General features: G+C 41.7%; 1 protein-coding gene across 2 annotated transcripts; it reads right to left on the reverse strand.

Annotated features, from left to right (window-relative positions):
• Positions 1 to 14832: 14832 nt before the first annotated feature.
• On the reverse strand, positions 14833 to 57939 carry LOC137778670 (cytochrome P450 3A24-like). Of its 2 annotated transcripts, none has more exons than XM_068565885.1 (13): positions 57790 to 57939; positions 55259 to 55352; positions 53349 to 53401; positions 50878 to 50977; positions 43870 to 43983; positions 43520 to 43608; positions 42043 to 42191; positions 36216 to 36343; positions 32422 to 32488; positions 29381 to 29541; positions 26713 to 26939; positions 18041 to 18203; positions 14833 to 15369 (listed from the first exon to the last, which is right to left on the reverse strand). In XM_068565885.1, the coding sequence occupies exons 1-13, from the start codon at positions 57858 to 57860 to the stop codon at positions 15274 to 15276; spliced, it is 1512 nt and encodes a 503-aa protein (XP_068421986.1). In that variant the 5' UTR covers positions 57861 to 57939; the 3' UTR covers positions 14833 to 15273. The 2 variants fall into 2 exon arrangements, with proteins under 2 accessions (XP_068421986.1, XP_068421987.1); XM_068565886.1 differs by having other exon boundaries at positions 55259 to 55444; positions 57790 to 57921.
• Positions 57940 to 72089: the final 14150 nt, after the last annotated feature.

Raw genomic sequence — 72089 nt, forward strand, 5'->3', positions numbered from 1 at the left:
TGCACGTTCAGAATGATCCGTCAGGATTCTGTTGACAAGAGGGCTCCTGAGGGAGAGACAGGACATGGAGGGGATGGTGATGGCACACTAAGGAGTATTGATTCAGGCTGATTCCTGCCCTGCCCTCAGAGGGTCCTGCAGTAGACAGCAAGTTAGACAGATTCTAGACCAAAGAATGGCCCCCTGTCTCTGGAGAGGCTGCAAGTCCAAGATCAATGGGTGTAAAGAGGAGAAAGCAGCCTGATAGCCAAGTGGACCCCACCTCTTTATCCACCAGTGATGTGGCACACACAGTACATAAGACTCCAGAAAGATGGTGTGAGGTTTTTCTATGGGGCAAAGTGGGCTCAGAACAAATGGCTTCCTGTTTTTTGACAAGTAGGGAATTTATAATAGGTATGAGGACCTGGCAAGGAGGAGGCTTATATTAGAGGTCAGTGTCATCCGCGAGCCCGCACCCCATTCCTTATGAGAGAAACCTGAGGACTGAGGGTCTGGAAATTACATGGCCTCGCTGCCATTACTCTGACCCAGGTCCTGGGATTGCTTGGCCTGGGAAACCATGAATTATGTAAAAAACAAAATCTCAAAGATTCTTAAACTCAACAGAAACACAAGACATTGAAGCTGTGCTTGTGCACTTCCTTCTCTCTTTATCCTTTCTCACTTCAAGTCCTTCTGCAGAAAGCGATACCCACCTTTCACCAACTCTTTCCCTCCCTCTGACTTGAAAGTCCCCAGGGCTCCTGGACAACAACCTGAGAGGGTGGAGGTCTCATTGGTCAAATGCAGTAAGTCCCAACTATGTCACCTGCCCTCTTTTGTTTCCTTGGGAACATGTCATGCAACATGAAATTTCTACCATCATAGCTTGTCAAGTTTGGGTTCAGACTTTCTCCAGGAGACACTTGTTAAAATTCATAGCTGCCACTGGTAAGTAAAATGCATGAATACATCTATTCATTCGTGCATTGATTCAAGGTCAAGTGGGTGAATGTCAGGTGCAGGTATTGTGCTGGGCTGGGGGCTAGAAGCCATACAGTCTCCTTCCTTGAGAGCAGCTTCCAAGTGGAGGGAGTGAGACACACAACCATGCTTAGTATGTGACATACCTCTGGAATCTCTGAAAAAAAAAATGGAACGCTACAGAGAGGTAGTGAAGGAGGGAAGTGGCTGCAAGCTTGAATACTGACAAAGGACATACCTGGGAAACTGGAAGATGATCCCCAGGAAAAGTAGGATAGAAAGTCCCAGAAATTCTGATACATTTCTGCCCTCTTTCAGTACCTTCTCTGGGCGCTGTTAAGTAGGGTCGTGATACAACCCCCAGTTTACAGATGAAGAAACTGAGGCTCAGTGACTGCAGGTGGCTTCCCAACAGCTATTGATCACAACCTGTCATATGTAAGCTAACATGAAGATAGATTGGCAAGTCTTCTGCACTGAAATGTCAGTATTCAATGTTTGCTGTTTCGTGATAAGGGTCACTACGGGAAATAGTGAGACCCGAGGCTGCAGCAGCAACTTGGTTACAATCTGGCTCCTATCTCCATGGCTACCCCTGCCCAGGAGCTCCCCCACGGGACTCCAGAACCAAGGAGTCTATCTCACCTCACCAGGAATAAAGACAGGTGCAGGTCATGAGGACACTAAGGGTCTTGTGTGTAGGATCAACCTCTCTATGTCCCAACTGAGAGGAACACAAAATACATCCCACATGGGATGACTGGGGTGTCGTCTGATAACTACTGACAACTTAATTCACTCAACTAAACTCACAGCCTTTCTTATTCTTCTTGGGAAAAAAACCTTTTATAGAAACTATATGATTTCATCTTCCTCCAAAACACATAGTTGGCTATGATGATTTTCTCACTAAGCCTTATATGACCGTCACCTGCCCTATTCACCTCAGGGCCAGTCCAACTGGCTGGAATCTATCCCAATGGCGATAGGCTAGTCATTTCCTGGGAATAAAATGTAGCCTGTACCACGTCCTAACCAATGCAAATGGCCTTGCTCTGCAAGGGGAAATAATAGAAGCCATGATCTTTGTGCCCCTTCATTCACAGCCAGGAAGACCTAACGGGAAGCGATGTATATACTAAGATTGTGAAGGAAGACATGTGTGCCTGAAGATCACCCCACACCCCATGTCTCTCATCTAGTCGTTTGTGTACTAATGGGCTCGTCATGTACTTTCAAATCTCTTTTCTCAATGCCTAGGGCACAAATATGACTAAAATCCAGACAGTATTCAGGTTGAAGACAGAGACAAATAGGTAGTTATAGTACAGCCAGGGTAACCTAATTATACAAGTTTTAGAAACACAGTGTCTTCACCAACTATAAATGGCTTATCTTCTCAGTCCTTAGCAATGAGTCAGAGTTGAAAATCAAATAACACTCAGGGAGGCGTTAGGCTCACTTATAGGTGAACAGGGTGTCAGGGACTCAGTGATGCAAGAGGCACGGTCAGTCTGCTATTCCTGTCCTTTTATATTGTTTGCCCAGGTGGCTCCTCTTCTGGGAAGCCTGTCCTGATATCCACTGGCTGAAAGAATTGCCCACCGTATGGGGAGGCAGTGTTGCTCTGGAGTGATTTGTGTGTTAGACTCAAATTTCACAGGTCACAATCTGGAGTGTACAAACAATGAAAGCAAGATTATGTGTTTGTATTATATCTCTGCTCTCCCACGCCCTCATTCTTCTCAGTAGAGCAAAACTTGAGCATGCCATTTCAGGGTAACAGGTGATAGCTAAGTTTTGGTGGCTTGGGGAGGTGAGTAGACAACTTTTCAGGGTCTCCTAGTATCAAGGGTGGGGAGATAGTGACAGGACATTCTGTCCTGGCCTTAGAGGAGGTGGGCACCTCACCCCAGTGTCACTGTATGTTGGTTGGGATCCATGCCTGCTGTGTTCAGGCCACATGCCAAGCCCTGATTATAAAAAAGTCAAAATCTTTGCTCTCGTGAAGCCTACACTTAAAGGGGAGAGAGACATAAACAAATAACTTCTCAAATAAATATTGAGTTACATATGAGGACATGTATTATGAAGTAGAAGAACCCCTTACTTAAGCTCCCTTACCATTGATATAGTTTTTTCTTTCTTTCCTTAAACTCTGTTCTCCTTGAAAGATATGAAGGCAACAGAATAAGCAGGACTTGATGCATTGGGAGTGTGTGACCTTGGGCATCCCTGGGTCTGTTTCCTCATCTGTCCGTGATGGAAATTGACCAGAATTCATCTAAAAGGACCTTATTTCAACCACGTGGTCCCTTCACTGCCTGCCTCTCTCAGCCTCTGTGACTGTGGAGGATTTTCGAAACATTCCCTCCATTATTCTTCTTCCCTTATATGTCATTGAGGGTCCCCAAGTCCCCCAGCCCAGGCAGGAACCAAGGGTTCTTGAGAGCAAGATGGAGAGCCAAGACGGAATAGGATGGACCTGGGAGAATACAACCAACCATTTAGGTCTTGAGCTCTAAATTCTAGAGTGGTTTCTCAACTGGGGCTGCAGAGAGGGGCACACCACACACACACACACACACACACACACACACACCACACCACACACACGCATAGAGCAAGACCTAACCTCAGGCAAGGAAAGCTAACAATTCTTGTTATAAGTACTCAGCCTTCATTAAGTGATTCAATTCCCCCGACAAGCCCATGAGGTAGGTGTTGTTATGATCTCTCTTTTACAAATGAGCAAGCTGGGACACAGAAAGGTGAAGTGACCACTCAAGGATGCATCATTAATTACTCACAGAGTTGGGATTCAAATTTATCTAGCTTTAGAGCCCAAGGTCTTAAATTAAACCAGGCTCAGCCTTGCCCAAGAATTTAATGGGAGGCTATCACTAAAACCCGGATCTTCCAAGAGGGTGGTGACCAGTGCTGTGCCCCAAACCAGAGACAAGGTGACGTCCCCTTGCAAGCCCATCGATGAGAGCTGGGGTGAGGTAGGAGAATATTTTTTCAGACCCACACACATTGCACCATAGAGAAAGCCCCTCCCCCATGCCCCGAAGCAGAAGCACTTCCGTAGACTTCACAGCAAAGGGAAGAGGAGGAGGAGGACATCCTCAGGGCTGCTCACTTTCTACTCCATCCTGGAGGGTCTCTTTCCTGATCAACTAGCCACTAACATCTCTACCACCCTGTATACCATATAAAGTTCTTTCATGTCTCTCTTAATTGATCGTCATGAAAACTCTGTGAGATAAGTAGTATTGGGATTATTTAATTCCCACTTGACAGATGTGAAAATAGAAGCTCAGGGTTCAGAAAAGTCCTGCCCAAGCAATTAAACCATGAATACAGATCACAGAGCCAGATCTTGCGATTCAAAATTGTGCCTATGGCTTGTTTGCTTAGATGCAAGGGGACTCCTGAAATAACTTTGCAGGTTATGTCATCTTCCCATGGGATAAATATTTCCTTCCACACATCCCATCATGCTTCCACTCTTGTTCCAAATGCTGCACAGCTGGTTGTGACTACAAAAACGATATGCACATCTTTCTACCCATTACTAAGTTGGGTATTCACTGCACTTTTGGTGTCAGCAGTTAGAGGATGTAGCAAATGGTTCAGACATGTCACAATCAGAATCATTTGGGTTTCCAGGAGAGCAGAAAGTAAAAAGTGATGAAGAGGAGTAAAAGAGGAATCAGAGAATAGAGGCAAATATCGTACAACCATATGGAAGGGAATGAATGAAACAGGAAGTGTAAGATGAAGGAAAAAAACGAGGGTCTTGGGGTATGTTGGAAAAGAAAGGAAAAGCATTGGTCTCTCCTCATTGCTGCAGTAACTTCCTAACAAGTTTTGCTTGACTATGTGCTGGCCTCATCCAGGGTATTCCCTTCTTAAGCCACCTGACAGAGCCTGGTAAAACACAGAGCTTGCAACTTTCCTCTGTGGTTCAAATCCCTACAACCACTCCCATCATCCCCAAGATAAAATCTAAGTGCCTCGGGGTAGTATCTGAAGACTCTTCTTCATCTGGCCAAGAGTGGCTTCTTCAGACTTGTCTTGATCCCATCTCCTCATGCATTTGGCCAGAAGGAGAGAAGGGGAGAGGGCATTTCAGGATGTGAGAGTGGCCCATCTTACCATCATTATCATTGTTGAGTATGCTTCTCATTTCTTGGTTGAAAAAGACAGGGTCTAAATCAAGCCAACTCTCTTACTGCTAATAAAGGAGTGATCAGATCCCAGGCCAAGATAGGGATCCTCTGCTTCTAGGGTCGATGTCCCACCCTGGTTTGGTCAACAGGGGGCTGGAGAGCATGCAAGGCCTCTGGAAAGAGCTACTGGGCTTTGCAGGCACCATAGTGACCTGTCTTGTACTTGTTAGGGTACATTCCTGGGATTTGAACATTTTAACTGAGGTAAAACTCATATGGCACAAAATTAACCATTTTAAAGTGAACAATTTAGTATCCTTTAGCACATTCACCATGTTGTGCTACGACACCGCTATCTAGTTCCAAAATATTTCCATTACACCAAAATAAAATTTGTGCCCATTAAGCACATACTCTCCATTCTCCTCTTCCCAGGCCCTGATAACCACCAATGTACATTCTCTCTTTATGGATTTTTTTATTCTAGATGTTTCATATAAATGGATTCATGTAATATGTGGCCTTTTGTGTCTGGATTCTTTCATTCACGTTTTCAAGGTTCACCCCTCTTGCACCATGCATCAGTACTTCACTCCTTTGATGGCTGAATACTATTCTATTTGTTTATGAAAAAATTAATTAACAGTCAATCTAGGGCTTCCCTGGTGGCGCAGTGGTTAAGAATCCGCCTGCCAATGTAGGGGACACGGGTTCGAGCCCTGGTCCGGAAGATCCCACATGCCATGGAGCAACTAAGCCCATGCGCCACAACTACTGAGCCTGCGCTGTAGAGCCCGCGAGCCACAACTACTGAAGCCTGCGCGCCTAGAGCCCATGCTCCGCAACAAGAGAAGCCACCGCAATGAGAAGCCTGCACACTGCAAGGAAGAGCAGCCCCCGCTCACCGCAGCTAAAGAACACCAGTGCAGCAAGGAAGACCCAATGCAGCCAAAAATAAACAAATAAATAAATAAATAAAAATGAAAAGTTCCCTTAAAAAAAAATAGTCAATCTAAGAAAGAAATAGAAAATTTTATTCGCACCAATCTGAGGATTATAACCTGGGAGACAATCTTTCAGAAAGCTTTGAGGACCGTTCCAACACATTAGAGGTCAAAGCACATTTATGTAAGTTTTTGAGTCAAAGGGTTATACATCAAATGACATACTGACAGTTTACACAAGCCAGATCTGCACATTGCAACCCCTCACAAGATTAAAAGGATTGTTATCTCTAAGGAGTTATCTTGCTGGCACCAGAGAAAATTGCTCTTGACTATGAAGCAGGCATTCCTGTGTCTTCTAAGGAGGTCTGGTTAATGCACATGCACAATGCACTCTAAAGGGGGAGCGTGGCCCAAATGGCAGAGAGGGAATTTTTTTTTTTTTTAAGATTTTTTTTTTCTTTTGATGTGGACCATTTTTAAAGTCTTTATTGAATTTGTAACAATATTGCTTCTGTTTTCTGTTTTGGTTTTTTAGCCACGAGGCATGTGGGATCTTAGCTCCCCAGCAGGGATCCAACCCACACCCACTGCATTGGAAGGCAAAGTCTTAATCACTGGACCACCAGGGAAGTCCCGGCAGAGAGGGAATTTAATGTATGAAAAATTTTTTCTTGTCTTGCCTTAAAAATAAGTTTGTTTCATCATATTGTATACAACATATACAACCATTTGTTTATCCATTCATCCATGGATTTTCCTTGTTTCCAACCTTTTGCTTTTGTGGATACTGCTGCAACGAACATGAAGATACAGGTACTGGTTTTGAGAAACTGTTTCCAATTCTCTGTTGTCTCCCCAGGAGTGCAGTTGCTGGGTCATATGGTAATTCTATGCTTACCTTGCTGAGGAGTGGCCAAACATTTTCCGTGATTGTTGCACCACTTTACAACCCCACCAGCAATGAATGAGCCGTCCAATTTCTACGCATTCTCACCAACACTTGCTTTTCACCTTAGTTTTTATAGCGTCCTAGTGGCTGTAATGCAGTAACATTTCTGAAACTTTGACTTTTTGTAACCACAAAATCAAGACGTCCAAATGGTTAAGCATCTGTAAGAACTTGCCAGGGATAGAGGGGGAAAGCGGGGAGGAAAGGGTATGGATGGGAACCTGCCCCAGGAGGTCCCTTAGCTTTCTGTGGGCTCCAGGGACACCTATGCTCTCTGTTGTGTAGACAGCTGGCTAGTAGGGATCCACAAAATGTGACTGACATGCAGGGGCTGGGTGAGTTATTTAAACCCTCTCAGCCTCAGTTGCCTAATCTATAAAATGAGCATTAATAATTATATCTTTCCCTCCTAAAGGAGCCCAGATCAGACCAGACCCTGGTCTGTGACCTGAAGGGCTTGGGTCCTGGATCTGCAAGTTGGCCTCCTGGTGGCTTTGAGTGAAGAGAACATGTGACCTTGTCCATCAGATACCTGACCCTCAGCAGACCCTCTAGAGATGTTCACTCTTATGAGTTCATAAACTGTTCAACTAGTGGCTAAAAAGGACAAGAATTATAGCGTAATCACAAATTATGGAATGTATCTTCTGTCAGCAAGAGGAGGAGACGTGAGCTCAAGTTGTAGTGAAAAATCATTAAAATGTTGGGAGTTTGCTGAACGTGAACTCTTCATTTATTTCCTCCTTATTGTGTATAAATGGCTCTTTTTACCACCTGGTATGTGTGGAGCCACTGAGTCATATATGTTCAGGACATTATTTCCTGGATTCTAACTGGGGCTGGAGGTGTCTGTCCAGCTGTGTGAGCTCAGGGCCCTGAGCAAGACCTCCAGCCCCGCCTCGCCCCACCTCTGTAGGACCTCAAAGCCCCCTGGGGTGATGTCCCTCCCACTCTCCTCCTCCTGCCCTGGGGCAAAAATTGTTTCTGAAAAGTTTCCAAACTTGAGTCCATTGTTGGCTGAGAAAAGACAGATCCCAAGGGAAAAAAAAAAAAAAAAAAAAACCAGAATCAAGAGAGCTCATTCCCTCCTTACAGACACGGTGTATTTATGAAATTCAGCCAGGACCTCCAGGCAGTTACCAGATCCCTTACCCTGAGCTGCACGTTCCTCCCCCAGTTACTGCGAGTATTGGCTGCTACTGATTAAAGGCTGCCCTGCTCTCTAGAGAATCTCCCGGGGCCAAATTGAAGCCACTTCACCTGGGAGCTTGTGCCTCCTGGGGGATAAGAAGACCAGTCTATGATGGGGTACAAAAGGCTGGCCTGTGCCTCCAAGTGGGATCTACTCTGTATTACAAATCTCTTTCAGGCTTCCTGTGGAATCAGTCTCCACAGAGACCACATCTTCACCCAGCTTTTCCCCTTGCCAACCCAGCTCCCCTCATTCCCTTCCCCTGAGATCACTCTCTCAGTAAACTATTTGTGCCAGAGCCCTCAGGCCCTGCTTTTAGGGAACCAGACCTAAGGCAGCGGCTGAGCCCGAGCTAATGTGTGCACAGTGGCATTCAGCTGCGGGGCACAGAAGCACTGAAATTCAGCCCAAACTTTGTGGGCCAAGCAATGCAAGGAATGGAGGGGCCTGTCTGATTTGCCCAAAGCCACTGATTAGTCTACACTCAGTCCTGGACGGACGGTCCTGGGATTTTAAACTCAGGAGCTCCAGCTTCAGAGCCACTCGTCGGGCACGGTGTAGTGCTATCTCCTTAGAAAAAAAACAAGACAAAGAAAACTAAGGTGAGAGAGGGGGAGAGCCGTATAAGCCAAAAGGTACCCTTGTGACCCCACCCTAAACAAACAATCACAAACTTACCGAAGTGTCTGTTGAAAGACCATTTTCCTGACCCATCTCAAAGTTGTCAACCTGATATTTCACACCCCTTGAGTCTCCCACAGACAACGACATCTCTACATGACCACAATATGACCTCCAAGTCAGGAAGTTAACGCTGACACATCACTGCCGTCTAACCTCAGAGCCCCCAGTTCCCCACCTGTCCCAACAAGGTCCTTGTAGCAGAAGGACCCGGCCCTCGAGTTGTGTTTAGATGTTGCCTCTCTGTAGTCTCCTTCGTCTGGAACATTTTCAGTCTATCTTTGGTTTTCATGACGTTGACTCTTTCGAAGATTCCAAACCAGTTACAGACGAGGAGGAGAATCTTCCTCCGTTTGGGTTTGTCTGACTCTTTTCAGGATTTCCTTCAGGTTTGCCTCCTTGGCAGGAATATCACACAGGTGAGGTGAGTTCTTCTTACTGCGTCCCATCAGGTGAAGCACGATCAAGTCACCCCATCCCTGACACTGCTCTCTGATGAGGAAAGGGCTGTCTGCCAGGTTCCTCCACTCTGAAGTTACCCCTTCTGCTCTATAATTAATGCGTATTTTGAGCAGCACTACTTTGAAGCTATGTAAGTTTCCTCGTCAAATTGCAATTCATCCGTTAATTTATTTACATATATCTGTATGTACTCATGTTTTCCTATTTTCTTGAATGGCTTAACAGCTCTTACTATCCTTATTTATTATGATGCTCAAATGGTCTCTGATTTGGTCAGTGGAAGCCCCTCAGGCTGGCTTCGGTCCTTTGGACACATCCCCCTCAATGTTTACATTTCCTTGCTTTCTAGCCCAAGACGGTCCATCATCATCATGTACTTTCCCAGCCCTGGAATCAGCCATTTCTCTAAGGAGCCCAATTCCTTTCAGTGGAAAATGATATTTATAATCCAAGATCTGGGCACAAGGTATGCTTAGTGCTATTAGGGTGTTACTGTTTCTACACTAGATCAGTGGAAAGCAATAGGTGTTATGTGTTTTTGTAGCTACACAAACACACACACATACCTATCTATCTATATCTGTATCTCTCTCTCTGTCATCTGTCTATCTATCATCTATCTATCTATCTATCATCTGTCTATATCATCCAGCCTGCTATCATCTATCTACATAGAAAAGCATGGATTTAATATGACCCTGCAATCCCACTTCTAGGCATATATCTGGAGAAAAACATGGCCCAAAAGGATACATACACCCCAGTGCTCATTGCAGCACTATTTATGATAGCCAGGACATGGAAGCAACCTATGTCCATCGACAGAGGAATGGATAAAAAAGATGTGGTACATATATACAACGGAATATTACTCAGTCATTAAAAAGAATGAAATAATGCCATTTGCAGCAACGTGGATGGGCCTAGAGATTGTCATACTGAGTGAAGTAAGTCAGGCAGAGAAAGAGAAATATCGTATGATAACCCATATATGCAGACTCTAAAAAGAAATGATACAAATGAACCTATTTACAAAACAGAAACAGACTCACAGACTTAGAGAAAAAGCTTATCATTACAGAGCGGGGGGATAGTCAGGGAGTTTGGGATTGACATGTACACACTGCTATGTTTAAAATGGATAACAAACAAGGACCTACTGTATAGCACAGGGAACTCTGCTCAATGTTATGTGGCAGCCTGGATGGGAGGGGAGTTTGGGGGAGAATGGATACTTTATATATATGGCTGAGTCCCTTTGCTGTGCACCTGAAACTATCACAACATTGTTTTGTTTTGTTTTGTTTTGTTTTTATAAATTTATTTACTTAATTATTATTATTTTTAATTTTTGGCTGCCTTGGGTCTTCGTTGCTGTGTGGGCTTTCTATAGTTGCGGTGAGCGGGGGCTACTCTTCGTTGCCGTGTGTGGGCTTCTCATTGTGGTGGCTTCTCTTGTTGCAGAGCCCGGGGTCTAGGTGTGCGGGCTTCAGTAGTTGTGGCTTGCGGGCGCTAGAGCTCAGGCTCAGTAGTTGTGGCGCACAGGCTTAGTTGCCCCGCGGCATGTGGGATCTTCCCGGACCAGGGCTCGAACCCATTCCCCTTGCATTGGCAGACGGATTCCTAACCACCGCATCACCAGGGAAGCCCTCACAACATTGTTGATCAGCTATACTCCAATATAAAATAAAAAGTTAAAAAAAAAGAAAAGAAAAGCATGGATTTACACTGATACATTCAGTTTCAATCGCTGACTCCACGGGGTTTATTCTGGTTTTATCCCTCTCTGAATCAGTGACTCTCTTCTCCAACAGTGAGAATTCTGCCTTCCACCATCCTTTATATATTTACTTACTTGATCACCTCTCCTTTATGTACCCAATCCATGATCCATCCCTTTCCACTCATGATGCCCCCTCCCCTTACCCTACTTGGGTTCTCCACACCCTAGTTAGGCTCTGGCTGCTGTTACAGGCCACCCCTATGAGTGGGTTATTTTGGGTTCCCACACCCATGCCGGGCTGCCATCCCTGTGGACACCCTCTATTCCCTACTTTGTCTCTGACTTGGAGTCACTGTGCCCCCTTCTCTGCTCCCGCCCTGCAGTGTGAGCTGCCCACCTTCTGTGTCCCACTTACTGGTTTAGGGCTGGATTATCCAGGAGGGCAAGGCAGGGGAAGGAAAGGGGAGGGAAGGGGCAGAAAAGGGAAAGGAAGAGCCCTGTGCCGCTTCTGATACCAAATGAAACTGACCAGTGCTTGTAGCCTTTCTGCCCAATGAACTGACCAATCAGCCACCTTTATTCCACGTTCATTGCATTAAGACAGTTGGGAGTCGAGGATGGAATACAAAGAGGTATGAAAACATACGTGCTCCGGGACTTCCCTGGTGGCGCAGTGGTTAAGAACCCGCCTGCCAATTCAGGGGACATGGGTTCGAGCCCTGGGTCCGGGAAGATCCCACATGCCACGGAGCAACTAAGCCTGTGCACCACAACTACTGAGCCTGCGCTCTAGAGCCCACGAGCCACACTACTGAGCCCGCGTTCTGCAACTACTGAAGCCCGTACACCTAGAGCCCGTGCTCTGCAACAAGAGAAGCCAATGCAATGAGAAGCCTGCACACTGCAATGAAGAGTAGCCCCCACTCGCCGCTACTAGAGAAAGCCCGCGCGCAGCAAAGAAGACCGAACGCAACCAAAAATAAATTAATTAATTAATTATTATTTTTTTTTTTTAAACATCTTTATTGAAGTATAATTGCCTTACAATGCTGTGTTAGCTTCTGCTTTATAACAAAGTGAATCAGTTATACATATACAATATATTCCCATTTCTCTTCCCTCTTGCATCTCCCTCCCTCCCACCCTCCCCATCCCACCCCTCTAGGTGGTCACAAAGCACCGAGCTGATCTCCCTGTGCTATGCGGCTGCTTCCCACTAGTTATCTATTTTACATTTGGTAGTGTATATATGTCCATGACACTCTCTTACCCTGTCACATCTCACCCCACCCCCTCCCCACATCCTCAAGTCCATTCTCTAGTAGGTCTGTGTCTTTATTCCCGTCTTGCCACTAGGTTCTTCATGGCCTTTTTTTTTTTTTCCTTAGATTCCGTATATATGTGTTAGCATACTGTATTTGTTTTTCTCTTTCTGACTTACTTCACTCTGTATGACAGACTCTAACTCCATCCACCTCATTACAAATACCTCCATTTCATTTCTTTTTATGGCTGAGTAATATTCCATTGTATATATGTGCCACATCTTCTTTATCCATTCATCTGTCGATGGACATTTAGGTTGCTTCCATGTCCTGGCTATTGTAAATAGCGCTGCAATGAACATTTTGGTACATGACTCTTTTTGACCTATGGTTTTCTCAGGGTATATGCCCAGTAGTGGGATTGCTGGGTCGTATGGTAGTTCTATTTGTAGTTTTTTCAGGAACCTCCATACTGTTCTCCATAGTGGCTGTATCAATTTACATTCCCACCAACAGTGCAAGAGTGTTCCCTTTCCTCCACACCCTCTCCAGCATTTATTGTTTCTAGATTTTTTGATGACGGCCATTCTGACAGGTGTGAGATGATATCTCATTGTAGTTTTGATTTGCATTTCTCTAATGATTAATGATGTTGAGCATTCTTTCATGTGTTTGTTGGCAATTTGTATATCTTCTGTGGAGAAATGTCTATTTAGGTCTTCTGCCCATTTTTGGATTGGGTTGTTGGTTTTTTTGTTATTGAGCTGCATGAGCTGCTTGTAAATCTTGGAGATTAATCCTTTGTCAGTTGCTTCATTTGCAAATATTTTCTCCCATTCTGATGGTTGTCTTTTGGTCTTGTTTATGGTTTCCTTTGCTGTGCAAAAGCTTTTAAGTTTCATTAGGTCCCATTTGTTTATTTGTGTTCTTATTTCCATTTCTCTGGGAGCTGGGTCAAAAAGAATCTTGCTGTGATGTATGTCATAGAGTGTTCTGCCTATGTTTTCCTCTAAGAGTTTGATAGTGTCTGCCCTTACACTTAGGTCTTTAATCCATTTTGAGTTTATTTTTGTGCATGGTGTCAGGGAGTGTTCTAATTTCATACTTTTACATGTACCTGTCCAATTTTCCCAGCACCACTTATTGAAGAGGCTGTCTTTTCTCCACTGTATATTCTTGCCACCTTTATCAAAGATAAGGTGACCATATGTGTGTGGGTTTATCTCCGGGCTTTCTATCCTGTTCCATTGATCTATATTTCTGTTTTTGTGCCAGTACCAAACTGTCTTGATTACTGAAGCTTTGTAATATAGTCTGAAGTCAGGGAGCCTGATTCCCCCAGCTCCATTTTTCGTTCTCAAGATTGCTTTGGCTATTCGGGGTCTTTTGTGTTTCCATACAAATTGTGAAATTTTTTGTTCTAGTTCTGTGAAAAATGCCAGTGGTAGTTTGATAGGGATTGCATTGAATCTGTAGATTGCTTTGGGTAGTAGAGTCATTTTCACAATGTTGATTCTTCCAATCCAGGAACATGGTATATCTCTCCATCTATTTGTATCATCTTTAATTTCTTTCATCAGTGTCTTATAATTTTCTGCATACAGGTCTTTTGTCTCCTTAGGTAGGTTTATTCCTAGATATTTTATTCTTTTTGTTGCAATGGTAAATGGGAGTGTTTTCTTAATTTCACTTTCAGATTTTTCATCATTAGTGTATAGAAATGCAAGAGATTTCTGTGCATTTATTTTGTATCCTGCTACTTTACCAAATTCATTGATTAGCTCTAGGAGTTTTCTGGTAGCATCTTTAGGATTCTCTATGTATAGTATCATGTCATCTGCAAATAGTGACAGCTTTACTTCTTCTTTTCCGATTTGGATTCCTTTTATTTCTTTGTCTTCTCTGATTGCTGTGGCTAACACTTCCAAAACTATGTTGAACAATAGTGGTGAGAGTGGGCAACCCTGTCTTGTTCCTGATCTTAGTGGAAATGGTTTCAGTTTTTCACCATTGAGGACAATGTTGGCTGTGGGTTTGTCATATATGGCCTTTATTATGTTGAGGAAAGTTCCCTCTATGCCTACTTTCTGCAGGGCTTTTATCATAAATGGGTGTTGAATTTTGTCGAAAGCTTTCTCTGCATCTATTGAGATGATCATATGGTTTTTCTCCTTCAATTTGTTAATATGGTGTATCACATTAATTAATTAATTATTTTTAAAAAAAGAAAGAAAGAAAACATATGTGCTCCAAAAAAGGTAGATTTAAACTATAAAGGTAGATTTAAAAGGCAGATTTCTAAGCACTGGGCAAAGTCACAGTCAATGAACTCTTACCTATTTAATATGTCAACCTGGAGTTTTTAAAAGGCCCCACCCACCAGGGATTGTGATGGTCAAAAGCATTTAGTCCCTGAATCGCTCTGATTCTGCTGTATACATTCCCCCTAATGTGCACAAAGGCATCAGATAATACTTTTGTAAAGAGGTATTTATTGACTTGCTCAATGTAATATTTAATTTAGAATATTCAAAATAAAATCTGTGAGATAAATGTCACTACTTCAGTCACCACAATCATTCTTATTTTCATTAGAGTTTGTTGAGAAATTTTCATTCTGAGTGCTCAGGAGGAGTAGATGGTACTAACTGGAGGTGGATGGAGATGGTCCTAGGAGAACCCATGAAGTTGAGTATCCGGCACTTACTTGTCACCTCCTTTATATGATGCAATATATAACACTCCACATAGACAATGAGAAAGCTAAACGATTGGGCAGAATACCTAGTCATCCATCAAGGGCAGTAGGTGAAGCCCATCTTCATTTAATGGTTTTATCACAAAGTAAGTAAAGTCTCAGGTGTTCTCAGATACAGCTTCCTTGAAGATCAAAGCCCACGTCCTTCAAGAAAGTCAGGCTCCAGTTATGATCGCATCTCTTGACACAACCTTTAGGACAACAGGTTTTTCCACTTGCGTAAGTCCTTGAGTGAGCAATTTCAGGGGGATCTGCAACATTTAAACAAACACATGAGAACCGATTAATGGAGCCCCACCAACAAAAAAAAGCAAAGTAGACGAGATACATTATGGACAATAATGCTTTACAAACACGTAAAAGCTACTGTTAGCATCATGTATATTTGATTTTTTTAAACTACTGATTCAATATGTTTGATAGATAGAGGGACAGATATAGGGACAGCCAGGATGTCTATATTTTCTTGATTGAATGTTAATAGTCTGTGTCTTTCAGAGAATTGGCCTATTTAACGTATATTATAAAACATATGGGAATACAGTTGTTCACAGTATTCCCTTATCATGTCCTATCAGACTTTAACTTCCATTTTTATTGCAATATAGTTGACTTACAGCAGTGCATAAATTTAAGGTGTACAGCATAATGATTTGACTTACATATATCATAAAATTATTACCACAGTTTTGTTAACATTCATCATCCCATATAGATAGGAAAGGAAAAGAGAAAGAAATAAATATTATTCTCCCTTTGTGAGAACTCTTAGGACCTACTCTCTTATACCATACAGAAATACTAACAATAGTCATCATGTTTTGCATTATAGCCCTAGTACTTATTTATAACTGGAAGTTTGTACCTTTTGCACACCTTCATTCAATTCTCCCTACCTATCTTTGATTCTTTATATTTATTCTATAAGCTGTGTCAAGAGGGATAGTGAAAGAATTCATCCATCATTCATTCTGCAAAATATCTATTGAGCACCTATTCTGTACCAGGCTTGATACAAAATCAGGTTGGCCTGTGTTCTTTATTGATTTAAATTTTAAGCAAAAATACTGAGTTTTAAAAACATATCAGATTATTCGGCATTATGGCAAAATTTCTCGGAAATGGATATAGAGGTAATTTTGTGTATGTTGGAACTTACAAGGTAATCCTGAGTAGGTATTACAATTTTAATTGTAAGCACATTCCTCAACTTCTAAAGCGTCCAATCACCTCTCCCAGTAGAATCCACCCAGTTTCATGATGGGAAGAGGTCGTTGTGAAGCATTATGTCTGTTTCTTAACACCTCCTGGCTCCAAGTGTAGTGCAAATGGTGAACTTCTGATGACCACAGTGTTTGGTCTGAGACTTTTAGCCCCTTTCTCACCCAGTCACTCCTTCAGAGTTGGGGGAACCAACAGCGACCTTCTCATCTCAGTTGACTGAAGGGCAAGCAAATTGTCGTGGAGGGAGAAGCCCCAGCCTGTGGATGCCTGGGTGGAGCTTCAGGGAGCACCTGCCCTTCCCGGGTGTGCCAGAGGCCCCCTTTCTCTCAGGGCTGAGTCCCCTGTCTGTACACACCTACAGGACGGTCACACAGATGCCCACAAGTAAAACGGAAACCGTCTCTATCCTCCCCTTCCCTGAGAAAGCCTACTCAAGTGGGGCAGCTGCTTACTAAATGTGTGACTCCTAGAAAAAAGCCTTAGTACAGGGCCGTGCTTGATACGAATGAACAATGGCAACTGTTCTTTGTGCTCCTCAGAGGAGAGATTCCAGATCTTTCTATATATGTAACACCTTGTATTTTAAAATTTCATATGACATACATATATTTCCCCTGCAGACAAATAGACACACACACACTAAGCATGCACTTACATGTCATTTTTTTATATTTTAAAAGTTCAAACTGAACATAATTTGTGTCCCAGAACTCTAAATCAACTGAAAGTCACTCTTCAAGCATTTACCGGAAGACGGCAAGGCAGCATTGGGAGTTTATTAAAGGAATAAAATGAGGAGCTAGAGTTAAGGGCATTCTTAGGGGCAAAGAAAACATAAGAACCAAACTGGATGGTTCCATGACAAAGTGTTAAGTTAGGTGGTAGGATCCATGATGCCAGCCTGTGGTAACTGATAACAGAGCAGAGGGGAGAGTGGGCTCTGGACTGGGTGGGGAAGGCTCCAGGGAGGGGCTTGGGATTGAACTAGAACTTGAAGGGGGAAGAATAGAATGGGGGCGGGGAAGAGCACACAGAGTTATTATTAGAATGTAAAGGGAGCCCATCTTGATGGCAGCAGGACCCCTGGAAGGTGAGGGGGCTGTGGAAGTCCTTCACATCTGGCAGAAATGCTTTCCATCAGGGGTTCTCACTGTGGCTGCACAGGAGAATCAGTGGGGCCGCTTTGAATGCCACACTCCGGGTGAATTATTTTAGAAAGTCTGAGATGACTTAGGCATCAAGGCTTTTTTAAAGCTCCCCATCAATTTCATTATACAAGCAGAGGCTGAGAACCGCTGTCAGGAGAGCTTCTGTAAGTTCTGGCAGGGAAGAGCATCACTGAAAAGCCATGACTGTTCAGTGTGTGCTCTCATGACTGTGCACACACTTCCCTGCATTCCAGTGGACTTGAAACCAAATTTAAGATGTTTCTGAAGTTCAATGCACTGTGTATAATCATCTCATGCTAACTGCATTGACTCTAGATGACCTTTATAGTTGGGGCTTTATAAAGCCACAGACTTAGCCCTCCATGGATGATTGACAATTAAAGATTTCAGATGGCTCCAAACAGATTCTCTGGCTAATAGAATAAATTATTCTTTGAATTGATAACATGCTTAGATATATAGAGACCCATCAGTTAAAAAAAAAAAACTCCCAATAAAATGTTATTCATGCAGAAAATTAACTACTGACCTGTGTTTCTTTACAAGGTTTGAAGGAGAAGTTCTGCAAGATTCTGACGAGAGCAAGTTTCATGTTCATGATAACAAATCTCATGCCAATGCAGTTTCGGGGTCCAGTTCCAAAAGGCAGGTATGTGTAAGGATTTATGCTGTCCTTGTTCTTCTTACTGAACCTGTAATCATAAAAGTAGATGAAACAAGTTAATGAAACAGAAAAACCACAAGAGCTCCAGATCTGCGGTTTTAACTTAACTCTTGGACCAGTAGCATAAGAGATATCTGTGTGGTCTAGTCATTGAATCCTGCTGTGGTTATTATGTGTGAGAATGGAAAGTTCCAGGTCCTTCCCATTCCCCTGACTCTACAGGAGCTTTCAGTCCTGTTGAGGAGATGAGATAAATGCTGTTTAAAGAAAATTTATCTTTAAACACTAAAATTACATTCAGGGTGGTGAGATGTTCACACTCTGAATGGCAGTTAGGAAATGAGACTGACTGAAGGAAACATGGGTTCCCATCTCCACGCACACTTATGTTGGTCACGTGCTCATGGGGGAAGGAAGCTGGAGAAACGTTTCTGAGTATTTAAATTGTTATTTTTCAATTGTTTTCCTCTCCTTTCCCTTCCAATTCCCTTGTGTCATTCTCTGTCTGTCTCTCTGTCTTTCTCTCCCACACACAGGGGATGCTTAGGTCAGAATATGTACATGGGCATATGACTCTACTCCAGAATAATCACTGATTTCCTTGTCTATCTGTTCCACTAGCCTATAAATTCCTTGATGGTTAGACATCTGTTCTATTCAAATTTGACTCCTCGATATTTGAATATGTCAAGGAAAAAAATGTATATTTGGGGAAAGTGATAATGGCGTTGCAGTTATGTATATTTTAAAGAGGCCCTATTTTGCAAAACATTTTGTAATATTTACAGACAATGTGACTTAAAATAACATGGAGAAGGGCAGCAGTGGCATGTGGATGGGACAGAGACATGGGCTGATGGTTGTTAAGCAGGGAATGTGCACATACAGGTACATTGAAAGTATTTCAGGTGGCTCCGCCCCCGTTTCTCGCGCTTCAGCTGGGCCCGCGCTTTTTGCGTGTCACCTCAGGGAGTGCTCGCCTAGTGAAGAAGCTCAGGGTAAAGGCACAGCCGCCAAAGCAGGAGTGAGAGCCAGTTGACGCCGGGAGGGAGACCCCTAAGAGGCCACAGCTGCAGGAGGCCAGAGGCTGGGCCGCCGTTGGCCTTCCCCGAGGGCTTCGACCGGCCCCCTCAGGCCGCGCACCAGCTGAGCGCCGCCCGCCTCACGGACCCCACCCTGCCTCGCTGACCCAGTCGCCCTCTTGCCAGAATGAGCTGAAGTCTGAAAATTGCTCAGCAGGACCAGGCATAGCACGGGCCTCTTCTCTTGTGGTTTCATTTGCCAGTGACCACTATCTTGATAATTCCGTGTGGCTGACAGGGTCTTGGTGCTCCGGCCAGGTGTCAGGCCTGTGTCTCTGAGGTGGGAGGGCCGAGTTCAGGACACTGGTCCACCAGAGACCTCCCGGCTCCACATAATATCAAACGGCGAAAGCTCTCCCAGGGATCGCCATCTCAACGCTAAGACCCAGCTCCACTCAACGACCAGCAAGCTACAGTGCTGGACACCCTATGCCAAACAACTAGCAACACAGGAACACAACCCCATCCATTAGCAGAGAGGCTGCCTAAAATCATAATAAGGTCACAGACACCCCAAAACACACCATCAGATGCAGTCCTGCCCACCAGAAAGACAAGATCCAGCCTCATCCAGCAGAACACAGGCACTAGTCCCCTCCACCAGGAAGCCTACACAACCCACTGAACCAACCATAGCCACTGGGGGCAGACACCAAAAACAGCGGGAACTATGAACCTGCAGCCTGCAAAAAGGAGACCCCAAACAAAGTAAGTTAAGCAAAATGAGAAGACAGAGAAACACACAGCAGATGAAGGAGCAAGGTAAAAACCCACCAGACCAAACAAATGAAGAGGAAATAGGCAGTCTACCTGAAAAATAATTCGAGTAATGACAGTAAAGACGATCCAAAATCTTGGAAATAGAATGGAGAAAATACAAGAAACGTTTAACAAGGACCTAGAAGACCTAAAGAGCAAACAAACAATGATGAACAACACAATAAATGAAATTAAAAATTCTCTAGAAGGAATCAATAGCAGAATAACTGAGGCAGAAGAACGGATAAGTGACCTGGAAGATAAAATAGTGGAAATAACTACTGCAGAGCAGAATAAAGAAAAAAGAATGAAAAGAATTGAGAACAGTCTCAGAGACCTCTGGGACAACATTCAACACACCAACATTCGAATTATAGGGGTCCCAGAAGAAGAAGAGAAAAAGAAAGAGACTGAGAAAATATTTGACGAGATTATAGTCAAAAACTTCCCTAATATGGGAAAGGAAATAGTTAATCAAGTCCAGGAAGCACAGAGAGTCCCATACAGGATAAATCCAAGGAGAAACATGCCAAGACATATATTAATCAAACTATCAAAAATTAAATACAAAGAAAAAATATTAAAAGCAGCAAGGGAAACACAACACATAACATGCAAGGGAATCCCCATAAGGTTAACAGTTGATCTTTCAGCAGAAACTCTGCAAACCAGAAGGGAGTGGCAGGACATATTTAAAGTGATGAAAGGGAAAAACCTACAGCCAAGATTACTCTACCCAGCAAGGATCTCATTCAGATTCGATGGAGAAATGAAAACCTTTACAGACAAGCAAAAGCTAAGAGAATTCAGCACCACAAAACCAGCTTTACAACAAATGCTGAAGGAACTTCTCCAGGCAGGAAACACAAGAGAAGGAAAAGACCTACAATAACAAACCGAAAACAATTAAGAAAATGGTAATAGGAACATACATATTGATAATTACCTTAAATGTAAATGGATTAAATGCTCCAACCAAAAGACATAGACTGGCTGAATGGATACAAAAACAAGAACCATATCTATGCTGTCTACAAGAGACCCATTTCAGACCTAGGGACACATACAGACTGAAAGTCAGGGGATGGAAAAAGATATTCCATGCAAGTGGAAATCAAAAGAAAGCTGGAGTAGCAATTCTCATATTAGACAAAATAGACTTTAAAATAAAGACTATAATAAGAGACAAAGAAGGACGCTACATAATGATCAAGGGATCAATCCAAGAAGAAGATATAACAATTGTAAATATTTATGCACCCAACATAGGAGCACCTCAATACATAAGGCAAATGCTAACAGCCATAAAAGGGGAAATCAACAATGACACAATCAGAGTAGGGGACTTTAACACCCCACTTTCACCAATGGACAGATCATCCAAAATGAAAATAAATAAGGAAACACAAGTTTTAAATGATACATTAAACAAGATGGACTTAATTGAAATTTATAGGACATTCCATCCAAAAACAACAGAATACACTTTCTTCTCAAGTGCTCATGGAACATTCTCCAGGATAGATCATATCTTGGGTCACAAATCAAGCCTTGGTAAATTTAAGAAAATTGAAATTGTATCAAGTATCTTTTCTGACCACAACACTATAAGACTAGATATCAATTACAGGAAAACATCTGTAAAAAATACAAACACATGGAGGCTAAATAATACACTACTTAATAACCAAGAGATCACAGAAGAAATCAAAGAGGAAATCAAAAAATACCTAGAGACAAATGACTATGAAAACATGACGACCCAAAACCTATGGGATGCAGCAAAAGCAGTTTTAAGAGGGAAGTTTATAGCTATACAAGCCTACCTCAAGAAACAAGAAACATCTCAAATAAACAACCTAACCTTACACCTAAAGCAATTAGAGAAAGAAGAACACAAAAACCCCAAAGTTAGCAGAAGGAAAGAAATCATAAAGATCAGATCAGAAATAAATGAAAAAGAGATGAAGGACACAATAGGAAAGACCAATAAAACTAAAAGCTGGTTCTTTGAGAAGATAGACAAATTTGATAAACCATTAGCCAGACTCATCAAGAAAAAAAGGGAGAAGACTCAAATCAATAGAATTAGAAATGAAAAAGGAGAAGTAACAACTGACACTGCAGAAATACAAAGGATCATGAGAGATTACTACAAGCAACTATATGCCAATAAAATGGACAACCTGGAAGAAATGGACAAATTCTTAGAAAAGCACAACTTTCCAAGACTGAACCAGGAAGAAATAGAAAATATAAACATACCAATCACAAGCACTGAAATTGAGACTGTGATTAAAAATCTTCCAACAGGGCTTCCCTGGTGGCGCAGTGGTTGAGAATCTGCCTACCAATGCAGGGGACACGGGTTCGAGCCCTGGTCTGGGAAGATCCCACATGCCGTGGAGCGACTAGGCCCATGAGCCACAATTGCTGAGCCTGCGCGTCTGGAGCCTGTGCTCTGCAACAAGAGAGGCCGCGATAGTGAGAGGCCCGCGCACCGCGATGAGGAGTGGCCCCCACTTGCCGCAACTAGAGAAAGCCCTCGCACAGAAACGAAGACCCAACACAGCCATAAAAAAAAAAAAAAAAAAAAAAAAAATCTTCCAACAAACAAAAGCCCAGGACCAGATGGCTTCACAGGTGAATTCTATCAAACATTTAGAGAAGAGCTAACACCTATCCTTCTCAAACTCTTCCAAAATATAGCTGAGGGAGGATCACTCCCAAACTCATTCTACAAGGCCACCATCACCCTGATACCAAAACCAGACAAAGATGTCACAAAGAAAGAAAACTATAGGCCAATATCACTGATGAACATAGATGCAAAAATGCTCAACAAAATACTAGCAAACAGAATCCAACAGCACATTAAAAGGATCATACACCATGATCAAGTGGGTTTATCTCAGGAATGCAAGGATTCTTCAATATACGCAAATCAATCAATGTGATACACCATTTTAACAAATTGAAGGAGAAAAACCATATGATCATCTCAATAGATGCAGAAAAAGCTTTCGACAAAATTCAACACCCGTTTATGATAAAAACCCTCCAGAAGGTAAGCAGAGAGGGAACTTACCTCAACATAATAAAGGCCATATATGACAAACCCACAGCCAACGTCATTCTCAATGGTGAAAAACTGAAACCATTTCCACTAAGATCAGGAACAAGACAAGGTTGCCCACTCTCACCACTATTATTCAACATGGTTTTGGAAGTTTTAGCCACAGCAATCAGAGAAGAAAAAGAAATAAAAGGAGTCCAAATCGGAAAAGAAGAAGTAAAGCTGTCACTGTTTGCAGATGACATGATACTATACATAGACAATCCTAAAGATGCCACCAGAAAACTACTAGAGCTAATCAATGAATTTGGTAAAGTTGCAGGATACAAAATTAATGCACAGAAATCTCTTGCATTCCTGTACACTAATGATGAAAAATCTGAAAGAGAAATTAAGGAAACACTCCCATTTACCAGTGCAACAAAAAGAATAAAATACCTAGGAATAAACCTACCTAAGGAGACAAAAGACCTGTATGCAGAAAACTATAAGACATGGATGAAAGAAATTAAAGATAATACAAACAGATGGAGAGATATACCATGTTCTTGGATTGGTAGAATCAACACTGTGAAAATGACTATACTACCCAAAGCAATCTACAGATTCAGTGCAATCCCTATCAAACTACCAATGGCATTGTTCACAGAACTAGAATAAAAATTTTCACAATTTGTATGGAAATACAAAAGACCCCAAATAGCCAAAGCAATCTTGAGAAAGAAAAATGGAGCTGGAGGAATCAGGCTCCCTGACTTCAGAGTATACTACAAAGCTACAGTAATCAAGACAATATGGTACTGGCACAGAAACAGAAATATAGATCAATGGAACAAGATAGAAAGCCCAGAGATAAACCCACGCACCTATGGTCAACTAATCTATGACAAAGGAGGCAAGGATATACAATGGAGAAAAGACAGCCTCTTCAATAAGTGGTGCTGGGAAAACTGGACAGCTACATGTAAAAGAATGAAATTAGAACACTCCCTAACACCATACACAAAAATAAGCTCAAAATGGATTAAAGACCTAAATGTAAGGCCTGACACCATCAAACTCTTAGAGGAAAACATAGGCAGAACACTCTATGACATAAATCACAGCAAGATCCTTTTTGATCCACCTCCTAGAGAAATGGAAATAAAACCAAAAATAAACAAATGGGACCTAATGAAACTTCAAAGCTTTTGCACAGCAAAGGAAACCATAAACAAGACAAAAAGACAACCCTCAGAATAGGAGAAAATATTTGCAAATGAAGCAACTGACAAAGGATTAATCTCCAAAATTTACCAGCAGCTCATGTAGCTCAATAGCAAAAAACCAAAAAACCCAATCCAAAAATGGGCAGAAGACCTAAATAGACATTTCTCCAAAGAAGATATACAGATTGCCAACAAACACATGAAAGAATGCTCAACATCACTAACCATTAGAGAAATGCAAATCAAAACTACAATGAGGTATCACCTCACACCAGTGAGAATGGCCATCATCAAAAATCTACAAACAATAAATGCTGGAGAGGGTGTGGAGAAAAGGGAACCCTCTTGCACTGTTGGTGGGAATGTAAATTGATACAGCCACTATGGAGAACAGTATGGACGTTCCTTAAAAAACTAAAAATAGAACTCCCATATGACCCAGCAATCCCACTACTGGGCATATACCCTGAGAAAACCATAATTCAAAAGGAGTCATGTACCACAATGTTCATTGCAGCTCTATTTACAATAGCCAGGACATGGAATCAACCTAAGCGTCCATCAATAGATGAATGGATAAAGAAGATGTGGCACATATATACAATGGAATACTACTCAGTCATAAAAAGAAACGAAATTGAGTTATTTGTAGTGAGGGGGATGGACCTAGAGTCGTCATACAGAGTGAAGTAAGTCAGAAAGAGAAAAACAAATACCGTATGCTAACACATATATATGGAATCTAAAAAAAAAAAAAAAGGTTATGAAGAACCCAGGGGCAGGACAGGAATAAAGACGCAGATGTAGAGAATGGACCTGAGGACACGGGGAGCGGGGAGGGTAAGCTGGGACGAAGTGAGAGAGTGGCATGGACTTATACACACTACCAAATGTAAAATAGATAGCTAGTGGGAAGCAGCCACATAGCACAGGGAGATCAGCTCGGTGCTTTGTGACCACCTAGAGGGGTGGGATAGGGAGGATGGGAGGGAGACGCAAGAGGGAGGAGGTATGGGGATATGTGTATACGTAGAGCTGATTCACTTTGTTATAAAACAGAAACTAACATACCATTGTAAAGCAATTATACTCCAATAAAGATGTTTAAAAAATTTTTTTAATGAAGTATTTCATAGGCTTGTGCCTATAGAATATTCCTGTGTACATGTCAAATCACACATACTTGTGAATATTTTAAAAATTCTCCATAATGGGCTTTTTTCCTAACCTTTGGATTTCTCACTGCCTGGTCCAGTCCCTGACCCACAGGTGAGCATTTATTCTCTGCTTGACGACTGAATGAATCAAAGGGAAGTACAGTGAGTGGTCTCTGGTTCCAGGTTCGTGAAGCTGCAGGACAGGGAGCTACTGAGCTTGGAGGAACTGCAGAGGTTCCCTGGCCCAGAAAACAGAGGACTTGGTCCACTCTGACTCTTCTGTCAATAAGTGCTATGTGTCACCACTGTGCTAGCACTCGGGACACCATGGCAAACAAAACAACTCTTGGCCATCAGGGAGCTGATAGGGTGTAATAAAGGTCTAGATCTCAGGTACTGGCCTAAAAAGTTCATTCCAAATTTTGCTTACCATACAGTAAACGGGAGAGCATTACCTCTTTCCAGGGTCCAATCTGTGCCCATACCAGATCTTGGCTCTGAATTCCCAGAAGAGGATGCTCAAGACCCGTCCAAGGAGGAAATCTCAGACATCTAGAGAGCAGATGACTTCACTTTGGAAAGTCACCAAATACTGAGGTAGAAGGGACCTGACCCAGGTGTGCAGCCACAGACAGAACCAGGGCACCTGTGTGCACCTCCGTCCTCAGTGAGGCTGCTTGAACCATCAGGGATGAGACCTCTAGGTCCCCAGCCTGCACTCTCACAGTAATGCTAGAGGAAATGTAGCCAATGTTTAAAAATATGGAATGTGGGAACATGGGGTGAGTTCAGAGAGCTAAGAGAGAACAGAGAGAAAGGCTTAAAGGAAATAAAAAGACAGTGGTTAGGTAAATTATGGCATATGCATACAAACATATACACATAGAATGTTGTTTATACTTTACTGTTAAATAAAGTAAGAAGTTCAAAACCAAATAAAGTATAATACCATCCTGTTTTTAAAATCTATATATGCATAGAAAAATGTCCATAAGGACATATATCACATTATTAATGAGGCCTATCTTAAGGTATTAGGAATGTAGACAGCTATAATTTTCTTTTTCTAGTCTATAGTTTGTATAATTTTGACTCACATAATGAACACCCTTAAAGAGAAAAATCTTCCAACAATAAAAAGATATACAAATAAATTATTGCATGATCACCCATTTGTCAACTATAATAAGAGTTGTCAAAATATGCAAGCACCAAAAAGGATCAGGGTAGGTGTCCTTTCCTCAGGGTCTTGTACCTTTCAGGACGGAACTCCTCAGGCTCTGGCCAGAGCTCTGGGTCGTTGTGAAGAACGAAGAGTGGCACCACCACTGTCGTCCCTTTGGGAATGAACACCCCATTGACTTCCACATCCTTCTTACAGACCCTCTCAAGTCTACCAGCAATTGGGAATATTCTGAAAGTTTCATTCAACACCATGTCAAGATACTCCATCTGTACCAGAGCCTCGTAGGTGGGAGGCGCCTGGGAAGAGAAAAAGAGATTTCGATAAATTAAGATTTCGGATCAACCTTCAACTCCATCTGCGTAGTCCTATTGAAATGTTAGGAGCTCCAGGGAATAATTTAAATTGGTAGAGGACCTTAGCATTTATAGACATTTTAATATCTATCATGTGCTTTGACCTGCTCAATGGCCCACAGAGGTGTGTAGAGTAGTTATGACTATGGGAGCTGTTAGGACAATGCCCTAAACAGGGCCTGAAATCCCGCACGTTATCATCTAGTGTATTTTCTTTCTCATGAGAACAAACGTGACCAATAGACTATGACCCTTAGTCTTAAGTGAAATAGGCCAAAGTCACTGTTTCCTTTTGAAAGTGAGGCCACACATCTGTACCAAGGAAAGAAATGTATAAAAGAGCAAATCACCTGTTCAACATAAAGGTTTTTAGTTGAAAACTCCTGACTGCTAATTCTTTTCATTATACATATAAAGTTTGGAAGCACTATATTATATGAAAACTCTATAAATAATTTGGGGAGAAACGAGTTCCTTTTTAAACCAAATACGAAAACAAAGAGCAAGATTGGGTGCTACAAGGAACACAATTTCAGATCCAGGGAAAGTTACAAGAGGATGAGACCCCTACCCTCAGCCACAGCCTCTGTTGCTGGAACAGTCTCCTATTGTCCCTGCAGGGGTGACTGTAAGGTCTGAAGGTCTAAACAAGCCACTCCAGCCCCAGAGGCCAGCTCTCCTCACACCACAAAGAATTCCACTTTTGGCAGAGATCTGAGACCAGTGGGGGTGACACGTGGCTGTCACGTGGGGTTATATTTAAGGGGCAACATTGTAGAGGGTAAGAGTTGGCTCAGGAGACAGACACCCTGGCACATAGGTTGGCGTTTTCACCACTAGGTACACGACTAGTATGTGAAAGTATTTCATCTCTCTGTCGCTCAGGTTTCTGAAATGTTACATGGAGATAATTAGAGTTGACACTTCATAGGCTTGTGTGGCAGAGACGCTCACTGCTCACCCAGTATCCACGTAGTCCCTGCATTTCCCAGCTCACCTGAAGTTACAGGAAACCAGCTTTGCCAATGGGCTGTGAACTGAGGCGATTATGTCAGTTCGGGGACAAATCATTTGAAAAGCCAGTGAGCAGCGCTCGAGTCCCTTATTCCCCGGACAACAGGAAGTCCTCATGTTCCAGATAAGGCAGCTACAGGAAGGTGGAGACTCAGCCTGTATCCCTGAGTAACGCTGTGGAGCAGAGCTGCCCGCTCCCATCCTCCGCTAACAAGCATGTTGGTCATGTAGACGTGGGTTAGAAGGGAACCTCTGCTCTGTAAAGCCACTGAGATTTGAGGGCTAACCTGTTACTGAGGCATAACCTAGCGTCTCCTGACTTATACAGAATTTTATGAAGGTTAGATTCATTTATAACTAGAAAGTACTTAGAAAGACATATATCGTAAGAAGCAAATGTTAGCCAATAGTGTTGTTATTATAAGTATTATTATAAAAAGGGGAGAACACAATGCTTTAGGTAGCCTGTCTCTTAGTGACCTTTTCACCTTATTGCATCAAAAGAATCCCAATATGAGATTTACCAGAGAAGACAGATCATCTCTAACTTAGGTAGGCACTGCAATCTATCCTTATCTTGTATTTGAAGGACTCAGGATTCTGAAAGGCGATCAAACTTGTCTAAAACCACAGCCAGGACTCAAACTCACATCCTCTGTTTCCTACTTTAAGCCCTTTGTTGTTACAAGGCTCCTCCTAGTCAGCAGTTTACCCAGGGCGGTAGACTGAATTCATGGTCCCAGTTCTCCAGCCCTTCCTGGGTCCATGCCCTTTGTCATCTAACCCAGTGGTGCCTCCCATTCTGACTCGCGTTGGCCAGGTGACTCACTTTGAACCAGTGGAAAGTTGGCTAAGTGTGGTGCTTGCAGAAATCTGAAAGTCACCCACATGATTGGGCTTCCTGCTCGTGCCATCTGCCATTGCCCTGAGAAGCAGACATGTAGAGTATGAGACACATGTGGAGCACGTGTGGAGCTGAGTCACCCCAACTGCGTAGCCAAGGCCAGCCTACATCAGCCAACACCCAGAACCAAGGAAGTCCAGCCATATCAACAGATAACTAACTATGCAGACACTGGAGCAATAAATGCTTACTGTTAGATGCCACTGAGGTATTGTGATTTTTACATGGCATACTGTAATATATGATATGCCAGTACCAGCACTTTTTCCACAGTACTTATATTCCTGTGTGTACCACACATAACCTATGTTTTTCCCTTTGTTTTGTATGCTTTAGATCCTTCCTAAATAGCACAGGTTAAAGATTTGAGGTTCATGCTTTCTGCAAATATATTCTAAGAAGTGATGAGGAGGTATTCTGGCTAAGGCTTCACCTTCCCCCTCTCTCTCCAGGTATCATCACTCACCTTATTGGGGAAAGTTGCATCAATCTCCTCTTGCAGCTTTTGCTGGACATCAGGGTGAGTGGCCAATTCATATATAATGAAGGAAAGAGAACTGCTAGTGGTCTCGTAGCCAGCAAAAATAAAGATAATACTTTGGGCCATGAGTTCTGTGTCAGACAGAACTAAAAGGAGAGAAGAGACATTTTAGATAAACCACATCAATATAAAACATCACAGTTTAGATGATGAGAAATCCAAATGAAACTGCCAAATCCCTAGCGGGAAAATGTAAAAGCAATTGAAAATTAAACTAGTAGTGCTTTGCATTCTCATGTCTTCCTTAAGGAGCCAGAAAAAAGCAAGAATTGTCTGAATCCAGTTTTCCCCAGTGTCTATACTCTCCTCGGCCCCTGCTCCTGACTACGCCACCTCCCTCACGGCACAGCTGGGTAATTTCAAGAGACGGCATTTTTGTCTAACTTACACAGTACTATTAGTATGTCCCCTGGAGAATCCTAAAAGTGCTTTAGCTGTAATTAATATGGGGTAACATTCTCTTCCAGAATAATTTAAATTATTCTAGCTAAAGTAAAACTTGATTCTTTGGCAGATTTTACAAGACTAAGGCTATATTATAGGGAAAATGAAGTTACCTTTTATCTAAACATGTTTGTGGGAACTAAAGAGAACAACATAAGGCTGTTTCTACTCAAAGTCTGTTGACGGACCATGAGCATCACCAACATCCAGGAACTTATGAGAAATTCAGAGTCTTCAATCCTAAACTAGAACTACAGAATCAGAGTCTGAACTTTCATATATATATATATATATATATATATATATATATATATATATATATATATATATATATATATATGATGATTTGCGAGCAAAACCTGGCCTGAGAAGCATGGATTATACATTTGACAGGCATCAGGCAATGGAAGACCTGGGGCATAAGTCTTCTCTGGGGGATCTCAGATATGTACGGAAACTACAGAGATTGACTAAAAGCTAAAAGAGTTGTGATTGACCCTAGTCTAATCAATGGCATTAAAGTAGCAGAAGGAAGAATGTGTCCCTAGAAGGGTATTAGTCAGCACGCAATATAGAAAAATAGGGTCCAGGGAGTGGAATTAGCAACGCTTATTCAATCATGGCCTGAATGCCATCTTCTCAGCACACGCCCCCTCTCTTTGCTCTCCTTTAGCCTCACTAAACAGCCCATGTAATTATAAATAGGTCTCTCTTTTTATTTTCTCCCAAGAGACCAAGCGTGATCAGGCTCTTATCTATTTGATGGGACTGAAGTAGGACCTTTAGTTACTTAGAGCACTCAGATCAACGTGGTATCTGCCCCAACCAAGCAATTCACACACACACACACACACACACACACAAACAATACAAAATGAGTGTGAAAAAGATCTACACATAGTTTTAGATATATTTATAGTGGTGTGCTGGCGTCAGCTCGTCCCTGCTCGAGAACAATTTTTTAAAATTCAAGAATTTTGTGAGATGGTTGTCAAACCATTCATAGCTTGAAATTAACCACATGGGAGTATTCATGTCATGGAATAAACTAAAGATCAGGGCCCTCTTGTTTGAAAGAGCAAGGCTGTTTATATCACTGGTTATGGGTGATATAGAAATCCTTATGTTCATCAGTCTTGTATAAATATATTTGATGTTCTTATCTTTGTCCACTGAGAGGATCCAGAAGCAAAGAAACCCTAGTAGCAATGAGCATTCCTAAGATCCCAGATTTTGATTTCTAAATACCATTTCTCACTAAAGGGAACCAGAGTTCCTTGGGAAAAAATGGCTGATTCCAGGGCTACTCAGGGGAAATAAAAGAGAAACCTGAACTGTCTTACATCAGAAAGTGAGGAAGTTCCCAGAAAATGATAGATTAAAGAATACTGGATACTCTGTGTGCTGTAATGGTGGATATAGCTCATTATACATTTGTCAAAAACCCATGGAATGTACAACACCAAGAATGAACCCTAAGGTCAACTATAGACATTGGGTGATAATAATGTATTAATGTACGTTCATTGATTGTAACAAGTGCACAACTCTGGTATCATCTTTTGATAGTGGGGAAGCTGTGTGTAGTTGGGGTAGGATGTATATACTGGAAATCTCTATACTTTCCACTCAATTTCGCTGTGAACCTAGCTGCTCTAAAAAATAGTCCGTTAAAAAAAAAAAAAGATTTAAAAAGAAGAAAGAAGAAAAAAGAATACAAGATCGCACTTGAAAAAGCTCCAGTGGACAAAACTGAAAGAACCTGAAAATCAAAATGAAGAATGATGTAAGAGAGTAAGTTAGTTATACATGAGATCATGCTGATATAAATAAACAAATAAATGACTGGGGGAGAATGGAGAACTCTCCCTACAAAAGAACATCAATTCATAAATACAGAAGAATGATGGAATTAGAAAGTCATCATATTGCAACCACCATAGTAACAATGGTTTCAGTCAAAAACCATCCATGGATGGTAAAACTAGTGGGTGACAATCTGAAGAGAAACAGTATATTTCCAGTCTCAAAGGCTTCTCCCATAAGGTACTTGTTGATGACAAAGGAAAAAATTGAACTTTACAGTAGACTAAGCTAGTGAACACAACTTTAACCAAGTGTTCCAAGTTAAGGGGCAACCAACACAGGGGCAATGTGCCTCCTGATGGGATAAAGTCTTGATGCAAATTTCCAGGCAGAGGTTCTGACTCATTGGGTCTGGAGGAGCCTGAGAATTGACATTGGAAACAAGCTCCCCGGAGGTTCGGTGGTAGGTGATCCACAGACCATGACTGACTGATGGGCATGACATCCTTGTTATACTTGCCCTTCAAGCTCTGAACAAAGTTGTGCCTGCATACACCTATGAAGTATCTTTGGCTACCATTTTTATCTGACCATGTGTCTTCCTTCAACTTGGCAGAAATCCCCAGCTGCCTGGAAAACTTCCTGCACATTTTCACAACCACCCCCTAGCTCTGCGCCCCACCGGCAGTGGCCCCTCTGAAGATCTCCTTGGTTACCTTTATGGGTGTCAGTTTCTTTGGAATTCTGGGAGTTAATCATCAGCTGAAGAAAATCCACTCGATGCTGGAAACAGAAAGAGAAATGTCAATGGCAGAAAGTTACTTGTGAAGACAGAAATAAATCAGGAGTGCATATTTCACACCTCTTTCCTGAGAATATGGCCCCTTAAAGAGCTGAAGGCTGACGAGTACTGACTAAGTCCTCAGTGAACAAAACATCCACCTACAAATCTTGGAGAGCATGATGTTTCCCTGAGAGAAACCCAGCCATCATGTCCAACTGCTTTTTGGTCCTCCCTCTCTCTGATCTTTGGTTTCTCTGGCTTTTGAAACAGCTTCTTAACTAAAGAGTTATGTGCTCTCTCTCCTGTCATACCTGTTTGCTTAGGAAAAGATCCACGACTTCAGTCCTTGTTTTCCCTCCAACTTTAATTCTTTTATTTATTTATTTATTTATACAGCAGGTTCTTATTAGTTATCCATTTTATACATATTAGTGTATACATGTCAATCCCAATCTCCCAATTCATCACACCACACCTGTGAAGCCATCTGGTCCTGGGCTTTTGTTTGTTGGAAGATTTTTAATCACAATCTCAATTTCAGTGTTTGTGATTAGTATGTTTATATTTTCTATTTCTTCCTGGTTCAGTCTTGGAAAGTTGTGTTTTTCTAAGAATTTGTCCATTTCTTCCAGGTTGTCCATTTTATTGGCATATAGTTGCTTGTAGTAATCTCTCATGATCCTTTGAATTTCTGCAGTGTCAGTTGTTACTTCTCCTTTTTCATTTCCAATTCTATTGATTTGAGTCTTCTCCCTTTTTTTCTTGATGACTCTGGCTAATGGTTTATCAATTTTGTTTATCTTCTCAAAGAACCAGCTTTTAGTTTTATTGGTCTTTCCTATTGTGTCCTTCATCTCTTTTTCATTTATTTCTGATCTGATCTTTATGATTTCTTTCCTTCTGCTAACTTTGGGGTTTTTGTGTTCTTCTTTCTCTAATTGCTTTAGGTGTAAGGTTAGGTGGTTTATTTGAGATGTTTCTTGTTTCTTGAGGTAGGCTTGTATAGCTATAAACTCCCCTCTTAGGACTGCTTTTGTTGCAACCCATAGGTTTTGGATCATCGTGTTTTCGTAGTCATTTGTCTCTAGGTATTTTTTGATTTCCTCTTTGATTTCTTCTGTGATCTCTTGGTTATTAAGTAGTGTATTGTTTAGCCTCCACGTGTTTGTGTTTTTTACGTTTTTTTCCCTATAATTGATTTCTAATCTCATATCGTTGTGGTCAGAAAAGGTGCTTGATACGACTTCAATTTTCTTAAATTTACTGAGGCTTGATTTCTGACCCAAGATGTAATCTATCCTGGAGAATGTTCCATGCACACTTGAGAAGAAAGTGTGATCTTCTGTTTTTGGATGGAATGTCCTACAAATATCAATTAAATCTATCTGGTCTATTGTGTCATTTAAAGCTCGTGTTTCCTTATTAATTTTCTGTCTGGATGATCTGTCCATTGGTGTAAGTGAGGTGTTAAAGTCCCCCACTATTATTGTGTTACTGTTGATTTCCTCTTTTATAATTGTTAGCAGTTGCCTTATGTACTGAGGTGCTCCTATGTTGTGTGCATATATATTTATAATTGTTCTATCTTCTACTTGGATTGATCCCTTAATCATTATGTAGTGTCCTTCCTTGTCTCTTGTAACATTCTTTATTTTAAAGTCTATTTGATCTGATATGAGTATTGCTACTCCAGCTTTCTTTTGATTTCCACTTGCATGGAATATCTTTTTCCATCCCCTCACTTTCAGTTTGTATGTGTCCCTAGGTCTGAAGTGGGTTTCTTGTAGACAGCATGTATATGGGTCTTGTTTTTGTATCCATTCACTGAGCCTGTGTCTTTTGGTTGGAGCATTTAATCCATTCACGTTTAAGGTAATGATCGATATGTATGTTCCTATTGCCATTTTCTTAATTGTTATGGGTTTGTTTTTGTAAGTCCTTTTCTTCTCTTGTGTTTCCCACTTAGAGAAGTTCCTGTAGCATTTGTTGTAGAGCTGGTTTGGTGGTGCTGAATTTTCTTAGCTTTTGCTTGTCTGTAAAGCTTTTGATTTCTCCGTTGAATCTGAATGAGATCTTTGCTGGGTAGAGTAATCTTGGTTGTAGGTTCTTCCCTTTCATCACTTTAAATATATCATGCCACTCCCTTCTGGCTTATAGAGTTTTTGCTGAGAAATCAGCTGTTAACCTTATGGGAGTTCCCTTGTATGTTATTTGTCATTTTTCCCTGGCTGCTTTCAGTAATTTTTCTTTGTCTTTAATTTTTGCCAATTTGATTACTATGTGTCTCAGCGTGTTTCTCCTTGGGTTTATCCTGTATGGGACTCTCTGCGCTTCCTGGACTTGGGTGGCTAATTCCTTTCCCACGTTAGGGAAGTTTTCAACTTATAATCTCTTCAAATACTTTCTCAGGTCCTTTCTCTCTCTCTTCTCCTTCTGGGACCCCTATACTGCGAATGTTGTTGCGTTTAATGTTGTCCCAGAGGTCTCTTAGGCTGTCTTCATTTCTTTTCATTCTTTTTTCTTTATTCTGTTCCGCGGCAGTGAATTCCACCATTCTGTCTTCCAGACCACTTATCCGTTCTTCTGCCTCAGGTATTCTGCTATTGATTCCTTCTAGTGTAGTTTTCATTTCAGTTATTGTATTGTTCCTCTCTGTTTGTTTGTTCTTTAATTCTTCTAGGTCTTTGTTCTTTAATTCTTCTAGGTCTTTGTTAAACATTTCTTGCATCTTCTCGATCTTTGCCTCCATTCTTTTTCCGAGGTCCTGGATCATCTTCACTATCATTATTCTGAATTCTTTTTCTGGAAGGCTGCCTATCTCCACTTCTTTTAGTTGTTTTTCTGGGGTTTTATCTTTTTCCTTCATCTGGTACACAGCCCTCTGCCTTTTCATCTTGTCTATCTTTCTGTGAATGTAGTTTTTGTTCCACAGGCTGCAGGATTGTAGTTCTTCTTGCTTCTGCCGTCTGCCCTCTGGTGGATGAGGCTGTCTAAGAGGCTTGTCTCCAACTTTAATTCTTAATGAATGACCACATAAATTAATCCCCTGATATTTGCAGAGTTCATCAGCAGCTTTTGTAGAAGCATCTTCAAGCCCTTCACCCTTCCAGAATGCTACATATTCTTCAGTGACATCCTGAGTACCCAGCCCTGTCCCTTAACCTGCAGACATCCTTGTGCTGGCCTCCAGCCCTCATGAAGGCAAAGCTGGGTTAACCCACTTGTGGCTTCATTGGCCAGAGAAGACTCCTGCCCACTCCAACTATGAGTGGGCTCAACTTTTAAAATGACTACACTGCATCAGGTGCCTGACAGGGCCTTCCACTGGACAACCTGTGAAATAGGAAGCTCGGAACTGAAGTGATTCTTTGCCAAGCTAATATTTGGTGAAATACCAGTGAAATCATTTTTAATCAGCAACTTTTATCCCTTAACCATTTATTGAAAAAAAGTGGTAAATTCCTTATCTCAATAATATTTATGCAGTGACATACTAATTGGCATGCCTATTATTATATTTAAATATTGCTCTCTGGCTCATACTCTTATTTCCTCCCCCAACTTCCTCCTTAGTCATTCCCCCCAAATTTTAGAGCCCTCCTATTCTAAACTCTATAGTTTTCTATCTACCTTTAAAAAATGTAGAGATATGCATAAGAAATATGTGTACAGCTCAATAAATTATCAAAAAGTGAACCCCCTCATGTAACCACCACCAGACTTTACCGTTTGTTTATCTTTGAGGCGACTCTCTTTTATCCTTTTTACAGACTTTGTTAAAAAATTCAAAGAACTTTTTGGAAACAGAGTAATATTTAATGCTTCAAAGACCGGGGTGAGGAATGGAAAGAATACTGTAGGGAAAAAGATAAAAGGAAGCACAGTGAAAATGCAAAGTTTACTTGGAGCAATCGTAATTTGCTCTACCAATCAAGAAAGTAAAACCACCACGATACCCAATCATGACCCATGGCCTCTATGACCTTTGCTCAGACTTCCAAGCCAATGACTGAGCAAGGCCAAGTCCACATATAGGGGCCATCACTACAGCAGTGAGATCAGTGGCCCCTTCTGCATCTTTGGATTGACCAAAGGAACTGGATTACATTCTGGGACCTCATGGCCTTTAATTCTTGGACTAGTATCTCTTTGGATAAACCAGACTGTAATCTGTTACTTCAATTAATTGTGCAGTTTAAAAAATAAAAGTCATGATATAAATAATATGGTGAGTGTCTTTCCACCACAATGGAATGTAATTAGAAATCAGTAACAGAAAGAAAATTGGGAAACACACAATATGTGGAAATTAAATAACACACACTTAAATACCCAATAGGTTGTAGAAGATATCAAAAGGCAATCAGAAATTACTTTTAGATGAATAAAAATGAAGACACAATATACCAAAACTGATGGGATGGAGCAAAAGTGGTGTTCAGAGAGATATTTATGGCTATATGTTTAGATATTAAAAGAACAGAGATCTCAAATCAAGAAGCTAAATTTCCACCTTAATACACTGAAAAGAGAAGAGCAAACAAAACATAAAGTAAGCAGAAGGTAGAAAATAGTAAAGATAAGTGAAGAAACTATAATGAACAGGAGAATAAAAAACAATGGAGGAAATCAGTGAAAACAAAAGCTGATGTTTTGAAAAGGTTTTTTAGATAGATTGGCCAAGAAAATAAGAGAAAACACTCAAATTGTTAGCATCAGAAATCGCTACTGACATTTTAAAAATGAAAAGGACTATAAAGAAATCTACATATACTCAATAACTTGTAATAACCTATAGGAAAATAATCTGGAAAAGAATACATATACAGGGACTTCCCTGGTGGTGCAGTGGTTAAGAATCTGCCTGCCAATGCAGGGGACACGGGTTTGATCCCTGGTCTGGGAAGATCCCACATGCCACAGAGCAACTAAGCCCCTGCGCCACAACTACTGAGCCTGTGCTCTAGAGCCCGCAAGCCACAACTACTGAAGCCCATGCACCTAGAGCCCATGCTCCGTAACAAGAGAAGCCACCACAGTGAGAAGCCCGCGCACCACAGTGAAGAGTAGCCCCACTCACCACAGCTAGAGGAAGCCCACGCGCGGCAACGAAGACCCATCGCAGTCAAAATTTAATTAATTAATTAATTGCTTTTTAAAAAAGAATACATATACGTGTGTGTGTCTGCATAGCTGAATCACTTTGCTGTACACTTGAAACTAACACAACATTGTAAATTAACTTAACTTCAATACAACAAAGTAATCTATGAACAACAGTATGGCAATAAATTAGACAATTTAGATAAAATGGATACATTCTTAGAAAGATACAAACTATAGAAACTGACTTAAAAAGAAATAGACAATCTGATATACCTATAAGAAGTTCAAAGTTTTAGTCAGTAATCAAGAAACCACCCACAGTTTGGCAAAGAAAAGCTTATGTCTAGATGGTTTCAATGGTGAATACTACCAAATATTTAAAGAATTAACACCATTTTTTTTTTAACAAACTCTTCCAAAAAGTGGAAGATGTTGGAACACTTCCACATTGTATGAATCTGTACTAAAACCAGGCAAATTGGATAAGATGGTTCTTTGGGACACTAGTCCACCACCTTCCTGGTCTATTGGCTTTCCAAATAAAGTCACTATACCTTGCTTCAATCAGTCAATCAATCAATCAATCAATCAAACCAGCACAAGTAAAGAAAGCTACAGACCAACATACTTTATAGCATGGGTGCACAAATCCTCAACAGAATACAGGCAAACTGAATCTAATAATATTTAAAAAGTGATACACACCATAACCAAGTGGGGTTTATCCCAGGAATACAAAGTGTTATAATAAACCATGTCAAAGGAATAAAAAACAATGACCACATGATTATCTAATAGATGCATAAAAAGCATGTGACAAAACCCAACACTCTCTTGTGATAAAAATACTCAACAAACAGGAACAGAAGGGAATTTCCTCAATTTGAGAAAAGACATCTACGAAAAACTAAGCTAACACTATACTTAATAATGAAAGACTGCATGCTTCCCCTAAGCTTAAACTTTCCCTAAGTTTAAGAACAAGACTAGGAAAATCATAAAGACAGAAAGTAGACTGGTGGTTACCAGGGGCTGGGGGCAAGGAATAACAGGGAGTTATTGTTTAATGCATATAGAGCTTCAGCTTCACAAGATGGAAACAGTTATGGGGATGGACAGAGGTGATTTTTACTCAACGATGTGAACGTATTTGATACCGCTGAACTGCACACTTAAAAAATGGTTAAGATGGAAAAAAAATTGTTTATCATGAAATATATCAAATACAAAGTGTAAATAAAATACATATGTATAATTTAAAGAAGAAAAAAAAAAACAAGACTAGGAAGCCTCTCTCATCGCTTCCACTCCACATTGTACTAGAGGTTCTAGCCAGGGTAATTAGGCAACAAAAGGAAATAAAATGCATCCGTATAGAAAATGAAGTAAAACTCCTCTACCATCAGATAACATGATTGTGTATATAAAAAATCCTAAATAATCCACTAACATCCTATTAGAACTAATACACAATTTCAACAGGGTTTCGGGAAACAAGGTCAATATACAAAATCAATTCTATTTCTACACACTGTAATAAATAACCCAAAAGTGAAATTAAGAAAATAACTCTATTTATAATAACATAAAAAAAGAATATTTAGGAATAAGTTAACAAAAGAAGTGTAAAACATCTACCCTGAAAACTGCAATATTGTTGAAATAAAGAAAATCTAAGTAAATGAAAAACATCCCATGTACATGTATAAGAATACTAAACATTGTCAAGACAGCAACTCTACAGATTTAATGCATTCCCTATCAGAATTCTGGCTGGCTTCTTTGTAGAAACTGAAAAGCTGAATTTAAAATTCATATGCAATTGCCAGGGGCACAGAAGAGCCAAAACAATCTTGAAAAAAAAAAAAAAAGAATGAAGTTGTAGGACTCGTACTGCTGATTTCAAAACTTATCATAAACCTATAATAATCAAGGCAATGTCATACTGGCATAAGAATGGACATATAGATAAACAGAATAAAATTTAGACTCTGGAAATAAATCCACTTGTTTATGGTAAACTGAATGTTGAGAAGGGTTACAAGACCATTCAATGGAGACAAAATTGTCTTTAATAAAAGGTTCTGGGATAACTGGATAGCTACATGCAAAAGAATGAAATAGACCCTTACCTTACACCATATACAAAAATAAACTCAAAATAAATCAAAGACCTAAACATATGAGCTAAAACTATACAACTCTTAGAAGAAAACCAATGGGTAGATCTTCATGACCTCAGATTTGGCAATGGATTCTTAGATATGACACCAAAAGCACAGGGATAAAAAGGAAAATAAAGAATTCATGCATGATGAAAATAAAAAATTTTGCACTTTAAAGCAAACTATCAAGAAAGTGAAGAGACACCTACAGAAAGGAAAAAAAAAAAAACAACTTTCCAAATCATGTCTGATAAGGGACTCTTACCTAGAATATAAAAAGAACACTTACAACTCAACAACAGAAGTACTGAATATAATCCAACTATAAATGGGCAAAATATTTGAATAGACATTTACCTAAAAAAGACTGTGGGGAAACAGTTTGGCAGTTACTTATAAGTTAAACACAGAGTTACTATATAACTCAGCAATTTCACCTCTGACTACATACCCAAAGAATTGAAAACAGGTATTTAAACGAAAACTTGTACATGAATGGACATAGCAGCACTGTTCATAATAGCCGAAAGCTGGAAATGACCCAAGTGTCTGTCAACTGATGAATGGATAAACAAAATGCAGAATGTCCATATAATGGGATATTATTTGGCCATACAAAGAAATGAAGTACTGATATATGCTACAATTTAGATTACCCTTGAAAACATCATGATAAATGAAAGAAGCCAGCCACAAAAGCCCACATATATGATTCCATCTACACGAAGTGTCCAGAATAAGAAAATCTAAAGAGGTAGGAAGTAGATTAGTGGTTGCTTAGGGCTAAGAGGAGTGAGAGGTGACAGTTATCAGGAACAGGGCCTGTGAGTTGACAAAAATGTGCAACAATTGACTGTAGTGATGGTTGCACGTATCTTTGAATGTAGTAAAACCCTTTTTTTTTCAACTTTGCTGAGTTATAGTTGAGATACAGTACTGTATCAGTTTGGGTACAGCATAATGACTTAACATACATATATTGTGAAATTAACCCCATAAGTTTAGTTAACATTCCTCACCTCATATAGTTACAAAAAAAAATCTTCCCTTGTGATGAGAACTTTTACGATTTACTTTCTCAGTAATGTACAAATATATCATACAGCAGTGTTAACTATACTCACAGTGTACATTACACTTTCAGTACTTTTTATGTTACAACTGAATATTTATACCTTTTGACCACTTTTATCCAATTCTCCCACCACTCAACCCACACCTCTGGTGACCAAAAATCTGATCTTGTCTTTCTATGAGTTTGGTTTTCTTCCTCTTCTTTCTTTTTTTTTTTTAGTTTAGTTTTTTTTTATTCTACATATAAGTATTTGCCCTTCTCTGTTTGACTTATTTCACTTAACGTAATACCCTCTAGGTCCTTCCACTTTGTGGCAAATGGCAGGATTTTCTTCCTCTTCTGGGTGAATAATATTCAATTGTGTGTGTGTGTGTATATATATGTATATGTATATGTATATATATATATATATATATATATATATATATATATATATATACATATATACATATATACACATACATACAGAGAGAGAGAGAGACTCAAGTCCTAGAAGAACCTGGCTCTCTCATATATATATATATATATATATGTATATATACATATATATATACACACATATATATGTGTGTGTATATGTACACATACACACATACAATATCCAGTTGTGTATATTGAATGTTGTATATATTTTGCCTGTCCATTTCATCTGTTGATGGATAGGTAGGATGTAAAAACCAATGAATTATACATTTTACAGTGGTGCATTATATGGCATGTGAATTGTATCTCAATAAAGCTATTATTTAAAAAAGAAAGATAGGGCTTCCCTGGTGGCACAGTGGTTAAGAGTCCGCCTGCCAATGCAGGGGACATTGGTTCGAGCCCTGGTCCAGGAAGATCCCACATGCTGAGGAGCAACTAAGCCCATGCGCCACAACTACTGAGCCCGTGAGCTACAACTACTGAGCCCGTGTGCTACAACTACTGAAGCCCACACGCCTAGAGCCCGTGCTCCACAACAAGAGAAGGCACCACAATGAGAAGCCAGTGCACCGCAACAAAGAGTAGCCCCTGCTTGCCACAACTAGAGAAAGCCTGCGTGCAGCAATGAAGACCCAGTGCAGCCAAAAATAAATAAATAAAAACAAAAATAGTTTAAAAAAAAAAGAAAGATAAAGGAAGAAAGGTGGAGAAGGAGGAAATGAGGGAGGGAAGGAGGGATGGAAGAAGGAATAAAGAAAAAGGAATAAAGTAGTCCACATACCTATTGAGAGAAGTAATGGAGAGAGGAGATTAAATTTTAAGATATTCTTGCTATATTCCACAAAGGGATCTTGTGGGTTGTTGAGGGAATCAATGTTCACTCCAAATGCTATGCCAGTAATCACATCCATGCTGTAGGCCCCAAAGAAGCTGAGTAGAGAAAGATATGAACAACTAAAATCAACATCTCTTTACTCTCCTTACCCAACACACATAACAAGAAGTGCATGTAAAATCAGATGCCCAGACAAGGCAGGTAAAGAGCCACACTCTTTCAGAACCATGCTGGACCATGGAAGAGTCTATGCTACTATCACTAACTCCTGAGGTGTGTCTGAGGTGCCAGTGATGCAGCTGGCCCTGTGCCAGGAGGGATGGGGACACTAAGGCAAGTTAGACATCCCCCCACAAACTCAAGGAGCTCAGTCATAGAGGGATAGACACCCATAATCAGACAAAGTACAGTAGTGTGTTTTGACTACAGGCAATAATAAGTGTATAAGGACTGTGTCTGAGTATAACCAAGGGTGTAAATTTAACACATCCTGGGGGAGTCAAGAAAGGGGACGTTGATCTGGGTCTTGCCTCACCACAGAACGTGCACTCTGAGCTGATTCCTCTTCAGTGAATTACAGAACAGCAGCACCTTGTTCTGAGTTGCCAGGAACATCATCCCTCACTGTCTTACACCTCTGCTAAGGATCCTGAAAGACCCACACTTCCTCAACTCCAGTGGTCTGTGGTTGCCCTGAGGGCAGACTCATTTCTGTGAAATGTAAGAACTAAAAATATTTCTAGTTAAAAAAATAATAAATTACTCCAAATTTGACTTAGGGAATCCCATAGCTAAGTGATCTTATGTCCTCAGTTTTCCTGTGACATTCTCAGTTTATACCTGTTGTTACAGCAGAATTAAAAAAAAAAAATCTCAGTTTAGACAACAAATGCTATGATCACTCTACCCATAGCCTGTACAGGGCCTTCTCTCTTTTGAGGCTGAAGGAAGAACAAATGGTGGTTAAGAATTAATATTTAGCATTTTCCTCAGGAAAACTGTGAAGAGATTTAAGTTGTTTCAAGTTCCATACTGTAACATTCCTGCCCAGTGCACTGCCTGCCAATATGTACAAAGAGCCTTCCCCACCTCCGCTCCACACCCCCTACACTCAGTACTGTGCACAACAATGTTTCTCCTTTCTAAACTATGTGTTTTTGTCTTCCAGAATATCCAAAGTGACAGTTAAGCAGATAAGTTCATCCTGGCTCATGTACACAGGAGAAGACCCTTTCTCTCCCAGCTGCCCTGCTTTCTTTGGTGAGCCACCACTCATTCTGGGGTGGCCCATTGGAGTGGTATCACCACATACCTGCTTCTGTCTGGTCACTACAGTAACTCAGCAGTGGGAATCTGGCTCCCTGGCAGGCAGCTTGGAGGGTCTCAATGGACCTCAGGTACCAGCAGCTTCACCCCTACTTACTCTTTCATGCTGATGGGCTTGCCTTTCTCTGCTTCCTTCTTCAGGTTCCTCACCAACACGTCTCCAATCTGGCTAATGATGGGGAACATCTAGATACAAAGTACAACATCACCTGAAGTTAAATGCAGACTCAAGTCCTAGAAGGACCTGGCTTTCCCAAGCATGGAGCAGTAAGTGGCATTTTATAAGGAATCTTAAAATGTCTCTTCTAGGATGTAAAGATAAAAGACCATCATTAGAAAACTCAAATTCAGCAGACTCCTCTTTGGAAAGGGACTACGATCTTATTTTCTACGTGTCCCTAGAGTCATTCCTTAAGTTTCTAAATGAAAGTCCTCTTCTTTTCTTACCTCCTTGAGCTTTCCGCTGGTGAAGGCTGGAGACAGCAACGTTCGTATTCTCTTCCATTGTTCATCCTCAGACAGAGAGATGGCATTTTTCATAATTCCCACTGGACCAAAAGCCTAGAGTCAAAAGCAAAACACAGAGTCTTATTGGCACTGTCCCAAGGTGATTGACCAGATCTGGGAGCCTATTCTTGAAGCTCCAAAGAAATAGCTATCTGGAGAGGGCAGACAGCAGAAGCAAGAGGAACTACAATCCTGCAGCCTGTGGAACAAAAACTACATTCACAGAAAGATAGACAAGATGAAAAGGCAGAGGACTGTGTACCAGATGAAGGAACAAGATAAAACCCCAGAAAAACAACTAAAAGAAGTGGGGATAGGCAACCTTCCAGAAAAAGAATTCAGAATAATGATAGTGAAGATGATCCAGGACCTCGGGAAAAAATGGAGGTAAAGATCGAGAAGATGCAAGAAACGTTTAACAAAGACCTAGAAGAGTTAAAGAACAAACAAACAGAGATGAACAATAAAATAACTGAAATGAAAACTACACTAGAAGGAATCAGTAGCAGAATAACTGAGGCAGAAGAACGGATAAGTGGTCTGGAAGACAGAATGGTGGAATTCACTGCCGTGGAACAGAATAAAGAAAAAAGAATGAAAAGAAATGAAGACAGCCTAAGAGACCTCTGGGACAACATTAAACACAACAACATTCGCATTATAGGGGTCCCAGAAGGAGAAGAGAGAAAGAAAGGACCCGAGAAAATATTTGAAGAGATTATAAGTCGAAAACTTCCCTAATATGGGAAAGGAAACAGCCACCCAAGTCCAGGAAGCGCAGAGAGTCCCATACAGGATAAACCCAAGGAGAAACACGCTGAGACACATAGTAATCAAATTGGCAAAAATTAAAGACAAAGAAAAATTACTGAAAGCAGCCAGGGAAAAATGACAAATAACATACAAGGGAACTCCCATAATGTTAACAGCTGATTTCTCAGCAGAAACTCTACAAGCCAGAAGGGAGTGGCATGATATACTTAAAGTGATGAAAGGGAAGAACCTACGACCAAGATTACTCTACCCAGCAAAGATCTCATTCAGATTCAACGGAGAAATCAAAAGCTTTACAGACAAGCAAAAGCTAAGAAAATTCAGCACCACCAAACCAGCTCTACAACAAATGCTACAGGAACTTCTCTAAGTGGGAAACACAAGAGAAGAAAAGGACCTACAAAAACAAACCCATAACAATTAAGAAAATGGTAATAGGAACATACATATCAATAATTTACCTTAAACGTGAATGGATTAAATGCTCCAACCAAAAGACACAGGCTCAGTGAATGGATATAAAAACAAGACCCATATACATGCTGTCTACAAGAAACCCACTTCAGACCTAGGGACACATACAAACTGAAAGTGAGGGGATGGAAAAAGATATTCCATGCAAATGGAAATCAAAAGAAAGCTGGAGTAGCAATACTCATATCAGATAAAATAGACTTTAAAATAAAGAATGGTACAAGAGACAAGGAAGGACACTACATAATGATTAAGGGATCAATCCAAGTAGAAGATAGAACAATTATAAATATATATGCACACAACATAGGAGCACCTCAGTACATAAGGCAACTGCTAACAGTTATAAAAGAGGAAATCAACAGTAACACAATAATAGTGGGGGACTTTAACACCTCACTTACACCAATGGACAGATCATCCAGACAGAAAATTAATAAGGAAACACGAGCTTTAAATGACACAATAGACCAGATAGATTTAATTGATATTTGTAGGACATTCCATCCAAAAACAGAAGATCACACTTTCTTCTCAAGTGTGCATGGAACATTCTCCAGGATAGATTACATCTTGGGTCAGAAATCAAGCCTCAGTAAATTTAAGAAAATTGAAGTCGTATCAAGCACCTTTTCTGACCACAATGCTATGAGATTAGAAATCAATTATAGGGAAAAAAACGTAAAAAACACAAACACATGGAGGTTAAACAATACACTACTTAATAACCAAGAGATCACAGAAGAAATCAAAGAGGAAATCAAAAAATATCCAGACAAATGACTATGAAAACACGATGATCCAAAACCTATGGGTTGCAACAAAAGCAGTCCTAAGAGGGGAGTTTATAGCTATACAAGCCTACCTCAAGAAACAAGAAACATCTCAAATAAACAACCTAACCTTACACCTAAAGCAATTAGAGAAAGAAGAACACAAAAACCCCAAAGTTAGCAGAAGGAAAGAAATCATAAAGATCAGATCAGAAATAAATGAAAAAGAGATGAAGGACACAATAGGAAAGACCAATAAAACTAAAAGCTGGTTCTTTGAGAAGATAAACAAAATTGATAAACCATTAGCCAGACTCATCAAGAAAAAGAGGGAGAGGACTCAAATCAATAAAATTAGAAATGAAAAAGGAGAAGTTACAACAGACACTGCAGATATACAAAGCATCCTAAGAGACTACTACAAGCAACTCTATGCCAATAAAATGGACAACCTGGAAGAAATGGACAAATTCTTAGAAAGGTATAACCTTTCAAGACTCACCAGGAAGAAATAGAAAATATGAACAGACCAATCACAAGTAATGAAATTGAAACTGTGATTAAAAATCTTCCAACAGAGGCTTCCCTGGTGGCGCAGTGGTTGGGAGTCTGCCTGCCAATGCAGGGGACACGGGTTTGAGCCTTGGTCTGGGAAGACCCCACATGCCGCGGAGCGACTAGGCCCGTGAGCCACAATTGCTGAGCCTGCGCGTCTGGAGCCTGTGCTCTGCAGCAAGAGAGGCCGCGATAGTGAGAGGTCCGCACACCGCGATGAAGAGTGGCCCCCACTTGCCGCAACTGGAGAAAGCCCTCGCACAGAAACGAAGACCCAGCACAGCCATGAATAAATAAATAGATAAAATTTTTTTAAAAATTAGAGAAAGCTTTTCCACTGACAGCTAAACTTTGAAGCAACCTCTAGGTAAAAAGAAAGCATGAAAAATTCAGATTGTTTCAAATCTAAAAAAAAAAAAAAAATCTTCCAACAAACAAAAGTCCAGGACCAGATGGCTTCACAGGTGATTTCTATCAAACATTTAGAGAAGAGCTAACACCCATCCTTCTCAAACTCTTCCAAAAAATTGCAGAGGAAGGAAAGCTCCCAAACTCATTCTATGAGGCCACCATCACCCTCATACCAAAACCAGACAAAGATACTACAAAAAAAGAAAATTACAGACCAATATCACTGATGAATATAGATGCAAAAATCCTCCACAAAATACTAGCAAACAGAATCCAACAACACATTAAAAGGATCATACACCACGATCAAGTGGGATTTATCCCAGGGATGCAAGGATTCTTCAATATACACAAATCAATCAGTGTGATACACCATATTAACAAATTGAAGGATAAAAACCATATGATCATCTCAATAGATGCAGAAAAAGCTTTTGACAAAATTCAACACTGACTTATGATAAAAACTCTCCAGAAAGGGGACATAGACGGAACCTACCTCAACATAACAAAGGCCGTATATGACAAACCCACAGCAAACATCATTCTCAATGGTGAAAAACTGAAAGCATTTCCTCTAAGATCAGGAACAAGACAAGGATGTCCACTCTCACCACTATTATTCAACATCGTTTTGGAAGTCCTAGCCACGGCAATCAGAGAAGAAAAAGATATAAAAGGAATACAAATCGGAAAAGAAGAAGTAAAACTGTCACTGTTTGCAGATGACATGATACTATACATAGACAATCCTAAAGATGCCACCAGAAAACTACTAGAGCTAATCAATGAATTTGGTAAAGTTGCAGGATACAAAATTAATGCACAGAAATCTCTTGCATTCCTATACACTAATGATGAAAAATCTGAAAGAGATATTAAGGAAACACTCCCATTTACCATCGCAAGAAAAAGAATAAAATACCTAGGAATAAACCTACCTAGGGAGACAAAAGACCTGTATGCAGAAAACTATAAGACACTGATGAAAGAAATTAAAGATGATACCAACAGATGGAGAGATATACCATGTTCTTGGATTGGTAGAATCAACACTGTGAAAATGACTATACTACCCAAAGCAATCTACAGATTCAATGCAATCCCTGTCAAATTACCAATGGCATTTTTTACGGAACTAGAACAAAAAAATCTTAAAATTTGTATGGAGACACAAAAGACCCCGAATAGCCACAACAGTCTTGAGGGAATAAAAGCGGGAGCTGGAGGAATCAGACTCCCTGACTTCAGAGTATACTACAAAGCTACAGTAATGAAGACAATATGCTACTGGCACAAAAACAGAAACATAGATCAATGGAACAAGATAGAAAGCCCAGAGATAAACCCACGCACCTATGGTCAACTAATCTACGACAAAGGAGGCAAGGATATACAATGGAGAAAAGACAGTCTCTTCAATAAGTGGTGCTGGGGCTTCCCTGGTGGCGCAGCAGTTGAGAATCTGCCTGCCAATGCAAGGGACACGGGTTCGCACCCTGGCCCGGGAAGATCCCACATGCCGCGGAGCAACTAAGCCCGTGCGCCACAACTACTAAGCCTGAGCTCTAGAGCCCGCAAGCCACAATTACTGAAGCCTACGCGCCTAGAGCCCGTGCTCCGCAGCAAGAGAAGCCACGACAATGAGAAGCCCGTGTACCGCAACAAAGAGTAGCCCCCGCTCACCCCAACTAGAGAAAGCCCGCGTGCAGCAACGAAGACCCAACGCAGCCAAAAAATAAATAAATAAATAAAATTAAAAAAAAAAAAAAAGTGGTGCTGGGAAAACTGGACAGCTACATGTAAAAGAATGAGATTAGAACACTCCCTAACACCATACACAAAAATAAGCTCAAAATGGATTAAAGACCTAAATGTAAGGCCTGACACCATCAAACTCTTAGAGGAAAACATAGGCAGAACACTCTATGACATCAATCACAGCAAGATCCTTTTTGACCCACCTCCTAGAGAAATGGAAGTAAAAACAAAAATAAACAAATGGGACCTAATGAAACTTCAAAGCTTTGGCACAGCAAAGGAAACCATAAACAAGACAAAAAGACAACCCTCAGAATGGGAGAAAATATTTGCAAATGAAGCAACTGACAAAGAATTAATCTCCAAAATTTACAAGCAGCTCATGCAGCTCAACATTAAAAAAACAAACAACCCAATCCAAAAATGGGCAGAAGACCTAAACAGACATTTCTCCAAAGAAGATATACAGATTGCCAACAGAGACATGAAAGAATGCTCTACATCATTAATCATTAGAGAAATGTAAATCAAAACTACAATGAGATACCATCTCACACCAGTCAGAATGGCCATCATCAAAAAATCTACAAACAGTAAATGCTGGAGAGGGTTTGGAGAAAAGGGAACCCTCTTGCACTGTTGGTGGGAATGTAAATTGATACAGCCACTATGGAGAACAGTATGGACGTTCCTTAAAAAACTAAAAATAGAACTCCCATATGACCCAGCAATCCCACTACTGGGCATATACCCTGAGAAAACCATAATTCAAAAGGAGTCATGTACCACAATGTTCATTGCAGCTCTATTTACAATAGCCAGGACATGGAAGCAACTGAAGTGTCCATTAACAGATGAATGGATAAAGATGTGGCACATATATACAATGGAATATTACTCAGCCATATAAAGGAATGAAACTGAGTTATTTGTAGTGAGGTGGATGGACCTAGAGACTGTCATACAGAGTGAAGTCAGAAAGAGAAAAACAAATACCATATGCTAACACATATATATGAAATCTTAAAAAAAAGGTCATGAAGAACCTAGGGGCAAGATGGGAATAAAGATGCAGACTTACTACAGAATGGACTTGAGGGTACAGGGAGGGGGAAGGGTAAGCTGGGACAAAGTGAGAGAGTGGCATGGACATATATACACTACCAAACGTAAAATAGATAGCTAGTGGGAAGCAGCCGCATAGCACAGGGAGATCAGTTCGGTGCTTTGTGACCACTTAGAGCGGTGGGATAGGGAGGGTGGGAGGGAGGGAGATGCAAGAGGGAAGAGATACGGGGACATATGTATATGTATAACTGATTCACTTTGTTATAAAGCAGAAACTAACACACCATTGTAAAGCAATTATACTCCAATAAAGATGTTAAAAAGAAAAAAGTAAGTGATTTCATGAAGTGTTTTAGTATTGATAAAATAATAAACTATAAAAATACAAAAAGGGGCTTCCCTGGTGGCGCAGTGGTTGAGAATCTGCCTGCCAATGCAGGGGACACGAGTTCGAGCCCTGGTCTGGGAAGATCCCATATGCCGTGGAGCAACTAGGCCCGTGAGCCACAACTACTGAGCCTGCGCGTCTGGAGCCTGTGCTCCGCAACAAGAGGCCGTGATAGTGAGAGGCCCACACACCGTGATGAAGAGTGGCCCCCGCTCGCCACAACTAGAGAAGGCCCTCGCACAGAAACGAAGACCCAAACAGCCATAAATAAATAAATAAATAAATAAAGTGTAAAATTAAAAAAAAAAATACAAAAAAAAAATTGGTCTACTAAGACCCTGATAAGAGGAAAAGACAAGCTACTCACTGTGACTATAAAAGAATGGTTAGAGGGAGATTGATGGGGAAGTAACATTTCTATACATTGGTTGTGGTGGTAGTTACACAAATCTACATCTATGATAAATTTTCATAGAGTAACACACACACTCACACCAAATGAATGCACATAAAACTGATGAAATCTGAATAAGCTATGTGGATAGTATCAATGTCAATTTCCTACTTTGATATTGTACTATAATTATGCAAGATATTAACCTTTGGGGGAAACAGGATGAAGGGTTTCCTTCAGAGCACCTTCCTGTATTTTTCTCTTTTGACAATATCCTGTGATTTTATAATTATTACAGAATAAATATTTAATAAATAAATAAAATGTAAACTTAAAAAATGGATGTTTACCCTCCGGTTTGTGAAGACAGAATAACATTCTTTCACTAGCACTGTTTTGATTATGTCTGGATCTGTGATAACTAACAGAGGCTGTTGACCTTCATAACACCTGTGTAGGGAAAAGAGATGTGATTAAATTTAATGATCCGGTTTCTGCAGCTGGAGTCACAGCTTAAGTCCAGACTCTCATCCTGACATTACATAAACCTTACTCCTAGAGATCATGGTTAGAAATAACATTAGAACATTTGTGAAGTCTAGGTGTTGTTTACATGGGTATTTCCTATGCCATTCTCCATAACTTCTATACGTTTAAAATATTTCATTATCAAAAAGGAAGTTAGCTTAGTAAATAATTGAAGGCAAGTAAATCGTCTAAGAATGAAAAAAATAATTAATTAAGGAGAGTCCACCCACTCATTTTTGGAGATATATCAAAAGCATGAAAAAGGCCTATGAAACTTATAGACACACTGATCATAAATAGGTGAAATGTGTCTGCAAATGGAAGAAGATTTGGAATACTCCACAAGTGAGAGTGGGATTATGAAAGATTTTCTCTGTTCTATTTTCTAAAATTTGCTTTCTAGTTCATAATTTTTAAAAGGAAATATTATATTAATAAGGAGATATCCTTGGTAGCGTCAAGGTTATAAAAATTTGAAACAAAAGGACAAAGAGAATAAAGAAATTCAGAGGAACACGTATAATTCATTTTAAAAATATTTTCTTTTCATTACTTATATTTATTCTTCGACATGGGTCCCAAGTGGGCCTCAGGCTCCGTGTAGGTAACAGCCATTAGCAGCAGGGCAGGCCTACGTTTGACCCACCTAACCACAAAAAGCCAACTCCTCAGATGCGATACATCCCAATTTGTCCTGATCTCCTGACTGTCAGGACGCCCGTTCATGGGAATGGGCCGCTGGCATGAGGCTGACTCTAAGTTAATCACACTGTCTTCCGGCATTTTGTTTCCTCTATCAATCATTTGCAGTGGCTAGAACACAATGGAAGGTTTTCTACATGTTACCTATTATCCCTCTGACTTCACACAGGAATTTCAAATGGTTTTGTGATTACATATAAAAATGGATGAGAACCAGTGCATTATTTCCCCCCCCCCAAAAATTCTAAAACTCAGAGGGTTTAAGCGGGTGTCATGTGCATTTAGAGTTGAAGCAGTGACGGAAGGGATTGAAGAGGCACTTAATCTGCTCTTCCATCTGATTGACCATATTACTTGGATGATTCCCTTTTTCCCATCATGTTTTTTCAAAAACACCTGGGTGGAGAAGGGATAGTGGTTTGGGGTGACGCTTTATATTCAGATGTCACTCCAGCCTTAGTATTTCTTATACTACCAGTTAAAATTCAGATTCTTGGGCCCCACCCCAGATCATATTGATTTGGTATGCTGATGGGTGGGGTCAAAGTTCTGTATTTATAACAAGTTCTCCCAGGTGGTTCTCATTTACACCCAAGCATGAGAACCATTTTCTAATGAGAGAACTGGGATCCACCAAGAAAAAGTGACTCTATCCAGACCTCACAAGTATTAAATGTTGGAGGGGCAGTTGGAGCTGGTCCAGTCGTGATCCAGGGCTATGTGTTCTGTCCACTCAATCACATTGACTTTTGGGGCCATGGCAACTCAGCAGGGCCCTATGGTTCTTGAGGACTTGATCAGAGAAGATGAAGAGGTACAGAGAGGCAGAGCCTTCTCCCACTTCCTTTTGGCAAATAATCACTACATTACACCTCTCCTGCTGCTCTCATCAAACCTACAAAACTCCTAAAATCTCTGAGCCCACATGATACACTCTGGGTTAGATATATCCCACATCTCTTCAAAGTCAGAGAAAAATAGTAGATAAAACAATAATTGAATACAATTACATTGGAAAGTCTTGGCTGAAAATTAAAAACAAAAACAAAACAATAACCAAAAAACCTCCATACTTGTAGAGAAAGTAAAAAGCTGAGCAGAAATTGTTTCCTATTTTCTTTACCTATAACCCCCAGCTCTTTTTCCAAAAGGACATATTAAATGCAAAACTTAAATAAAGGATTCTTGGCTTTTAATTAAAAGTGAATCATGTGGGAAAGGGTCAAAAAATGCATTTATGGGCGCATATTAGAATGTTCTGGAATAATGCATTTTATGCAATTAAATGCAACCTAAGGAAAGAAAAATGGAGAAGGGGGGAAGCATGACACTGGACAGAAAGCGATGTTAGGAGTCCCTGGGCCTCAAAGTCTGGAGAAAAGTGATGACCTGCAAATCTCCAGGCCTAATTCAGACTGTAGACCTGGACACCTGGCTGACACCTTGGATCCCTGGTAGGTAGAACAAGCCTCCAAAGCTTTACAGTAGATGACCTCATCCCAAGAAGCTCTGGACTGAGATTGTCTTCCATACCACAGGGGGGCGCCACGTCATAACAAGTCTATCCAATGGAACTTTCCAGAATACTCACCCCCACATTTTTCCATACTTTTTAAAACATCTGTTGTCAAACTCCCAAAGACCCTGCAAGGAGAAACAAAATTAGATTATTAAACTAAATGTATTGAACCCTACCTCTTTTGGGGACAAAAATATCTTGAAACCCATGAAATCAGGTTTACTATTTTCCACTGGCAGTTGGAAGGAAGTTCTTATTCAGAGACGTCTTAGGGGAAATGAAGGAAAATAGAGGAGATATTGGAAACAGAGAATTTTAAATCACTCTTGCATTTCCTCTAACTGTTACAGATACTAAATGCTTACCTTTGCCTGTGAATACTAAGTACCTCCTTGTCTTTCGTGGGAAAACTGAAGCGAAGGGTAAGTTAGATCGGCCTGTACACACTTTCGTCTCCTTGTTAAGCAGCCTTTTCGTTTATCTCATGAGCCCTCTCTAGATTTCTAGCAGAATTAGGAAGTTAAAGACACCAGCGACCTTTTTAGTCCAGCAGATTTAAATAAGTCTAAGGGGTGTGTGTTGAGTGAGAAAATAAACGAGTGAATGAATGAATGACAAAGTAGATCACCTTCTAGTTCTCCAGCTCAACACAGAAAAGATGGGGAGTTGACACAACTACAAACAACAACGCCAATTAAAACACTTGCCCTGAATTTTCCCTCTGTTGCTTAAAGGAAAAAGAAACTTCCTGTTACTAAGTTTCTGCTGTGATATTTGATGGTTTACCAACGAAAATGAGGGTCTCAGAAACATGGGTCTTGGAGTGCATCTACTAAGGAGTTCATCCGGGAAAGGTGGAAAATAAATTATTGCTTTTTCAGAGAGAAAAAAGTTCATGAAGTTCATAGGCAGTAATGAGACAATGAAGACCTCAATTGGGAGAATCAGGATCTGAGAAACAAGCCTTATGTCTGCAGGAAAGGAAATCTGAGCCAGAGAGCAGCCTGCACACGAGGCTCTGCCCCCTGGACACATGGACGTAGCTCATGACCTTCATTTCAGGGGCCAGGCCCTGGGCAAGGCATCAGAGCTGGATTAATATCAAGGCTTGGCCAGAATTCATAGCCCATATGCCACCTAGTACATTCTATTGAGTTCAGTTCAATTTTTAATAATTTTGTCAAATCATATCCTTTCTAGTGATTTTGTATATGTGATTCTGCCTTACTTTTTTTTTTTTTTTTTAAACCCCGCAACTTATTTAGTGGTTAAATACCTGAAGTAACTAGACAACCACCATCTTGTCTCCGTTACACCTACTCACTGCTCAGATGCAACCATAAGGTGCTTTCTTTGGAGGCACAGAAGTAAAGCAAAAAGCTCTTGTTCCACCCCTCGAAACGCAAAAGATGTCAGGGTTAGCAAAAATGGAGTAGAGCCACAGAAATAACTGCAGGCATTAGTAGTTCTTGAGATAATTCAAGTATGTGCAAATTACCCGACATTGAATACTCAGGCTGCGTTAGAAACTGAAGTTACCAAGCGATCCAGGGGGAAGAAAAAAATGCTACCCAGAGCTTATGCTACCAACAGGAAAGCCCGACTGTAATGTACGCAGCTTAATAAGCCACGACCAGGCACCCTCTTCATGCTTTTCTCCTAATACTAAAGGGATGGTGCCTTCCTGGCAATCTGCACCTGGCAGAAAGAAAATCCTCTTCACAGTACTCACCAGATGGAACATCAAGTCCTGTGTTGAATCAGCTAGAGAGCTGGGCTGTCTGAGGCGGCAAAACCTGAGGCTCCTAACAGCTAAAAATAGAGGCGTGTTGTAAAATTGGCCATGTGCTGGGTGGGGCCCATGATATTTCTGGAAAGTGTGAAACCTCAGAACTTCCTCCTGAAGAGGGGCAGTTTTACTATATTATTCAGCTGAGATTTGCCACCATAAGAAGCAAAGCTGGAGCTCAAATAACACACACCTTTCGGTAGGACAGAATATTTCCAAAATAAGGCAGAGGTCTCGGCCCAGGAATCCCCAGCTTCTTAAAAAGTCCATGTGAATAAGTCCCATATCTATAAAGTGAAAGAGGAAACCAGGTCACAGGAATTGTGGAATATTGGTGCTGGAGCTGGCCAGTCACTGACTCAGAACTGGAACAGTCAACCTAGGGAGATAACATGTAGGCAATAAATAATAACAGCAGCTCCAAAAGCAATCATTACATTCACTCATCATCTCCTTGCCCACCACCAATATGAGACCCATAAAAGGTAATGATGATTAGCTAAAGGCAGCTGAAGTCTTCATGGTGCCAATCTTAGAGTGAATACTTTATAAATGTTTCTAATTTGAGTGGTCCTGAGAGGTTCAGGCTGGAATTCTTCCAGGGAATTCCCTCATATTTATTTAGTAACTTGACTCTTACATGATTTGGAGATTCTCATTCTAGGTAGAAAGGGAAAATTTCTTTTTCTGTTCCAATAATGAGATTTTGCTTAACTTCGTCTGCAAAATAACAGTTATTGAGAGTCTACTGTGACATTGTTCTTACAATTTGCATGGAGATTTTTATGTTTTTCTTTCCCTCTATGTCCTGACCCCATTTTAGGATTTAATTCTTCTTAAATCCAACGTCATAGTCAAGCCTTAGAGAATAACAGTGTCCTTATTTCTATAAAATACAAACTGTGTTCAAGGCTTCCACTGGCATCATAGAAATGTGAGCACCTTTCAGCTACACTCAAGTCTCTGTTGTCAGGCAATTTGCTTGACTTGCCCTACAGAGAAGGGTGACTGAACATATGTTCCCTGAATATAACTGTATAAGTGAACCAATGACGAGAGGATCCATTTCCAGACCATTCTTTCTCAAATGGCATCTGGTCCTCCAACCTGTGATACTCACCTGCTAAACACAGTACCAGGCACACTCATTTTTTTCAAGATCCTCAATCACAGATTAGTTTGTTTACTGCCTCTGTGCGCCAACTACCTCAAAAAGCCATTAAGGCTGGTGCTTCCTACAGCTGGTGTACATGAAACTCATCTACATGTGTTCTGTGTGGAATCCCACAGCGGGGGGGGTTTGAAATCTTGCAGGTCTTCTCAGTCTGGTGTTTCTGAGAATTGACAGAGTGGAGGAAAAGAGTGGTTGAGGGGAAGAGGTTGCTGGCAATGGTTTTAGTGATGAAGTTGCTAGGCCACCAAAACTAACTCTGTAGGGGCAAATTAGAAAGGTATGGCTGAAGAGTGTGCTATGTATAAATGCTTCAACATGCTCTGCAAGCACATTTAGCTAAAAGTGGGCCTTGCAAACTTCAGATACCTCCCTGAAGATAGCAAAAGAGGCATCGTGCAACACAGAATGAATAACCATAAAATGTTCCAGAATGTCTGATTAAGACTTTTTTCTTCTCTGAAGCTTAGTTTTTAAGGTCTTACAGGTTCCAAATATTCTGTACAAATCCATCAAATCTTATAATATGTGATAAAATAAACCCAAAAATTGCCTGAAAGAAACTGTGCTTGAAGATGCAGCAGAGGCACTTTGGCCAAGCCCAGCTGGGTGTTTAGATCCTTCCTCCAGAAAAGTTGGTGGAGGTGTGAGTACCAGCTTCCAAAATGAGAGTGACTTGGGCTATTCCCACCCCAGTTCCTTCCTTCGCCTTCACAACCAGGGCAAACCAATTTCTCTTTCTGAACTTTCAATGTGTTATATGAACTCTCACATTTCTATGCTGATGCTAAAGCTCTCAGAGACGAGAGGAAAAGCTGAAAGAAATGAATATAATTTCAAGATTTCTGCCAAGTGTCCTCTCCTCTAAAGATTTCTCATTTGGGGGTAGATAGTTCTGCATAGTACAGGGTGGGGGAATTGAGTCTTGGAAGAGGGTGCCATAGGAGGGACACAGGAAAGGGGGAAGAGCTGATCTGAAGTGAAGGGCGATCAATTTCCAGCCCCTGGGTGACAAGGTGCCTTGTGTAAATGACATCCGGGGAGGGAGGGAAGGAAGCAGGAACCCCCTGAGTGACACAGGAGCCAATCCTTCTACACAACTCTTGCAGCAGATACTGAAACCAGAAGGTGAAGATCATGAGACAAATCCCAAGTTATTTCATGTCGCCAGGATCCCCAGAGCTTGGGAAGGGGACAGCACCCCACTGCACAGGGACCAGTTGTTTTAAATCTTCCCCTGGTGGATTCTGGTTGATTAGTCTGGGTCCATGGAAACGGGTAGTCAATCATCCCCAGGAGCAAATAACGTCACTAAACCCTCCTAGCTACAGAAGATAAAAACTTGCGGGGTGGTGGTGGTGGGGGTGTTGGTTGGTTACTCGTTCAACAGAACTGGGTTAAGATCGATAATAACCCCTTTGGTGTTTGTAGCACCCACAGCTTAAGCAACTTTCCCTCCACTAACTGATCCTAAAAACAGTAAAGGGAAAGTGGGACCTGATGAGCACCTCAAGTCCAAGGTTACAGGGGAGATCAGACTCACAGATACTCACAGATAGAGGAGTACCAGGCTGGTAGCCAGAAGAACCCAGGTTTCCACAGAAAAGCTTGGGATCAGGTCCATGGCTACTTTCCTCGGTGATTCTCTCCTCTGAGTTTCTTTTCAGCTGCGTGTGTTACTCTTTGCCTGCCTGCTTCCTTTCACATCCAGTGATGATTCATTGAGGCTGAAATGTTTATGTCCTGGGAATGGGGTGGAGCTGGAGTTGCAGCCAATAGAAGGGTTACCTGTGCTCCACCTGCATGAGCCCTCTCTGCCTTGATAGTTGGCAAAGCATCACAGACAGTTCAGTTTGACCTCCCTTGGCTTCATATTCTGTGGCCATTCAATAACAACTCAATCAGTGTTATCAGTAATTTCAAAGGTTACAGAAACTCAAATAAAACCACTAGCCATAAATATCCTCTAAACTGCCCTTTTCTCTCTAACTGCCTGAACTCCAAAACTTGAAATCCTTCAGACACGCTAGGTCTACTAATCTTTACCATGCAGTTTCCTCTGCCTAGATATCCTTGTTTCCCCATAAGGCACCTACTCATCCTTCAAATCCCAGCTCAGAAAGAACATTGTTTTAGAGACTTCCCTAACCAACAGGAATAACCACTTCCTCTTCTGGATGACTTCTATCGTGCCCCCTACCCCCACCCCAACACACACACACACACACACACACACACACACACACACACACACACACACAAAATTCTATTACTGTCCTTCTATCCTCCAGAATCATTGTTGGTTTCCACACCTATTTCCCTTAACAGATTGAGAGTTTGGGCTACAGTCCGAGTATTAGGCACCCTTATGCCCCTGGTACCTTGCAGAGTGCTTTCTGCAGCATGGAAATCAGAAAGGTTGGTGGACTTGAGTTGGTGGTAGTGAGAACTCTGGGCCCCTGTGTGTCTGTTTCCTGTGGCTATTTGGTGACCGCATCATCTTCCTGTATTGTTAATACAAGAGGGCCTGGCTGTGCCTTGGTCACCATCACTGCACGTTCAGGATAATCCATCAGGGTTCTGTTAACAAGAGGGCCCCCGAAGGAGAGACAGGACATGGACCATGTGGTGATGGCTGCACCAAGGGGTGTCCATTCAGTCTTCCTGTCCCGCCCCTCAGAGGGTCCTTCAGTGGACAGCAGTTACACAGATTCTTAACCAAAGAATGACCCCCTCTCTCTGGAGAGGCCACAAGTCCAAAATCAATGAGAGTGAAGGGAGCGAAGCGGAGAAAGCAGCCCAGTGACCAAGTGGACCCCAACCTCCTTATTCACCAGTGATGTGGCACACGCAGCAAACAAGACTCCATAAAGAGGACATGAGGTTTTTCTATGGGGCAAAGGCGGGGCGGTCAGAGCAGATGCTTCCTTATCATTGACTAGACGGAAAATATTTAAGGGGTAGCAAGGTGTTACTAAGGAGGAGGTCTGTAGTAGAAGTCAGTGGCATCTGTGAGCCCCCACCCCATTCCTCATGGGAGAAATTAGAGGACTGAGGGTCTGAAATTTACACTGGTTCATTGTCTTCCCTCTGACCAAAATCCTGTATCTCCTTGGCCTGAGAAACTGTGGATTATACGAAAAACAAAACCTCAAAAGTTTTTAGAACTCAATAGAAACACAGGACATTTAAGCTGTGTTTGTGCACTTCCTTCTCCCTTTATCCTTTCTCATTTTCAGTCCTTCTGGGGCAAGCGATACTCACCTCTTGCCAATACATTCCATCCCTCTGGCCTGAAAGTCCCCAGGGTTGCCCAACACTGGCCTGAGTGGGTGGAGGTCTCATTGGTAAATTATAGTAAGTCCAAACTATGTCACCTGCCTTTTTATTTCCTTGGGACCTTGTCATGCAACATGAAATTTCTACCATCATAGCTTGTCAAGTTTGGGTTCAGACTTTCTCCAGGAGGCACCTGTTAAAATCCATAGCTGCCACTGGAAATACAATGCCTGAATATATCTGTTCATCCACGCATTGATTCAAGGCCAAGTAGGTGAATGTCAGGTGCAGGTATTGTGCTGGGCTGGGGGCTAGAAGCCCATACAGTCCCCTACCTTGAGAGCAGCTTCCCAGAGGAGGGAGTGAGACACACAACCAAGGATAGTATGTAGCATACCTCTGGAACCTCTAGGATAATGGAGCCCTACAGAGAGGTGATGAAGGAGAGAAGTGGATACAAGCTTGAGTACCAACAAAGGACAGACCTGGGAAGCTGGAAGATGATCCTGAGGAAAAGTAGCTTAGAAAGTCCCACAAATTCTGATACATTTCTGCCCTCTTTCGGTACCTTCTCTGGGTGCTGTTAAGTAGGGTCATGATACAATCCCCAGTTTATAGATACAGAAACTGAGGCTCAGGGACTGCAGGTGGCTTCTCAACAGCTATTGATCACAACCTGTCATATGTAAGCTAACATGAGATAGATTGGCAAGTCTTCTGCACTGAAATGTCAGTATTCAACGTTTGCTGTTTCATGATGAGGGTCACTATGTGAAATAGTGAGACCCAAGACTACAACAGCAACTTGGTTACAATTCTGGCTCCTACCTCCATGGCTACTCCTGCCCAGGAGCTCCCCCACGGGTCTCCAGAACCAAGGACTCTGCCTCACCTCAGCAGGAACAGAGACAGGTGCAGGTCTAGAGGACACTAGGGTCTTGTGTGCAGGATCCACCTCTGTATGTTCCCAACTGAGAGGAACACAAAATACATCCCACATGGGATGACTGCGGTGTCATCTGATAACTTCTGACAACTTAGTTCACTCAACTAAACCCACAGCCTTTCTTATTCTTCTTGGAAACAAAACCATTGTGGAAACTATATGCCTTCATCTTCCTCCAAAACACATACTGGGCTACAATGATTTTTCTCACTAAACCCACAGGACCATCTGCTGCCCTATTCACCTCAGGGCCTGGTCCAGCTGGTTGGAATCTATCCCAAAGGCGATAGGCTAGTCATTAGGACTGAAATTTTGCAAGTACCCTGTTCTAATCAATGCAAATGGCTTTGCTCTGCAAGGGGAAATAATAGAAGGCATGATCTTTGTGCCCCTTCATTCCACAGCAGGGAACACCTAACTTAAAAGTCTGACAGGCTAAGATTGTGAAGGAAGACGTGTGCCTGAAGATCACCCCACACCCCACATCTCTCATCTACTCATTTGTGCACTAAAGGGCACGGCATGTACGTTCAAAGCTCTGTTCTCAGCGCTTAGGGTACAGATATGACTAAGACCCAGACAATAATCAGGTTGAAGATAGAGACAAATAAACAGGTAATTATAGTACAATACAACCAAGTTAAAGTAATTATATAGATATAAGAAACACAGTGTCCTCATCAACTGTAAATGGCTTATCTGCTTTTTCAGTCCTGAGCAATCCAAGTGGAGTTAACACTTTTGTATTATAGTCTTGAAGATTACTGAGAGAGCAGATCTTAAAGGTCCTCACCACACACACACAAACTGTAATTATGTGAGGTGATGAATACGTTAACTAACTTTATTTTGGTAATCATTTTGCAATATATACATGTATCAAATCAGCATGTTGTACACCTTAAACTTACAAAATATGCGTCCCTTTTTCACAAATAAGCAAACTGGGGCACAGAAAGGGTAAGTGACCAGCCAAGGACGCATAACTAACTCCTAGCAGAGCTGGGATTCAAACCTAGATCTTCTAGTTTTATAACCCAAGGTCTTAACTTTACCAGGCCCATCCTTGCCCAAGAATTAGTGGAACGACTGGGTCTAGAGCCCAGGTCCTCTGAGAGGGTAGTGACCCAGTGCTCTGCCCCAACATAGAGACGAGGCAAGGCCCCCTAGCAAGCCTGTCAGTGGGGACTGGGGTAAGGTAGGGCTATGCTCTTTCTGACCCACACATACCTCACCAAGCAGAAAGCCCCGCTACACACCCCCTCCCCTATGCCCAGAAGCAGAAGCACTTTCATAGACTTTACAGCAAAGGGAAGAAGAGGAGGAGGCGACTTCCTCTGGCTGCTCACTTTCTCCACAATCCCAGAATTTTTATCATTATAAACTAACCACTAACATCTCTACTGCAAAGGACAGTTTATAAAGTTATCTCATGTCTCTCTTAATTGATCTTCATGAAATCTCTGTGAGATAAGCAGTGCTGGGATTATTTAACTCCCACTTTACAGATGTGGAAGCAGAAGCTCAGGGTGGGGAAGGGTCTTGCCCAAGCAATTAAACCATGAATCCAGGAAATAGAGCCACATCTTGTGATTCAAAATTGTGCCAGTGGCATATATGGTTGGGCTCCAAAGGGCCTCCTGAAATAACTTGGCAGGTTACAACTTATCACATGGGATAAATATTTCGTTCCACTCCTCCCACCATGCTTCCACTGTTGTGCAAATGCTACAGAGGTGATTTTGGCCACAAAAATGACAGCACACCCTTCTGCCTACTAAATGTTATGTATTCACTGAACTCATGGTGTCAGCAGATAGGGGATGCTGCAAACAGTTCTGACGTGTAGCAATCAGAATCATCTGGGTTTCCAAGAAGCAGGAAGTAAAAAATGATGAAATGAATGAGTGGGGCTTCCCTGGTGGCTCAGTGGTTAAGAATCTGCCTGCCAATGCAGGGGATATGGGTTCGAGCCCTGGTCCGGGAAGATCCCACATGCCACGGAGCAGCTAAGCCCGTGCGCCACAACTACTGAGCCTGCCCTCTAGAGCCTGCAAGCCACAACTACTGAGCCTGAGTGCCACAACTACTGAAGCCCGCACGCCTAGAGCGCCTGCTCCACAACAAGAGAAACCACCGCAATGAGAAGCCCGTGCACCACAACGAAGAGTAGCCCCTGCTGGACGCAACTAGAGAAAGCCCGTGTGCAGCAATGAAGACCCAACGCAGCCAAAAATAAAATAAATAAAATAAATAAATTTATTAAAAAAAAAAAGAAAAAGAAATCAATGAGTGAAAGGGGAATCACAGGCCGGGAGGCAAATTTCAGAAGACCATGAGGAAGGTAATTAATGAAACAGCAAGTGTCAGATGAAGGGAAAGATGAACATCACAGGTTATTTTGCAAAAGAGGGGGTGAAGGGCTGGCGGTCTCTCCTAATTTTTGCAGTAACCACCTAATGAGTTTTGCTTGACCCTACGCTGGCCTCATCCTGAGAACCCCCTACTCTGCCACCAGATGGAACCTGTTAAAACACATTAAAATGTTACACTTATAACATTCTTCTGTTGTTCAAATCTCTCCAACCACTCCCATCATCCACAGGATAAAATCCAAATGTCTTGTGGTGGCAACTCAAGAACCTTGCTGGACACTTAGGTTGCTTCCATAGCTTGGCTACTGTAAATAGTGCTGCAGTGTGCAAATTTATGTTTTCATATTCTTGGGATAAATGTCCAGAAGTGGAATTGCTGGGTCATATGGTAGTGCTACTCTTAGTTTTTTGAGGAACCTCCATCCTAGTTTGCATAGTGGCTGGACCAACTTGTATTCCCACCGACTGTGCAGAAGAGTCCCCTTTCTCCATTTCACTGCCAGCACTTGTTGTTTCTTGTCTTTTTGATGATAGCCATTCTGAGGGGTGTGAAGTGGTATCTCATTGTGGGTTTGATTTGCATTTCCTGATGATTGGTGATGTTGAGCACATTTGCATGTGCCTGTTGCCATCTGTATTTCTTCATTTGGAAAATTAAAATGTCTGTTCAGGTCTTCTGCCCATTTTTTAATCGGGTTGTTCTTTATATATATTGGGTTGGTCAAAAAGTTCGTTTGGGTTTTCCATAAGAGGTTATAGAAACACCCGAATGAACTTTTTGGCCAATCCACTGTATTGACCTAGAGGTCAATAAGACAGAGAAAAACAAGTATTTTATGATTTCACTTATACGTTGAATCTAAAAAACAAAACAAACAGCACAGAAACAGACTCATAGACAGAGAACAAATTGGTGGTTGCCAGAGGGGAGGGAGATGGGGGACAGACATAATAGGCCAAGGGGATTAAGAGCTACAAGCTTCCAAATATATAATAAATAAGTCAGAGGGATACAATGAACACATAGGGAATATAGTCAATAATATTGTACCAATTTTGTTTGATGACAGATGGTTCCTGGTATTAATGAGGTGATCAAATCATAATGTATTAGAATATGGAATCATTATGTCATACACCTTAAACTGTATAACACTGTATGTTAAGTATAACTCAAGTTTTCAAAAATGATAAAAAATAAACAATAAAATAAAATAAAGGGTGAAAAACAAAGCCCCATGTGCCTCTGGGCTCAGCCGGCTTCCTCAGTCTTGTCTCGGTACACTTCCAGTACGCACATGATGTTCTAAACAAGGTATGATCTGCCAGTTCCCAAGCCCCCCAAAGTGAGACATAACTGTTTCTCCTAGGGTCCGAAAAAAGACTGTTCTTCCCCCCTGGAATGGGCCCAACCCATTTTCCATCTGGTGAATTCCTTGCTCTGGGAGTCAGTCAGGGTATCATCTTCCCCAGTGACCCTCGCCCACTGCCTCAGCATGTAGGTGGCGGGGAGAGTCCCGCTTCTGCATGATCACGGTTCTTACATAGAAACACATAGTGACTCTCAGACCATGATGCTCATTATAATCCACGTGCAGCGGGAACTTTTAAAAATACACATGCCTGGGTGCACCTGAAATCTGAAACTGATGGGATGAAGTCAAACTCAAGAAAATCATACCTATTAATTTATTTGTTGCTAAGAATTGCGAAAAACATTAGTTGAAATATTAGAAGCAACAGGCTAGTTCCTAGGAAAACATAATTGACCAAAACCAACCCAAGAAGAATAGAAAGATAAACAGTCAAAAAAGTTGTAAAATAAAATTAAGTGGAAGTCAAAATCTTCCCACGAGGAAAACATCATGTCCAGGGAGTTTTATGTTACCCTTCAAAGAACACATATGACTTAGCTTGATTTCCCAAGAAAGGAGAGCCCGAGACACGGGCTTTTGTGCTACTATCTTATGGGAATTTGCACCCAGGGAAGCAAGAGTGAAGGAAAACAGGAACAAAGCATGGAAGGAAGGAGAATCTATACCAGGTTCCTTAACCAACCTGGCCAACACTTGGTATTGAAAGCAACCAAATCTTTGATCAACAGAGACCATCTTCGGAGAGGCCATATGACCACTACATCCAGAACAGCCCATCCAAGGGAAGGAAGGGGGAAGGGGGTATCCACTGATTTCCTTCTCCCTTTGGGAAAATGTTCCTCCCGTGGAGAAGTAACTCTCTAAAACTTTGTATTACACATGATTTGCTAGGTTGGGAGGCACTGCCAGGCTTCACCTACACAAGTTAAATTGGAATCCATGCGAAGATGGTCCCTGCAGCTGTGGCTGGAACAGAGACCAGGATAGGTACACTAGTTCTCAACGCTGTCCAACAGATTATCCCCAAATGTAACTGCTTGAAACAACAAGGATTTATGATGTCACAGTCCCTTGGGGTAGGAGACCAGGTGTGGCTTAGCTGGGTACCTCTGGCCCAAGCTCTCTCATGAGGTTACCGTCCTGATGTCAGGCTGGGCTGCATCTCATCCAAAGTCTCAACTTGGGGTGGATCCACTTTCAGGTCCTCTAGGTGGTTTGGCAGGATTCAGACCCTCACAAGCTCAAGGACTCAGTTCCTTGCTGGCTGTGGCCCAGGAGCCCTCCTCAGATCTCTGCCACCTGGTTCTCTCCACAGGGCAGCTCACAACATGCCAGCCGCTTCCCTCAGAGTGAGGGGGTGAGAGGGGGAGCCCAAGGTGGAAGCCACAGGCTTTTCATAACCTAATCTCAGAAGTGGCATCCCATATCTGTGGCCATATGCTATTTATTAGAAGCAAGTCACCTGTCCCAGCCACACCAGTGAGAGGGGCTAAACAGGGCATAACTACAAGGAGGCAGCACTATTGGCGGCCACCTTAGAGGATGCGACCACAGAGGTGAAGCCAAGGGCTTCTGAGTCGTCACATAAAAACAATCCAATCATGCCCAGCTCATCCTAGGAAGATAGTATCAACTTGATCAAAATCAGACAAAAAACAGGACAAGAAAGACAGACTGCATGCCAGTCTCACTCATGGGCATCAATGCAAAACTCCCCTCCCCCCCCAAAAAATAGTAGGAAACCAAATCTAGCATTGATGATAATCATGACTAAGCTGGATTTGACCCTGGAACTCAAGGATACTTACCAGAGAATAAATATAAATAATAGTTATCATATTAACCAATTTAAAAAGTCATATCATCCCGATAGTTTCAGAAAAAGCATTTGATAATATTCAAATCACATGATATAAGATGATCTTAAACTACTAACAGCAGGGAATTTCCTTAATCTAATGAAAGTATCTACCAAAAAACCTAAGAAAACATCATTCTTCATAGTATAAAAGCATTGCCTGCTTATATCATTTTAATGTTTTACCACATGCACATATAGCCTTTTCAAAATTTGAAACATTTTTTTTAAAACAACATTTTTAAAAAAATTTATCTTATTTATTTTTGGCTGTGTTGGGTGTTCACTGCTGCACGCGGGCTTTCTCTAGTTGCAGCGAACGGGGGCTACTCTTCGTTGCAGTGCGCAGGCTTCTCATTGCGGTGGCTTCTCATTGTGGGGCACGGGCTCTAGGCACGCAGGCTTCAGTAGTTGTGGTGCGCGGGCTCAGTAGTTGTGGCTCACAGGCTCTAGAGCACAGGCTCAGTAGTTGTGGCACACGGGCTTAGTTGCTCCACGGCATGTGGGATCTTCCCGGACCAGGGATCAAACCCGTGTCCCCTGCCTTGGCAGGTGGATTCTCAATCACTGCACCACCAGGGAAGCCCCTGAAACTTTTTTTTAAGTAAAGAAAATTCCCTGGTGGCACAGTGGTTGAGAATCCGCCTGCCAATGCAGGGGACACGGGTTCGAGCCCGGGGAAGATCCCACATGCCGCAGAGCAGCTAAGCCTGTGTGCTACAACTACTGAGCCTGCACTCTAGAGCCCACGAGCCACAACTACTGAGCCCGCAAGCCACAGCTACTGAAGCCTGCGAGCCTAGAGCCCGTGCTCCACAACAAGAGAAGCCACTGCGATGAGAAGCCCGCGCACCGCAATGAAAAGTAGCCCCCGCTCGCCACAACTAGAGAAAGCCCGCACACGGCAATGATAGACCCAACACAGCCAAAAATAAAATAAATAAAAATAAATTAATTTTTTAAAAAGGAAAAAAAAATAAAATTCCATCAATTTAACTTTTTGCTGTAAATGAAAAGAATGTCATTGCTTGTTTTTGTCAGAAATCCAGCTTGTGGATCCCAGGGTGAACAATTGCAAAATCACTGAATAAATTATATATATTCTACCTTGTGAGGCTGTTTGAACTGACCAAACAAGGGTTCATTCAGCAGGTTCACTCAGCAGAGATCACATAGGTTCACAAGCTGAGTTCTTTATCTTTAGTTAGAACACAGGCTCCTGTGATAATCAGATGGGAAAAATAAACCACATCCCCAGAAAATAAATGAACACCGTTCATTTGTGCATGCAATTCCAAGAGGTTCCTAAGTACACGTCACCATGGTGCCTGCCAAGTCCAGTGACATTTTCCAGGGGCCCTGCCCAGCCAAGTTCAGCCCACACCCGGACTCCAATACAAGATGCCCTATTCCATTGGTGACACAGTTATCCCCAGGGGCATAGGGCCCTCTCTATCAGTCTTCACTGGTCTTCACTGTGCCCGGTGCGTCATAGCGCCGTCATGGGGACAAAGTGTGAACAAGACTGTCAAGAAGGGCACTTACCTAGGTGGGGTGCTCCATGCAAGCAGACACCTCCAAAGGCATCAGGAGTTTGGGGAAGGCAGAGATAATGGGATCTGGAGCCACCGTGGGGATGGATGGGCTTCCCAGAGGAGGCGATGTTGCTCGCATTACCATGGACACAGCGATGTTGGCCAGAAGGAGAGAAGGACACAGCACTGTGGGCTGTGAGAATGGCCCATCTTACCATCATTATCACTGTTGAGTATGTTTGTCATTTCTTGGTTGCAAAGCACAGGGTCTAAATCAACCCAATTTTTACTGCTGCTAATAAGGAAGTGATCAGATCACAGGCCAAGCTGGGGATCCTATCATTCTAGGACCAAGGTTCCATCCTGGACAGCTCAGCAGTGGGCTGAAGGTTGCTCAGGGCCTCTGGGAAAAGCCACTGGGCTTCGCAGGCACCATAATGACCCGTCTTGTACTTGTTGGGGTACGTTCCTGGGATTTACATTTTTTTTTTACTGTGATAAAATTCACATGACATAAAGCTAACCGTTTTAAAGTGAACAATTCGTTGTCATTTAGCACATTCACAATGTTGTGCCACCACCTCCTCTAGTTCCAAAACACTCCCATTACACCAGAGTAAACTCCTGCGCTCAATAAGCAGTTTCTCCCCACCCTCTCCTCTCCCCAGCCCTCACAACCACCAAAGTACATTCTGTCTTCATGGATTTGCCTTTTCTAGATGTTTCATATAAATGGAATCATGTACTGTGTGGCCTCTTATGTCTGGATTCTTTTATTTACATGTTTTTGAGGTTCATCTCTCTTGTACAGTGTATCAGTACTTCACTCCTTTGATGGCTGAATAATACTCTATTGTATGGATACACTGCAATTTGTTTATCCATTCATCCACTGATTTGCCTTGTTTCTACCCTTCAGCTACTGTAAATAGTGCAGCTATGAACATGCAGGTACACGTATTTGTTTGAGAAACTGTGTTCAGTTCTCTTAGGTATCTCCCCAGGGGTGTAATTGCTGGGTCATATGGTAATTCTATGCCTAAGTACCTGAGAGGCTGCCAAACTGTTCTCCACACTGGCTGCACCATTTTACATCGCCACCGGCAAACGATGAGGGTCCAATTTCTCTACATCTTCACCGACACTTGTTCTTTTCCTTTTTTTTTTTTTTTTAATAGCCATCCTAGTGGTTGTGAAATAGCAAAATTTCAGGGATTTTGACTTTGTGCAACCACATTAGTTAAGAATCTGTGAGAATTTGCCAGAGGTAGAGGGGGACAAGCAAAGGGTGTGGTTGGGAACCCGCCGCAGGAGGTCCTTGAGCTTTCTACGGACTCCAGGGACACCTATGCTCTCTGTTGTGTAGACAGCTGGCTAGTAGGGATCCACAAAATGTGACTGATATGCGGGCCCGGGGTGAGTCATTTAAACCCTCTCAACCTCAGTTGCCTAATCTATAACATGAGTGTTAATAGTTATGTCTTTTCCTCCTAAAGGAGCCCAGATCAGACCAGACCCTGGTCTGTGACCTGAAGGGCTTGGGTCCTGGATCTGCAAGTTGGCCTCCTGGTGGCTTTGAGTGAAGAGAACATGTGACCTTGCCCATCAGATACCTGACCCTCAGCAGACCCTCTAGAGATGTTCACTCATATGAGCTCATAAACTGTTCAACTAGTGGCTAAAAGGGACAAGAATTATAGAGTAATCACAGATTACGGAATGTACTTTTTGTTAGCAAGAGGAGGAGACATGAGTTCAAGTTGTAGCTGAAAACTAATTAAAAGGTTGGGAGCTTGCTGACCCTGAACTCTTTACCTTCTTCCTTCTTATTGATGGTGTTTAAATGGCTCCTCTTACCACCTGCTGTGTGTGGAGACACTGAGTCATAAATGTTCAGGACTTAATTTCCTGGTTTCTAATTGGGGCTGGGGGTGTCTGTCCAGCTGTGTGAGCTCAGGGCCCTGAGCATGACCTCCAGCCCCAGGTTTCCCCACCCCAGTAGGATGTCAAAGACCCTGGGTTGAAATCCCTCCCACTCTCCTCCTCTTACCCTGGGGCAGAAATTATTTCTAAAAATTCCCAAAGTGAGTGCATTGTTGACAGAGAAAAGACAATTCCCAAAGGAACCAAAAACAGGAGTAAGGAGAGCTCATTCCCTCCTTACAGACACAGTGTATTTATAAAATTCAGTCAGGACTTCCAGGCAGGGCAGGGAATAGGGCGAGGAAAGTAAGGCATTCCACTTGAGCAGAAAATTGCCAAAAATCTGTGATCAAGACAAATTATATTCTAACCTACTATTTTAAAAAATCAATATTAATGCAAAAAAATCTAGGAAGAACAAAATATCATAATTTTAAAGAAAGATAGTATCAGTAGATCAGTTTTATTTACTCATCATGGTTCATCTAGTTAATGACACTCACGCTGCAGTGTTCAGGGGTAAAGTATTCTCATTCTGCACGTACATTGAATTGAGTCAAAAAGTGCAATGGGCTGATGGATGGATAGAGGGATGGGAAGATGGGTGATGAAACAGAGAAAGCAAAATGCTAATTATTCAGTCCAGAAGGTGGTAAATAGGTGTTTACTATAAGATTTTTTCCATCTTTCTGTTCAAATTTTCTGTATTTGAATTTTTTTTAAATAAAATTTTAGGAAGGAATAACTAACAATATTTTTAAGAGTTTCAATATCTTTCAAAAATTTCCTCTCTTCTCACTCCCCTCCCCCATGCAGACCCTCACCATTTCTGACCTAGACAATGACCACAGCCTCCTGTCTGATCACCTATCACAGGGCAGCCTTTGCACATCTAATCAGGGCGTCCCCGATTGACCCCTCCCACAGTCCCGCACGGCCTGTGCCTCATCCAGGTGACAGGTGACACCCCAGCTGTGTCCCAGACCCCCCTCCTCAGACCTTATGCTGCATGAGACTGGAGTCTTTGCAGGTCCCTGCACAGCCCATGCTACCTCACACCTCCCCACCTTAGCTCAGGCTGCTCCACCTGCTTATTCCCTCCTGAATGCCTCTTCATCTTTAAGATTCCTCGCAGAAGCTTAAACATGGTGGGTTTAACACGAGCATTTACTTCTGAAGCTACCTGAAGCCCCCGTAAAATGCACTAAAGAGCTTTCTTTTTTTTTAATGATTTTTTTAATATTTATTTATTCTTATTTGGTTGTACCAGGTCTTAGTTGCAGCTCGCAGGTTCCTTAGTTGTGGTTCGCTGGCTCCTTAGTTGTGGCACACGAACCCTTAGTTGCAGCATGCATGTGGGATCTAGTTCCCTGACCAGTGATCGAACCCTGGCCCCCTGCATTGGGAGCGCAGAGTCTTAACCACTGGGCCACCAGGGAAGTCCCTAAAGAGCTTTCTTAAAAGGCATAAATCCATAGGGACAAAGACAACCAGATAGGAGACCACAGCCACCAACTGTTTGAACCTACAAGTAGATGTAGCCAAGAGTCATCAAGAGCTCTTCGTGCAAGACACCTTCCTAAGTTCTCTCCTTAGTCCTCAGAATAACAGTACATAGAAGGTTCTCTCATTATCACCCCCTTTTTACAGGCACAGGGGAGTTAGGTCACTTGGACAAGGTCACACAGCCACACAGCCAAGCTTTAAACCCAGGTGGTCTGGCCCCAGAGTCTATGCCCATGACCACTGTGTATCTGCCATGAAAGCACTCACTTGGCAGAGCAGAGAAAACTGAAGCTGAGCCCACAGCACTCGGGAGACCAGAAGTAAACGGAACCACGCCACTGGAGGCCAGAGAGACTCAGGACCTGCGTGCACCAGGTACCTCTGTAACTGGAAGTGTTAAGTGAGGGTGAAAACAGAGGACTGTTTAAAGTCTATGTAATAAAGTATTAGACTTCCCTCTTGCGCTTGGCTGGATAATGTTCCCCCAAAATTCATGTCCACCAACAATTTCAGAATATGACCCTATTTGGAGATAGGACTTTCAGATGTAGTTAGGTAATTAAGATGAGGTTATACTGGAGTAGAGTGGGCCCTAATTCAATGACTGAAGAGACACACAGACACACACAGAGAGAAGGAAGCAATATGAAGGTGGGGGCAGAGACAGAAGTGATGCTGCCACGAGCCAAGGACGCCAAGGATTTCCAGCAATCACCAGACGCTCGGAAGAAGCATTGAGTAGATTCTCCCTCAGAGCCTCCAGGAAGAACCAACCCTGCTGACACCTTGACCTTGAGCTTCTGGCCTCCAGAACTGTGAGACAGTGAATTTCTACTGTTTTAAGCCGCTCAGGTTGTGGTACTTTATTATGGCCACCTCCCCTAGCCTGTAGAAGACTGGAGGATATTCTCTGCACGTGTTGAACTGGACGTACTCTGGACTTGGAGACGCCTGGCAGAGAGGAGGTCAGGATGCATTACTGAAAGCACAAGGAGTCATGAGATTTCCACCACACTCTGTCTCCTGGGCAGAAGACTAGGGAATTCCTTCTTGGG

This window comes from Eschrichtius robustus, chromosome 16 (assembly GCF_028021215.1).
Source record: "Eschrichtius robustus isolate mEscRob2 chromosome 16, mEscRob2.pri, whole genome shotgun sequence".
Classification (NCBI taxonomy): Eukaryota; Metazoa; Chordata; class Mammalia; order Artiodactyla; family Eschrichtiidae; genus Eschrichtius; species Eschrichtius robustus.

What these genes read in the sequence shown, in the direction of transcription:
- LOC137778670 (XM_068565885.1), bottom strand. Translation starts at nt 57,860, where the DNA reads ATGGACCTGATCCCAAGCTTTTCTGTGGAAACCTGGGTTCTTCTGGCT. An exon ending in AAGTATGGAAAAATGTGGGG is followed by an intron (nt 50,978 to 53,348) that starts GTGAGTATTCTG and finishes TTCCCTACACAG; the next exon opens with GTGTTATGAAGGTCAACAGC. An exon ending in GCCTCAAAGATAAACAAACG is followed by an intron (nt 32,489 to 36,215) that starts GTAAAGTCTGGT and finishes TTCTGTTTCCAG; the next exon opens with CATCGAGTGGATTTTCTTCA.